The 72,089-nt window shown below is 37.0% G+C and overlaps 1 protein-coding gene across 1 annotated transcript; it reads left to right on the top strand.

Moving 5' to 3' along the window:
• Positions 1-30,279: 30,279 nt before the first annotated feature.
• LOC124369702 (nipped-B-like protein) lies at positions 30,280-66,454 on the top strand. Its single transcript, XM_046827756.1, has 2 exons — positions 30,280-30,363; positions 65,519-66,454. The coding sequence occupies exons 1-2, from the start codon at positions 30,280-30,282 to the stop codon at positions 66,452-66,454; spliced, it is 1,020 nt and encodes a 339-aa protein (XP_046683712.1).
• Positions 66,455-72,089: the final 5,635 nt, after the last annotated feature.

Genomic DNA, 72,089 nt, shown 5'->3' with positions numbered 1-72,089 from the left:
TGAAAGCTCTTTCAATGGATCCTTGAGTATGTCTGCCCACAAATGGTTTCATAATACGCTCGGACATAGCAAATGCATCGTCAGCAACTACTACAAAAGGCATGTCCACATCACGTCCTGATAAAGGCCGTTTCGCTGGTATTTGTAGTATATTTTGCTCAATAGCGTCATACAAATCTGTATTCAAAAACACCCCAGCATCACATTCACGTCCTTGTACTCCTGCGTCAACATACAAAAAGTTGTAATCTGCGTCACATAAAGCCATGAGCACAATACTAAATGTTCCTTTATAATTATAATACAAACTACCACTGTGTGCTGGAGCTTGAAGAACAACATGTTTGCCATCAAGTGCACCGATGCAATTCGGGTAGTTCCACTTAGAATAAAATCCTTTTGCTACATTATCCCATCCTTTTTCATCATTCGGTACCTAAAAACAATTGACAGTTGTTAATGGATATGTTATATTACTTTGTAAATACATATTTTTTTAAATTTTACAACGAATTGTAACATATGAGCAACATTTTAATTCGATGGCGCAGTTAAGTAGCACCTCATGTAAGAGATCTAGATAAAATGTCTAAACAAAATTAAAGTTCTTTTAAACTTGTCAGTTCAACTATTTTTATAGTTTACCACAACTACAGACACATGCTCAAACATAAAAGATATACAAATGCGGTTTTATTTGTATTTAAATTATTTTGTTCTGATCACATTTGTCTTTTTTCAGGCTTTGCACGACTCGCCCCAAATTTGCCAGGACGAGGATGTCCTTGACGAACCACCTGCAGAAGACACCATTAATGATAGGGAAGCAGAAAAATCAGCGACTATTATAGTGTTGGAATCTTCAGCAGGACTACCAGAAAAATCTTCAAATGTATCTCAGAAACTAGAACCAAGCAGTAGGAAACGCGAAAGCGCACGTCTTGTGAAAGCTTCCAAATATTCAAAACTGGAACAAAAGTTCAATCACGCATATGATGTATTTACATCATCTATAAATAAAAATAGAGACAGTGACACCTGTTTTGGTGATTATGTAGGCGAGTCTCTGAAAAAAAATTGAGGACAAGAAAGTAAAGGCTTGGGTTCGTCACAGCATTTCGAACATTTTATACCAAGCTGAATGTGAAGGATTAGCAGGTCCTTTTCCTCCAATAATTAATTATGGATTCAGCAACCACGTGCACCCCATCCAACATCCTCCGCCTCATATGTATAACCCCCCTTATGCCAGAAATTCGTCATCCAGCTCTCAACAGTGCAGTCCCCAGGGTTCATACACTTCTCCTCAAACAAATCCCAACCAATCAACCTCGCTAGATCAAGAACATGACTTTACAGTACTCGATTTATATTAAACAAGTTAACGTTAAAAGTGTCTTAAAATGTACTAAAGAATACTTGCTTATGTAATATTACACATACTTAAATTTTGTTACACATAAATATAATTTCATGTATATATAGACTAATAATGTTTTAAGTTCTGGCAATGCATTTTTTTACCGTATTCCGATTCCAATTAGTCATTATCAGAGGAAGTAACATGTGCTGTGGTACTGATACAGTTTTTTTAGTAAAAGTTCTCTCAAACGATCTTTATTTACTATGTTTTCTCTATGTGCAATATTATAATATTATTACACTCATTTTTTAATTACATATTATTTCTTTATTACGAATGTACATTACTAGTATAGCTAAAATGTTACGTGTTAAATGGGTAATTTTTTCTAACAATTATTCTTACCTTGATGCAATCCCTTAAAGCCAAAACAATGGCTTTACAAACTTCAGGTATAAATCTTGAAATGGCTGATTTGGAAATCCTGTGTAGGTACATCAGGGAACTGTAGCTATCACCTGTAGCTAAAAAACGGAGGGTTGTCGCTAACATTTCTCCAGGAGTAATAGGTTTTCGATATTTAAAACTTTTCATGATTTTCGGTGCAACAAGATTAAGTAAAGTTTCAAAATCAGAAGCTTTCATTCTCAAAAAATTATAAAAACCGCTTTGCATACGTAAGTCTCTCATCAAAGAGTTATATGCTCCTTCCGTTTCTCTATTTGCTAAAAAGCTTCGAATCCACCATCTTGGACGTTTACGCTTTCTTTTTATAAGTTGGAAGTAAGCGCCTGCCATAACCACGAAAGCTGAGGTAGAAGCATTGCTCATATTCACTCACGAAATTAGTAGTTAAGAACTTAGAAAACACTATACTGTATCTTTAATTCTCAACGCTGTACTGTTGAACTCTACGCTTACAAAATGTTGCAGATGTTTCAGGGAATTTAGCCGGTCAAATTGTATGTGCCACAAGTTGCGCAACATGTTTCAGCAACTTGTGTTAATGGAAACGCACCTTTACACTTTACATATGTACCTTAAGGAATTTATGACTAATGGGTTTGTTTGTTTTCTTTTGTAAGAGACGTGTGGAGGACTATATGGAGTTCTGTGACGAGGATCTTGGGGAGGTAATAACCATTCTCTCATCTATGTACTGATATTGAACGGTTGGGCGTACACTGATGATTCTCCTCGTGTTTTACTGATGTTTGCAGAGTCCGACCTTGTCGAGGCTCTTGACCGGGCGGAGAGTCAAGAGCACGATAGGGAGATTTCCGAACTGCTAGATCGCCTGAACGTGCCGCAGGAAGTCTGGGATGAAACGAGTCTGGGTCGAAGGGTTAGTTCAAACCACTACGAAGTGTTCGTACAATTTACGGATGTAGTAAATAGCATATCTGAGGGTGTATGTATACGTACAGATCAGCTCACTGCAGCCTGTATTGCTGTCTCAATTACAGTCTGCAGCTGTTCAGAGGACTGCCGTTTGGGGATGGTCACTGCCTACGGACAGTGACGATGACAGCGATGACGCCTCTCAGAGGTGCCGTTCCATGGAAGTGGCGGATTGCCCACATCCCTCTGTCGCACCGTCACCCACTCCTCCGACTCGCCCACCCTCCCCGGTACCACCCCATGATGGCCTCTCAGGCCTCTCAACGGCCGACGGTTCGTCAACAGAGTCTGCCTCTACGTTCTTATTATCGCAAGGGTCCGTCCCCTCAACACCCCCACCACCGGAGCTCCCACAAATCCGACCTTCGGTACGCAATATTGAATTGCTTGAATTGTACATTATGACTTGTTTTCAGTGTTGTAATCTTTTTTTTAATTCTGTTTTAGCCCAGGGTCAGTGATTTGGAGTCGCGGGAATGTATTGCGGCCCTCGACGGTATCCGTCACCTGATGCGGGAGCTGCACTGGACGGCCAGTCGCCTCTATCTAGATACCGACCGTAAGTGGCAGGTCAGATTCGCCCCGGAAATTTGGCGCACGGTTCGTGAGGACTTGGAGGATTTCCGTACCGTTGGGGAAAGAATGGAGGATGCCAGGCGCAATAACACCACTCCTACACCCCCGGACGCCGAAACAGAGGAGGCACCTCTGTCACAGCCACGTAGTGAGTGTCCTATATGTATGGTGAATCTTCCCACGGTTGCTCTTCGGTTGTGTGGGCATACTCTCTGTCGGACCTGTGCCGACAGAGTACACATATGTCCCACGTGCCGAGCGTTAATCGTGGGGAGGTTCAACATATTCCTCCCGAGGTAACTCTAACTCCACCCATCCGTAGTAATTTTTTAAATTCTTCAATTGGTTCCAAAAATGTATGTTCCAAATTCACTTTCCAAGGGACGGGGCATTATTGGGTCGTGGAGTGACAACCAGTTACTGGACGGACTCCTATACCCCGATAATATTTAACCTGGGTACTGTGTTCCACACAGTACGAGTGTTCCGCAACCACACTCAGAAACTCTCCCTGTCTGAGGGATAACGTCTTACTTATTTTTTACCTATATTATTATACTTATATATATAAATATGTATATTTTGTAGTTGGAATTTTCTCGGTCAAGAGTGTGAGGGGAACCCTAGGGATTTTTCCCGCACCCTAGGGAATTTTCCGCCAGCGCGCGCCACGGGCGCAGCCATATTGGCTCCCGCCAAGAAAAGTGAGGTTATGTTTACGTGGCATATCGGATTTTTTTTGATCACGTGATACATGGGCGCAGCCATATTGGTTTTTTATCACGTGATACATGGGCGCAGCCATATTGGTTTTTTATCACGTGATACATGGGCGCAGCCATATTGGAATTCCCTCCGTCCCTCGTTTCTCCCTCACGTAGTGAGCACAAGAGTGTGAGGACCCACCAAATCACCGATTTTGACACCCCAAATCACCCAGAATTCGGAACATTTTGATAGGATAAGAGTGTGAGGAGGGAATTTCTCCCGAACATGAGGGAATTTCTCCCTCTGCGCATGCGCGGCCGCCATCTTGGATCACGTGACCCCCTCTCGACCAATCAGAGGCCTGTCCGCAAGTGGCGCGAGGTCTACTGAAATGCCTCCAGATTGTAGGAGTCAAGTCTTTAAGAGCATCAGCTTAGAGACGCTGCATGGAGAGGAAGGTGAAATAGAGATAATCTCAACATTCACAGAACATGTATTCATTTTGGAGAGATTTTCATTATTCGAATCGGAAGTTTTATTCATTTAAAGCAGTTTTTACATTTATTTTCAAATGTCCATGGTGCTATTTTAAGAGTATTTTAATATTTTTTTAATTTTCAGATCATTCACAATAAATATACAGGTATAAAATAATACTAAAAGAATATAACAAGTTTTGTTTCTTTCTATATATTCATATAGAAAAAAAACTGTTAATAAATAAACATATTTGAACTGTGAACTGTGATATTGATATTAGAATGAGATTTATATTAATTTTTATGTGGCTTCAAAGCGGTACAGGAGCGCCATGTTATTATCAACTTACGTTTATACATTTACAACGTTTATTACAAATTTCAATCTTAGCATGAGGTAAATTTTTATAATCCAAATAATATGGCACGAAATTAAAAGTGGGATTTGAACTGTGATGATTAAAATGATGTCCTAATTCATGCACATTATCAAAACTATTATTTCAATTGAAAATCTATATGTGCATAGCTGAAAAATCATATAATATGAGCATTTTGTAAAATATGTACCATGACACATTTTTGTAAACGATATAACATAAGAAGAGTTTATATGATTTGATTTTAGGTTGGCACTTATACCTTTACCGAAAAATTCCTGGATATATTGTGATATAAAATGTATGGCTTGCAACTAATCGCCTGCCTTGTTCGTTATACAATAAATTTGATGACAAAACAAACGTATTTAAGTTTTACAAATGTTTCTGTTACTTAATATTTTATTTAAAGTTTTCTGATGAAATCATGTATAATGGTGAGATTTATATTAGTACTTTACCTTGTAAAACATTTTACATTCAATAAAATGTTTATTGGAAAACTATTGAGACATATTAAAATATCATGTACAGGCTAAGAATACAAGTATGTCGTTTTTAGAAACTTTAGATATATTCAAATGTCAGATACAGGGCAGGAATATAGATATATTGTATATGGATCTGGAGCTTGCATCCGTTCAGTTATTAGTGTTAAGTAAGAAGGAACACTAATATTAGTACACATTTGCAACATGCAAAATTAATAATAACAGAGGCATTGTACTTTGTTGGTAACTGTACCAGGGAATGGTCGATAGTAAGTACTAAGATTGAACTAGACTTTATAGGAGATTTATTAAACACCTAATTGCTAATCATATTCAGACATCTAATTGAACTGTTGCCACAAATTGCATTAGTTTATAATGTAGGACCTGATACTGTAACGATGCCAGAGCACTTCAACTCATAAAAGCTTACCTTTATACAGTGCTTAAGACTATGTACGTTTATGTGTACCCATAAAGGAAGGTAGAAACCTGTTTGGATGTTGTTGATTATTTTGACCACAAACAATAAAAAATATAATTTATGCAGCAATAAGCCGACTTTATGTGAACTTGTCTATGCACTGTGTGGATAATCTGTATTATTAAAGAATGGAGGTGGGATAATTCTTAAACCCAATATAGACTAAACATTAAATGGTTGCTATTAATTTATTTTAAATGAGGTTAAATATGACATGTTGAATGGATTTAAACCTGTAAATAAGAATATTGAAATAAATTAAATGTTGTTAACGATTGTTGCTAGAAAAAAGTATACCATTCATACTTATGAAAAGAATTTAAGTAAGTAATGTTTGCTAGTTACATAAATATTAGCATTCTAAAGGCAATATGAAAGCCGTTTTCTGAGGAAAGACACCGAGAACAATCACATCAGAATCGGTCTATGAAATTACTGCAGTAAAACAGCTAGCGAATGTATTATGCATGCAATAAACGTGGACAGAGTGTACCCTGTGTTGTAAACAATCACACGGCTTCTTTTGTCTAACTGTCAAGCCGTTCTCTCAAACACTCAAGCTGCAGTATTCCTTGAGTATCACCGGGCGCGGGCGAGTCGACGCTTAAACACATTCGTGCTCAAGTAGTGAATTTCACCTCCCTGCTAACATGGGCCATTATAATAAGCCATTACCTTGTTATTTGTGCACTTTCCTTATTTTTATTTTCACCTTAGATTTTTTGGCCAAATCTCTACAAAATTCTGGCGCAGTAAACATCAGTTTACCATAACTATTTGTGTAACAAGAATTCGATTGAAGCCATTTTATTCACGCAGGTAGATATATAAATGTAAATAAAAGTAGGTTGTAATAGTCATACAGTTCTTTTTATTTTCAATATAGTTGTAAAGTGTTATAATTTAGAAAAACCAAACTCCGATTTTTGTCATTAAATTTATATTTTATACACGAACTGAATACTCAGAAAACTTAATAAATAAGACATTAAATAATAATTTGCAGTAAATTCAAAAGTAGCAACGGGTACATTATGAGGAAATATGATACCAAACAGCATTATATGAACGATAACGCAAAAACACATGAAAAGACATTTTATGACGGAGTGTAATCGATCGGCTAACCGCAGCATGTATGACGTATAGAAGAACGTGGAACGTGGAATTAAGGTAACGAATAGGAAGGCAAGACATCAGTTGCCTTCTCTTTCTACTTTACCGTTTTGTTGATAGCAATGTCTAATAAAATGCCCTTCCTCGGCTAACGACTTCAAATAAAATTCTGAGTGTCTGTTAAAATGATATTTTTAGCCTGGATACAATTTATATTAAATGAGTCGAACTCATGTCAGTTTACTTAAACTATAACTTTTACACTGTCATCCCACTTTTGTTTATTTTCCCCACCCTGAACGTTTAACAAGCGCTAAAGGCCTTAAAACCGTCAATGGGTATGGACTTCATAAGTTACATAGGGGAAACTAGATGATTTAGTTCCCTGCAAAGAAGCCACGCAAATGTATTGCTGTACTTAAAAGGAACATAAACTGCACGTCGCGTCGTTGTCATGATATTATGACTGTAATATGCCTTCGTTGCCCCGGGAAAATGTTCTTGAAAGAGTATTTTATGTCTGACTCTGGTCACAGTTTGTAAACGTAACGTTTGACTTTGGTTTCTCGAACTCATATAATAACCGACTAGCCGGCGGAGCAGTGTATCACGTTACCGTGAGTTAACAGAATCAAGCAACGTCGAGTGTGGCTGCTGCTCGGATGGGTGACCGCTGAGCGATCCTGTCCTTCCGCCTGCCCGGTCATTGGTGGTGGTTCGGAAGTCACCTTTACGCCGTTGTTCCCTAAGGTAAGTGTTAGAGAGGGCTTCTTAGCCCTAACTTCGTGTGGTAAAATTATATATTAGTTTAACTTTTTTACTTTTAATAATCAGTTACGTTCAATGTATAGTTTTGTCCGTAAGTCACTTAGGCCTATATAAATAAAATGTCATTATTTAAAGATTGTTATTACTCGTGACGTGTGCTTTATATAATCACGGAATAACTGCATTATTTGATTTATAATGTGAATTTTGAAAGGCATACCTCTAAAATTGTATATAATAATATTCATCTTAGTAATACTTAAGGTAACTATACAGTGAGTTTCGGGTGTTATTAAATCCTGTACGGTTGTTAAATTGGTTATACTGACATATATCGGGTATTTTATAATTTTCTTCCCCTCTATTAACTTTCTTATGAATAGAGATGAAGTTATTAACTTTAAGGCGTGTTTGTATAATCAGCTGAGGTGTTTTTGATGTATGAACATTGTTACGCCCCCTCCCCTAATGGAGTAGTTTTAGGGGTAAATAGGAACCTCGAGCTAGTTACACATCAATTTAAAGGTATTATAAAAAGGAGAAGAAAAGCAAAAAATATAGGTATCTAATTCCATCAAATTTTGTGGAGAATACTTTGTGAAAGAAATGAAATGGTAGCCATCTTGAAATCTCATCAAATGTTCAACCATATGGGATGCTCTAAATGGCCCCAACACACCATTAATAATAATAATTAGGTTATAATAATTGTTCAGTATTTTAATAAAGAACCTTAAAAAGTTTATTCGTAAAAATCCACTACATTGTTGTATGTACTTGCAATGCATGGATTTAACCTGTTTTTACGTTTGGTGCTGTAAATCAGTTATTTTGTTATTCAATCTTTTTGAAACAAAAACTTTTGAATTAGTAATAAAATACGCTAAAAACGTTATCCTGGTGAATTTGTTGTCAAAGTAGCCGTTTCAAAGCTAATACAATTTGAAAATTTTGAACGGCCGCCATTTTGAAATGCAATGAGATATTTGTATTATTTTTTTTTCACTGAAAAGGACCAACACTAGGTTAACATAACTGTTAAGTTTTAATTCTGTATCTTAAGTGGTTTTTGAGTAGTAATTAAAAAAAAAAAAAAAAAAAAAAAAAAAAAAAAAAAAAAAAAAACAGACAGACAGTAAACGGTACGTTTCCGGACCCATGTGCAATGGAGTTTTTTCCTTGTTTTGATGACCTGTATCAAGTATTATATATATATATATATATATATATTAATGCTCTTTTGTTCGTTCACGTTTTAACAGTTCTAGATTTCAAAAGTCTATGTAAGCTTATACAGTTATGTATGTATTATACAATACACATAGTGTAAAAGCACCAGTAAATGTATTTAGATAGTTTATGCCAACCACATTTTAATGGTTTTGTGTTTCTGGTAATTTTACTAACAAAGTCTGAAGGAATAATTAGTAAAATCGGTAGTCTTGATTAAAAGTCGTTCAAGAGACAAAGGAGAGGAGATAAAATAATAATGGCTCAAGTCAATGAAAGGGTAAAAGGAGTGTCTGGAAGGAAAGTCTTAGAGACAGAAGATAAAATGTAATACAAACTCATTTAATTTATGAGGCCAAGGCTTGTATGATAAATTAATCATTACATAGTTAATATTCCACCAAATTGTTATTATTTTACTTTTAAATCCTAACGATGTAATTATTATATGACCCTAAAAATATTAGCGTTACACAAATATTATATAAAGTTATTTATTTTGTTGTTTACACCATTGACCTGTTCTCAATGAATTTTTAACACAAACACTGTGGCTCTATACTAAATGAAACTAACATCTCTCAACATTATTCTGCGTCATAAGACGTCTGCCGTAAACAGAATGTTGAGAAGAAAATCTGAGTTAGTTTATTCAAAACGTATTTAAAATCATATAACGTTTAAATTATATTACTTTATTTCAAGTTGTGTAATATTTAAACTATTGTGTAGTTATCATTGACTTCTGTAACATTTACGATAAAACTTGTATATGTCAAATCATTAAAATATTTAACGACATGGTCATTTTATTGTTTATTGATACATTTATTACAATAAATTATTTATCACATAACAATTACATGTTTAGTACTTACGAAAACAAACTTCCTTGGCATTTACCAAAAATGTACATATCTCATATATCCCTTAAGGTAACAGTAGTTTTATTGTTTTTACACACATTGTCTTATAGCATCTTCAGCACATCAAAAGTTTAAAAGGCTAAAACTATACTTGGGAGTTAAGCCTCTGAAGTCCTGTGTTAAAATTTAACAATATATATGTGAAAATTAATTTTACAGCCTGTTATATTATTACTGTATAGTTATGTATTATGTTCACCTTTTTTAACAAGTGTTTAATTAGGACAAAAACACATATTGTTATTAAAAATCTGCAGTCAATTTTTGGCTTTCGAGAAGCATTCTTTTCAGAGATAAATTTCGTAGCATTATTTAGGGATGTTATTTGCATGATCGTTGTGATAATTTTATGAAAGTTGTTGGATTAGCTTATAAACAGTAATAATTTTCAAACGACAGATATTGTTTTTAAAGTTACAGAAAAAAATCATTTCTAAATTTAACAGATTTTCCGGTATTCGTAAACTATAAATCTAAACACAAACCTCAATCTACAGAATACTCATACGTACTTAAACGTAAACACTTACATATTTGAGATAGTGGGATAATTGAAAATATTGTTCTAAAATACTTTGTGGATATGCATAATAGTTTAACGTTTAGTAGACATACAAACACGATCAGTGAATATCATTCGCCAGTACTAAAGCCTATAGAAATCTAGACCTGAAAGTGAGAGAATAAGGAATGAGAGAAATCGACATCACTCGAGTGAATGAAAGATGAGACTCTAGTATACGAATAGTTCTGCTACCAAGATGAGACTCTAGTATACGAATAGTTCTGCTACCAAGATGAGACTCTAGTATACGAATAGTTCTGCTACCAAGATGAGACTCTAGTATACGAATAGTTCTGCTACCAAGATGAGACTCTAGTATACGAATAGTTCTGCTACCAAGATGAGACTCTAGTATACGAATAGTTCTGCTACCAAGATGAGACTCTAGTATACGAATAGTTCTGCTACCAAGATGAGACTCTAGTATACGAATAGTTCTGCTACCAAGATGAGACTCTAGTTTACGAATAGTTCTGCTACCAAGATGAGACTTTAGTATACGAATAGTTCTGCTACCAAGATGAGACTCTAGTATACGAATAGTTCTGCTACCAAGACGATCTAGTTGCCAGATTAGACATGTTTCGTTGTATAGTCGCATAATAATGTATCTAATTACAAGTTATACTAACCTTTAACGCATATATTATTATACTCTAGAGCAAGTTTATACTTGGCTGAAAAATGATTTGAACAACAAACTATTGGGTGCGTAAACAGATGGGTTTGTTCGGTTCTACCACATAACGTATATGCTGTTTTCTATCTTTCTATCTGTATGAGTTTAAATAAAATATATTAACTACTGTTTAGACTATAGAGCTAAAATATGGAACATACAATATGACTATAATCCTGTATAATTGTGCAAAATATAAATACTAACTGACGATACAAACGGCCTGTTTCTAACTGTTTCATTCTGGATTCACGGCCTTCAAAATATGGAACATACAATATGACTATAATCCTGTATAATTGTGCAAAATATAAATACTAACTGACGATACAAACGGCCTGTTTCTAACTGTTTTCATTCTGGATTCACGGCCTTCAAAATATGGAACATACAATATGACTATAATCCTGTATAATTGTGCAAAATATAAATACTAACTGACGATACAAACGGCCTGTTTCTAACTGTTTCATTCTGGATTCACGGCCTTCAAAATATGGAACATACAATATGACTATAATCCTGTATAATTGTGCAAAATATAAATACTAACTGACGATACAAACGGCCTGTTTCTAACTGTTTCATTCTGGATTCACGGCCTTCAAAATATGGAACATACAATATGACTATAATCCTGTATAATTGTGCAAAATATAAATACTAACTGACGATACAAACGGCCTGTTTCTAAGTGTTTCATTCTGGATTCACGGCCTTCAAAATATGGAACATACAATATGACTATAATCCTGTATAATTGTGCAAAATATAAATACTAACTGACGATACAAACGGCCTGTTTCTAACTGTTTCATTCTGGATTCACGGCCTTCAAAATATGGAACATACAATATGACTATAATCCTGTATAATTGTGCAAAATATAAATACTAACTGACGTTACAAACGGCCTGTTTCTAACTGTTTCATTCTGGATTCACGGCCTTCAAAATATGGAACATACAATATGACTATAATCCTGTATAATTGTGCAAAATATAAATACTAACTGACGATACAAACGGCCTGTTTCTAACGGTTTCAAAGTGCCAAGCCTGCTAATTAAACGTAGACTAAGGTGGCAACAGAAAATTAATAAGTTTTGACGTTATATCTACCAAAAAGATTCATAATGACTTGAAATCCTAAAAATTCTGGTCAACCTTATACAATAACTGTTTGCGCATGTCCTGATGATTCTGGTCAACTTTAAGCGTCAACTGTTTACAGAAGCCGAAGTCTCCTCTCCAACCCTATTCCAAATAAAATGCAAACCATTATCTATTACATTAGATAAATCTTTATCTAGGTGTGTGACTGGAGTCACATCACACCTGCTGGCAATATTTGTAGCCGGTTTTTCTTTGCTCCAAACAAACTGAAATAAAATAAATTGTCTAACAAATAATACGTGGGTTTTGGAAGGTACATACTTTAATAAATCCCTCGATAGTTGAAGTGACCAATCCCTTGATAAGTAAGTGCACTCCTTCTACGTTATGTTATCGTTAAATCGATAACTTTAATATCGCCGTCATGCCACCTTGACGGTAGAGAAGGATCGTTGTGCTCCAGTCTTTACCAGTCAAAGAGTGTAGGAAGTATATTAGCCACTATCTCCGTCATTCCACCTTGATGGTGGAGAAGGATCGTTATGTTGCAGTCTTTAACGGTCAAAGCGTTTGTGAAGTATATTGGCCACTATCTTCGTCATGCCACCTTGACGATAAAGATGGATAATTGTGTTCCAGTCTGTACCGGTCAAAGCGTTTAGGAAGTATATTGACCACTACCTCTGTCAGGCCCCGTGGACGGTAGAAAAAGGTTTTCGTGTATCAGTCTTTACTGGTCAAAGCGTGTATATGTTATACTGACCACCATCTCCGTCATGCCACCTTGACAGTAGTGAAGTATCGTTTTGTTCCAGTCTTTACCGCTCAAAGAGTGTAGGAGGTATATTAGCCACTATATCCGTCATGCCACCTTGACGGCAGAAAACCATTTTTGTGTTTCAGTCCTTACCGGTCAAAGCGTTTTGGAAGTATATTGGCTACTATCTCCGTCATAAGAATAAGAATAAGAATAATTTTTATTCCAAGAATGCTGTTAATGTATTTAAAATATTATGATGGAATAATACTAGCTATCTTATCAAGTAGTGATAGCTAGCGCAAAACAAAACTTTACAATTGAGCGAACAATGTCAGTCAGAGTTTTTATCTAATCATGATAAGACACTGGTCACGGTACTGCAGCACTCACAATCCACTACACATACCTTATCTCACCGAGTGTACACTAAACGAACACATTCCCTTGACTAAATGTAGTAGTTGATTTTACATATATTACTTCCTTATAATGGGTAATATCAAATACTATAACGTAAAATGTAATTATTGCTTAAATAAATCTATTCGAAAGAAAACCTTTATGTTACACAAAATAAAGTTAAGTATTTTTGAATTAAGAAAATCGTTCTAAATTAATTTTCAACACCCCTCAAGACATGCTGATAAACATTCCACTTACATCGTCTTTTATGAGTAACCATTTCTTAACTTTAGCAAGAAACTGTTTACAGTTTTTATTGTTAATTTTGATGAAATCGGTAACTGATTGTAGAGTTTTGGTCCCAAGAATACAAAGCTTTTTTTGAAAATTGTTTTATTAACTTTAGGATGGGTGCAGAATCCTTGTTTTGAATTTCTAGTTTTATTACATGTCCTTTCAACACCGTAATTCCCACTTCTATTAAAAAACACTTTTAAAACTTTGTAAATAAATAAATGAGTCAAAGTTAAAAACTTTAATTGGCTAAATAAGGGGGTGCGGAAGTACGATTGGGTTTGAATGATAAAATTCTTACAAAATGATTTTGTGTTACGATTAACGGATTGATAGTCGCCTTGTTTGTTCCCTACCCAGTTTTCAATGCCGTAATTTAATCTAGAGTCTATGAGTGCAAAATAGAGGACGCGCATTAATTCCGAACTCAATATATTTCTTAAGAAATAAAATTGTCTTATATTTTTCCGGAGTTTTGACTGAAGTTGAGAAATGTGAGTTTTCCATGAAAGTATATCATCTATGTATATACCAAGGTACTTTATTTGATTGACTTGCTCAATTTTGACACAATTACAGTTTTGGTTTACTGGGTAACAAAGGTTATTATTGTGAAATCGTAAATCTAGGTCAAAGGAATAGCCTCTAAGGTCAAAGTTTACAAGTTTTGTTTTGGATGCATTAATTATCATTTTGTTTTTATTGCACCAATTTTGAAGTGTCAAATCAAATCAAAATCAGATTTTTATTGCCGGAACATTCTATAATGCATGGCAAAAGTCAACTTTTTACTTGCTAGAATTTTGTCATACACCCCACAATAGATCTCATTCAGACATACAATTTACAAATTTACATACATCAATTCATTCGCCAATGATTCCCACTTCCAGCGACGGATTCAGTCAGTCTTTTTAATTGGTGGTCTCCCAATCAAATGCTAAAAACTCGTCTACATTATAAAATGCTTGTGACACTAAAAAGCTTTGCAAACGAGTCTTTAACACCTTGGGCGTTGAAGCGTTTTTTATTGAATTTGGTAATTTGTTGACGAAATGAACACCTGCCTGTGAAGGCAAGCGTTCATAAACCACCGTTCTGTGCCTACCAGTTCGGTAGTTATCTCTGCCTCTAGTCTCATACGCATGTATGTCCCGGCCATTCGTCATGGTACATTTAGACATACAAAACAGAGTTGTTTCCAAGATGTAGAGACTGGGCAGCGTCAACAGTTGTAAATTTTTGAAGACTTCCTTGCACGACTCCCTAAATTTCAACAGAGCGATAATGCGGATAGCTTGTTTTTGCAGCTTGAACACTCTCATAAATTGATTGTTTGCACAAGCTCCCCACAACACCAACCCGTAAGTGAGATGGGGGTAAATCAAGCCAAAATACGCCATCATTAGAACCTGAATAGGGCAGTATTTGGCTAGAGACCTCAAAAAATAAATGCCTGAAGCCAATTTGGAGCAAACGTGATCGATGTGATTATTCCAAGTCAACCCTCGATCTAGGTATATTCCCAGGAATTTCGAGCAGTAGACTTCTTCCAGCATTGTGTCAGCCAACATAACAGCTGGCTCGTCATGCCTGTCTACTGATCGCAAAGCAAAATTTAGAAAATTAGATTTTGCAGAATTTGTCTTAAGATTGAGGCTGTTGAAATATTGGATGGACGCAGTTGTTGATCTCAACAAAACTTTGCTGTTCCAGAATCAATTTTGATTTGCTTGTGAAACAGAGAGTCGTGTCATCAGCATACTGCACAAGTTTTCCGTGCAGAAGTGATGAACCTACGTCATTGACATAGATCAGGAAGAGAATTGGACTGAGAATTGAGCCCTGTGGGACACCATAGCTCAGGTGAATTGGTTCAGATAATTTGTTTGCGATCTGGACAATTTGGGTTCTGTGGCTTAAAAATGACCTGAGCCACTGAAGAGGCACGCCTCGGATGCCATGAGATTCAAGTTTGTCAAGCATTGTAACATGGTCAACGCGGTCGAATGCTTTCGATAAGTCTAGGAACACACTCAATGTGGGATCCCGACGTTCTAGCCCCTCTACAACCATATCGACTAGACGTACAACTGCGTCTATTGTCGACTTACACTTCCTGAAGCCAAACTGGTCTTCAGATAGCTGGAGTTGTGCTTATTTAAAAATTGAAGCCATTTTACCAAGAAAATTTTTTCGAATATTTTGCTCTCTCAAACTGGCAAACATTGAGACAGCGCGGCTAATTGTGTGAGGGAGTGGGGCATTCATCTTTCGTAAAAATCGGCTCACTTTCGCGTTTTTTAGGAGGTGTAGGGGGAAAACTCCTTGTTCAAAAGAGAAAGTTTTCTAATTGGGGTTAATGGTTTCACAATATGCTTTGAACATGTTTTTATTAGCCACATCGACATTAAATTTAATCATCATTTGGATTTTTTTGGCTGCGGAGCGCTGAATTATTTTTTCAAGCTCTTCCTTCAAAGGACAGGTGCCAGTGCCATGGGAGGCTACTGGGACACTGTACTCCGTCTTGGGATTCCTCTTGTGGCGGTGAAGGCAAGCGGCCTTACTCATAAGCAACAGATCCAAAGAATCTGTTTAAGCCTATTCGCAAACATCAACCGCGTCCTCCACAAGTCTGTCTCACATTTTTTATTTGATTTGATTGTTGCGATGATTTGTTTTATTGTTGATTGATGTTCAAGCAGTTTTAGAAATTATTTCTTGAAATATAAATTGATTTAGATAACATCATATGCTTGCCGGCCTGGATCACTTTTCTGTAAATTAGTTTGTAAATTTCGAAAAAAAAATCGTTTGAATCTTAATTGTCTTGGTGTGATCGTTTTCTGAATTTCTGAGAAAAACTTAGTTTTTCTCTTAGAAATTAAAAATTCCTTTAGTGATGTTCATTTGTTGTTTACCGTTTTGGGATCATACTTGTATGGTTTTGACGAGGACGAGTACATGTTAAATTGGGTAAGTTTAGTGTATCACTAAACATTTTAAAATGCTGTTCTACGAAAGACTTGATTCCTTGGAATTTCCAATTCTTCTTTTGAAAAACGGGAAGTGTGTAGGAGAGCGTTGTTCCTGGCTCTTAAGTCTCATTTTTTGTTTTAGTGATTTGGGCTCCCTCTCAGATTTTTACTACCACTAATAATGCCTCTTGGCCATAGTGGTCCGAGATAGCTGTATTGACACGGACTCTGCGACACTTGGAGATTAGATATGATATTGTTCGATTGTCGACTGTGTAGACTGTGTCACACGCGTTGGCGTTTTGACCAACAAAACTCAAGGTCGAAAGATTTAACAAGTCGACAAATCGTTTGCTGTGGAAAAGGGTGATTAGTGCTTCCATAGCATATAATGTTTTTAAAATCGCCCTTTAGGATATATAACCCTTGTTCATGGTTAGTTAAATACATCAGCAGGGCTTCAAAATTTGTGAAGAAATTTCTCTCATTGCCATTGCGGAGACCTGTAGATTCCGATGAACGGTAAATTTTGATCTGTAGTTCGTAATTGAATTCTATCCCAACTGCTTTCAAAGTCTTTTTCTATTAGTTTTGACACGTGAGAGGGAGAAAGAGAATATTTATTTTGACAAAAATGGCGACTCCTCCTACTTTGGTTATGTTTGTCAGGCAAATACGGAATTAGCCAATGTGATGAAAATTGGAATTTGGCATAGGTCGATTTGTTTCTTTTCATTTAAACCGTTCATACAGTTACAACAAGTAATTGTTTTCGCTTTCTTCACACATTAATTGAAATTTTCGGCAAGCTTGGGTAGTGGAAGATTGGGCAATTTTGGTGAAGCAGGTCGGAATGTTGTACCTGATTGAGAAATTTGGAATAACGTACTGTATTTTGGGGTAGCGTCAAGTCAATTTTGCTCGTCGGCCGTACTTGATGGGGGTCCCTAAAAAAACACAATCAGCTTTATGGGCATATTTAATAAAACTATTTACTAAATACTGAAATAATGGAGCTGAAAGACGGATCCCCTGAGGGAAACCTTTTGTTAACAACTCTTAGGTGGGGCTTAATAGGTTTTGGATGCGGGACTTGTTGTGAGCGTCAATAAGGAAGGTTTAAACCACCTTAAGGGTACTCCCGCTAATTCTAATCTTAGTTAATTAAAAATTTCATGATCTACAAAGGTCGAAAGCTTTGGAAAAATCTATGAATATTCCCAATGATTTGTTACCAGTATAAGGCTGTTATCGATTCGCTTCTGTAAAATCTCGAACAATCAACTTCCTAAAACAAACCAAATAAAAAAAAACTACCCCCCCCCCCCCCCCCCCCCCCCCCCCCATAACAACAACACAACAACACCACCACCACACACAACACACAACAAACACACAAAAAACAACACCCCACACACCCCCCCCCCCCCCCCCCCCCCCCCCCCCCCCCCCCCCCCCCCCCCCCCCCCAACACAACACAACAAATTAAAAAAAAAAAGAACAAAAAAACACCACACACACCACGCAAAAAAAAAAAAAACTACAACACACACACAAACATAAAAAAACACACCCACACCACAACACAACACCCAACAACAACTAAAAAATAAAAAGAACCCGCCAAAAGAAAAAAAAAAACCCCCAAAAAAAAAACTCCCCACCCCCCCCCCCCCCCCCCCCCCCCCCCCCCCCCCCCCCCCCCCCCCCCCCCCCCCAACACAAAAAAAGAACCCCCCCCCCCCCCCCCCCCCCCCCCCCCCCCCCCCCCCCCCCCAAAAAAAAAAAAAAAAAGAAAAAAATAAAAAAAGAAAACAAAAGAAAAAAAAAAATCCAAATTGGTTTTAGGGCTGAAAAAAAATTGTTTTGTTCAAAAAATTCGAGGAGTCTTAGTTTCATAGCTCGCTCAAACACCTGGATAACACACTGACAACAATGCGATAGGCCTATAGCTATGTAGAGCATCCACGTTTCCGCTCTTCAAAGATTGGTTAAACAATACTTTGTATTAATCTTGGTAAGGAAAAACTCTCCTGATAAGAAGCTAGCATTGGATCACATGTACAAGAACGTGAGCATTTCTGGGGCAAATTTCTTTACAGCTCAACTGAAAGACGAGTCAGCTGCCCACAGATTTTTATGGTTTTTTAAAGGAATTTTTTTATTGTCAGAAGACCTCTTGTTCACATACCGGATACAAGAAATAGATATTATTTGTTTGGTACACGCATGCCACGAGAGGTGTTGCCCACGCCTCAGTGTTCGAGCGAAGTAGGCCCAGACAGTATAGCGGGGCATGATGTAATAGTCGTTAACCATGTTTGCCAAGTTGTTGGTGGGTCATCTAACATTTGTTACCGCTCACTGCTCATTGCGCGCAAATTGTTATCGGCCGTTTATCGCGACTAATCAGGTTATGGCTGTTTGTCCAGCTTCCACTGCTCAGAAACTATTACAATACATGCGTCAAATAATTTGGAGTAATATTTGTTCTTTTGCCTTGCTAATATTTAAATTTAGTTAATTTGCAAAACGATATTAACAGTATGCATTTCAAATTAAAGTCGTAGTCCTTTTTTTCTTAAATTAGCTAAGCCTTGTTCTTGATTTTGTATTTTATCTAATATAAATTCGTTTGATCCCAAGGACTCTTAAATTTTGCTTTTTGATATTTCCTTTTGATATCTTTCGTTTCTTTACTAAACAAAAGGGCCTCTTGAATGACATTATAAAACTCAATCAATGCTCTATTGACATCATACTCATTTAACAACGAAAATCAATTGTAAGTGTTTAAAAAATTCTTTATTTTATCAAAAGTTATTGTTTCGCATTTCATAGTAGAAAAATTATCTTGCGACACTCTTACGACACTCAAAATTATCGTCTTTTATTATTAAAGCTAATAAATTATGATCAGTAATTTCTGTTTTAAAGTTTCCTGTTATACACATATTTAAATTTTTATGTCAAACAAAGATGTGGTCTATACATGAGGAAGAATCTGAGGATATTCTAGTGTAGTTATTAATAAAATGAAAAAATCCATTATTATACATCAAAGAAAGATATGTTTCTACTTCCGGTTTGTCTTTTTTTATACATATATTAGCGTCACTCAGATATATAGCGTTAGTCGATAGTCGCTTTAATAGTGGTTCCAATTCTTCAATAAAGTTATATTCCGTGTAGCTTTGTAGTCTGTACACACAAAAAATATTAAATATGGAATTTTGTATCTTTATCTCTAGAACTAACACATCTGCAGATCGCATTGTCATAGATTTGTTCTTAGCATTAATTGTATTCCGCACAAAAGCCATAACACCGCCACTTCGGTATGTTTCGTTACAGTTCGCAAAGATAGAATATCCCGGAATTTTATATAAACAAATTTCCTCTTCAAAAATCCAAACTTCTGTTAATATAATTAAATCAATTTCGTAGTCCAGTTTTGCTAAACTGGCTAGTAATATATCGAAATTTTGCCGGAGACTTCTAATATTTATGTAAATACAACTAAACGTGACTTTAGGTGAGGCAAAAAAATCTCTGTTTAAATTTTCGTAATTCAAAACATTATTTTCTTGTATCATATAATACTATTCTAATTACGTAATAACAATATACTTAATCTACTAGATGTTGACTATTGTTACATTATTTACAACTGTGTACTGTTTGGGTTTACACATGCCACCTTGACGGTAGAGAAGGATCTTTATGTTCCATTCTTTACCGGTTAAAACGTGTAAGAGATATATTGTCCACTATCTCAGTCATGCCACCTTGACGGTAGAGAAGGATCTTTATGTTCCATTCTTTACCGGTTAAAACGTGTAAGAGATATATTGTCCACTATCTCAGTCATGCCACCTTGACGGTAGAGAAGGATCTTTATGTTCCATTCTTTACCGGTTAAAACGTGTAAGAGATATATTGTCCACTATCTCAGTCATGCCACCTTGACGGTAGAGAAGGATCTTTATGTTCCATTCTTTACCGGTTAAAACGTGTAAGAGATATATTGTCCACTATCTCAGTCATGCCACCCTGACGGTAGAGAAGGGTTGTCGTGTTTCAGTCTTTACTGGTCAAAACGTGTAGGAGGTATATTGGACACTATTTCCGTCATGCCATCTTGACGGTAGAGAAGGATCTTTATGTTCCATTCTTTACCGGTTAAAACGTGTAAGAGATATATTGTCCACTATCTCAGTCATGCCACCCTGACGGTAGAGAAGGGTTGTCGTGTTTCAGTCTTTACTGGTGAAAGCGTGTAGGAGGTATATTGGACACTATTTCCGTCATGCCATCTTGACGGTAGAGAAGGATCGATGTGTTCCAGTCTTTGCCGATTAATTAAAGCGTGTAGGAGGTATATTGGACACTATTTCCTTCATGCCATCTTGATTGTAGAGAAGGATAGTTGTGTTCCTGTATTTACCGGTCAATGCTTATAGGAAGGTTAGTGATGCATATTGATATTTAACGATATTGTTTTATCCATTGGTTTTTATCAAACATTCTTTTTATTATAAATAGTCATATTGTTCACGTGCCAAAATTAAATAAACTCGTAAGCGATATATCATAAAATTTGGCTATCATACACAATCGTATTAAAACATAATCCAGTATTGAAATGGTTGAGATCCATATGTTTGTTACTGGATAAACGTTTTCTATCAGTCCACATACGGATCAATGTCCTGCAATACCTGCTGATCCTGTAAGAGGATATCCTGGCACGATCCTTTCGCCAACAAATGTAATTGCAACCAAGCAATTTCACTCTGACCTGGAGTTAAATTAATTTATAACTCGTGATTATGAAATTGTATCGAAGGGATGGAAAAATACAGTTTCAAATATTGTTATCAGCTTTCCAACACATTTGCTAATTCACCAATCACGGTATGGATTATTATTAGATAAACAGTATTTTATTATCAAATTATTACAGTGAGGATCTTAACAGGCCCTGAATGGTTTATGTCCCGCCTACCTTCACATAAAATGTGATGGGAGCAATTATAAATTACTAGTTTCCTTCTATAATGTCAATAAGAATTCCTATGGGCTTTTATCTCTCTAATTGATATTACTTTCTCTCAAATAATTATAGGTTTATTGCTTTAAGAAAGGTAATGGGATCGTAAGAGAAACTGATGCCCTTTATTTTCCACGCTGAATTAACTTCCCGATTCAACGACACTAACGTCAACGGAAATCCCTTTAGCAAATTGTTCCGATGATATTTTTAAATTAAATGAATGAAAATACACACTGTAATAAATTATAATTAAGGAAAATGGGTGTTTTTAATTATATTGAAAAGTGTTTGAATACAATATTCCAAAAACTGGAAGGTAAAGTCCAAACCATAAATTAAATCTATTTCAGATTATAAAGGAATATTTGTAATGTTTCTGCACAAACAAACAAGCTAGCACTTGTTTTTCCTGCATATTCCACACTCTAAGCCACTAACTTTCGTCATCCTGATAATCCAATTCGTCTTAAAATATTCCTTAGTGTTACAATGAACCAAAATAACCTAGTGGCAGTAAGGTTGTTCTGTTATGAGGGATAAGCAGAGTAGGAGAAAAAGAGAGATGAGAAGGTAGGAGACGCTAGTTAACCATACTATTTTTTTCAATTATTTTAAATGTGTAGTTCAAATGTTTCCTCAACAAATGGAGCATAGAAAATATCGTGTTCCTCTTACAAAAAGGAAATTTCTATTCTTATGTAAGAGATGTTTAAGCCATTTATACAAATTAGGAGATTTAGCAGATCATTTAGTAATATGAGATCTTAAAGCCAATCTGCTACACCCAGGCCAGACGACCAAATTTAACAACCACCAAAAGAAATTTCTTCATCTGTAAGAAATTTATATGTATTTTGGAAAATATTTCGAGTTGTAAAAATGATACTAAAAGTTCGACAGCAACTAAGATTCATAAATATATTCCCCATGGTTTTACTCAATATTTAGTATTGAATTTGACAAACAGAAGGCATAAACTGAAATTATATAAAGCTAAAAATGAAGAAGATTTACCTAATGTCCCAGAAAAATTGTTTGATAAGTTTAATAAATTATCGAAAAACATAGCTAAAAATATAATTCAAAGAACACAAAAACCTACGAAATTGGGTCCAGTAGAGGACATCTTTTGCTAATTGTAATATTTGCGAAAGCAATTTAGCCGAAAATTTAGAGGTCCTCCTCGTGATATTTGTCATTTAAATCTGAAATTTTCTCATAATATTTTTTGCGACAATATGTCAGTTTACAATACTCATCTATGCATAAAAGAATTAGCTAAACAATATGGGAATGTTGATTTGATTCAGATTCAGACTCATGGATTCATCTATTTAAATACTAGTTAAACATTTATTTGTAATGCAATGATTTTAAACATACAATTATTTGATAAAAATCTAACAATATATTAGAAAGCCAACCAAACGATGAAGAATAAATCTTTAATTTTTTCAGGGAAAAGCATATTTCCTTACACAATTTTTAAATAATATTGAAAAACTCAATCAAACCGAAGAATTGAAAATTGAAGAGTTCTATTCAATTTTGACAGATGAGAATATTTCTAAACAATATAACGAGCATTATTTAAAGATTTTTTTAACATATTAAAAGATAAATATCTAGAGAATCACTCAGATTTATACAAAATTCAAGATGTTCTATTGCTTGTAGTTATTTTAAAGAATTTTAGATCAATTTGTGTCAGTTGGTACAAACTATATGCAACACCTTATCTAACAGCTACAAGTCTTGCAATGTTAAAATTAACAAAAATTGATCTAAAATTAATTAGCCATTACAACATGTATTTTTTTATATTTGGATTTAATTAAAATATTAGGATTTATACATGGATTAGAGGACGCATTCCTCAATGCATTAAGAGACATGTCGAAGAAAGTGACAAATATTTGAGAGAATTTGACGTTGCCAAGTTAGAAAGTTTTGTTACTTTATGTAGATACAAATAATCTGTACGGTTGTGCCTTGTCACAACATATACTGTATAGTGATATAAAGTGGAAGGATCCGAGAAATGTTAAGACTTTCAGGAGATGAAGATTATGTGTATATTCTCGAAGTTAATTTAGAATAATCCGAAAACTTATATGAAAATCATACATATTTGTCTCATGCTCCTGAAAATGTTAATAACAAACTTTGTACGACTTCGCTAAAAAATACAGGTTACGTTATTCATTTTAGAAATTCGAAATACTATCTAGAACAAGGAACTGTGTTATAACGTGTTAATAGAGTGATCACTTTAGATCAGAAACCTTTCATGAAAGATTACAACTATTTTAAGAGAAATATGAGGACGAAAACTACAAGCGACTTTGAGAAGAATGTTTTGCTTATAAACAACTCAGTATTTGGAAAATCGATGGAAAATGTTAAAAATAGATGTGATACAAAACTAGCAACAAGATTACATTGCACTTCTATAACATCGAATAATCAAAATTGGATTTAGTATACTGTGACGTCGGGGCCCATGTTCCCGCCGTCTGGAAGTACTGGAGGGGGAGGTCAGCAAGGTGAGCGCCCGAGGCGGTGTGTACGTGAGAGGACTCCGGCGCGAGCGGACGTCCGAGCTCCCTGAGGGCCGACCTAGTGTAGGGCTTAGCCTAGTGATGGTCGTGACGCGTGGTGTCCGTGGGTTCGGAAGTGTTGTTCTTTAAGTTAATAAAGTTGCTGTAATCTGAGCTGCGTTTGGTTCCTGAGTACACCCCCTTCGCCCCAGCTGAGCAGGAGGCGTGACAAATTGGTGGAGGCAGCCGGGTATCCTGAGGTGATCCAGAACCAAAGACGGATTAACGATCCCAGGTTAGTAATATAATATTTAATAGTAATATAATATAATAGTGAATATTTCTTTTTAAAATTCGGATTGTTTTTTAAGTAAATTGATTAAGTTGAAAAAAAATGTAGATTGAAAGAACAAGAGAGAAAGTTAGTTTTTGATCCAAATAATTGTAGTTACCTTTTGAAAGCAAAGTGTAATTTGGAGTAAATAATTTTATTTGTTTTCTCGTAGCTTGTAAGCCGAACATAATTTTCTAGTTGTAAGAGTAGCCTATTTAGCAGCCACAGTGCGTCGAACCAAGGTACCGGTAAGGGAGGCAACCTACCCGTGATGTAAACAAAGCTGTTTCTTTTTATTGGTGAATAGAATAATTTTGAGAAATAGTTTTTGTTTTTATAAAGTAGTTAAAAAAAAGAGAGCTTGTCCATGGGTAGGCCAGGTCAAACCCAATTGGTACGACGACTGTCGCGGCATTGAAATGTTGTGGTGTTTTGAATAACCCTTGTGTTCAGGGGAATATGTATATTTAAATTGTTGATTTGATTTGGATTGTGATTGTGATTTTGATTTTGTTTTGATTTAATTTTGTTCTGATTTGGTTTTTATTTAAATCTTAATTCGTGATAGGGTGGAGCAATCGTATGTCGTCCCCAAACATCAAGTTTAGTGTAAAAACAAGAAGTCAGTCAAGGCTGACATCAGTTAGTGAGGTTCCCGAAGACCCAGGACAACCCCAAAGACATCTTGAGGAAGTAAGAACCGTAGCTGAAGTCGATTTAATTCCCCTACCTGGTAGTGGTCCTGACGGTGAAGAGGAAGTAGAAGCTATGGCTGAAGCCAGGGGGCCTGTTATTACTCCAGGAAAGTTCAGGGGCGGAATGGAGGACAACGTGGAGGAGTATCTAGCCCAATTTTGGAGAGTGGCAAAGGCCAATGGCTGGAACGAGGATAAGATGTTGGTTATTCTCCCCTGTTACCTGGAAGGGGCAGCTCTGAAATGGTACGAGAACCTAGAGCAATCTTTAGGAGCCAATATCACCTGGGAGCGGGTAAAGAATGGAATGAAGGATACTTTTCAAGCAATCGCTTGGGATGAACAGATGGAGTTCCGACTGCGGATGCGGATGCAAGGGGAGGAGGAGCCCGTAGAATCGTATGTACAAGATGTGTTAAATTTATGTTCAAAAGTGGACCCCGGAATGAACGAGAGAACTAAGATCAAACATGTTTTAAGAGGATTAAGGCCATCTCTATTGGAGAAAGTGATGGTGATGACCAATGACACTCTAGAAAGCCTACTGGCTAACGTAAGGAAGATCCAGACCGCACGTTTCATCGCTGGACAGCGGGTAGACCACCTACTGGGGGAAGTCTCATCAAAGGCGACAACTACAGGGAACGCCAGTCAGCCATCCAAGACGGAAAGAACACAGGAGCTAGAAAGCAAACTAGAAAACTTAACATCTGAATTTGCCAAGTTAAGCATGCGTCTTCTAGAACAGCAGGAGAAGAATCGAGATACACGAGGCCGCATGACTGAGAACAATAAGCAACAGCCAAGGGTTCAGTTCGAAGTTTCGAGGGAAAGAAGAGCACAAGATGGTGAACAGTATGGAAGGTGGAACCGAGGGAGAGCAAGAGGAGCCTACTCCACCTCGAATCGGGGAAGAACTAGTGACGGTCGAGTGATATGCTACCAGTGCAATAGACCCGGTCATTATGCTGTTGCCTGTCGCTCAGGAAATCAGGGAAACGACAGAGGGAACCACTAAATCAGGGAGCGAGTGGTTCTGCTAGAATGAGCTCCCAACAACAGAGGATGAGCGTCTTGTGCCAAGAACATGAGCGCCGAGAATGGTATGACACATGGAGGAGATACAACCGTAATCCACGCCATGAGTATCGCCGTGGAGATTTTACCCACGCTATACCCAAGGAATTCCCTCGTCCCGAGGCCAGTACTGTTAGAACCGTGGGAGTATTGGAAATAAAAGGAAAATTAAATCAGAGGACAATGCCAATAATATTAGATACTGGGGCCTGTGTGAGTTGTGTTGATGAGAATCTGGTAGCCAACGTGAGAGACAGGATTAAAGCAGTACAAGGAATGAATGTTAAGACAGCCACCGATGAGCCGGTACAGATTTTGGGTAGAATAGAAATTATCTTAGAAATCAGCCACTGTGTGATATTGTTCCCAGTGTTTGTGGCCAAAGGAGTGGGTGACTGTTGTATCCTGGGTAACGATTTCCACCTGAAGTTTGGTACAACAATAGATTTCTCGAGGAGAAGAGCCCAATTTATAATCGCCAACGGAAGAAAAATCTCAGTAGATTTCCTCAGCGCGGAAAAAGACGCCAAGTATTTGCGTCCACCTCCAGACCCCTCGTGGTTGAAGCACATACAGTTTGAAGAAAGACAACAGATACAGGCGAGAGTAATATGTGATGATTCTACTGAACTCCCTCCAAGAAGTCAGAGACTCCTGAAAATTAAGTACGAAGGTTTGTTGCCCACTTTAGGAGTTATGGAACCAAAGGAAGGAATATTTAGAGAAAAATCTGTTCTATTGCCCTACGGATTGACTCACGCCGAGCCACCTAACCAAGTATTGGTGATGAATCTGGCAGATGATAAAAGGTGCCTACAAAGAGGCGAAGTGTTAGCGGAGGTATATGAAATCTGTGAACTGCGAGAAGAACCGACCAGCGAAGTCGAGGGAGCAAGACAAGAAAAGAGCGAGCTTGAGGAGGCGAACATAGATATTAATCCGCAATTATCCCCAGAGAAAAGAAAAGCCCTACTTAAACTGCTGACAGAGTTTAGAGACCGCTTTGCCTGGAAGAAATCTCAAATAGGACGAACAAACGTGTGTGAACTGGCCATTCCGCTCACTGACGATACCCCAGTGCATCAACCTCCCTATAGGGTGTCGCATCGTGAGCGAGAGATTATCAGGGAGCAGGTGGATGAAATGCTAACGAAAGGAGTCATCCGGAAAAGTAATAGCGCTTACGCATCCCCAGTTGTACTCGTAAAGAAGAAGAACGACACATGGAGGTTCTGTGTAGATTACCGTAAATTGAACCTATGTATCCAAGATCTAGCGTATCCCTTACCATTAATTGGAGATATATTGACATACTTGAACGGATGTCAATGGTTCTGCACCCTCGACCTGAACTCTGGTTATTGGCAAATACCAATTAAGGAGGAGGATAAGCACAAAACTGCTTTTATAACGGCAGACGGCCTTTGGGAGTGGGAATGTACCCCCTTTGGACTCAAGACTAGCCCAGCGGTGTTCCAGAGATGTATGGACCAGGTACTAGCAGGGTTGAAATGGGGGAGCTGTCTGGTTTACCTTGATGACGTATTGGTCATGGCACCAGCATATGATGACATGCTGAGCAGATTAAGGCAGGTCTTGGAAAGGCTTAGATCAGCCTCTATGACTCTTAATCCAACCAAATGTTCGTTCGGGTATAGCGAAGTCAAGATCTTAGGACATACGGTAAACGCCCAAGGTATAAGTCCCAACCCTGACAAGATACAAGTAGTAAAAGACTTTGAGGCTCCAAGACGACTAAGAGCTCTGCGATCCTTTATTGGCATGTGTAATTATTACAGATCTTTTGTGCCGAATTTCTCTAAGGTAGTTGGTCCTTTAGTCCATCTTACCAGGAAGGATGTAAGATTCCATTGGGGTCCTGAACAGGAGGCAGCCTTTGTAGATCTGAAGGAGCGCCTGACATCAGCTCCAATTCTGAGACATTTTGACCCAAAGTTGCCCATTGAGTTGCACACTGATGCGAGTGACCAAGGAGTAGGCGCAGCCCTTATGCAAAAGGATGGAGAGACAGTGCTTCCAGTAGCGTATGGTTCACGAAGGTTATCGGACGCCGAGAAGAAATACACTACAACTGAGAAAGAGTGCATTGCTGTGGTCTGGGCGGCGCAACATTTTAGGCAGTTCTTGTGGGGCCGAAAGTTTACTATAGTGGTGGACCACCACGCGCTATGTTGGTTAGACAAGAACAGAGACCTATCGGGCAGACTGGGCCGTTGGGCTCTCAAACTTATGGAATTTGACTACAAGATTAAACACAAGCAAGGGAGATTGCACGTGGTACCAGACTGTCTATCAAGGAATCACGGAGGGGTAGACGATCCGGAGGATCAGGACAAGACCAATGATATCCCAATGTTAGCAATTAACCTGAAAGATCTCACCAGTCTACAGAGAGAAGATCCCGATTGCAAGAGGATAATAGAAGCAGTTCAAGACCCCGACGGAGCAGCTAGCGCAGATCGACGGTTGGCTAAGAGCTTTATGGTTGAAGACGGGTTACTATATAAGAAGAATGTCGCACATGTAGGTCACAAGAAGTTACTAGTGATCCCAAAAAGTATCAGAGATGAGTTGTTATTTGAATGTCATGACAGTCCGTTATCTGGCGGCCATCTGGGGTTCAGTAAAACATTCTTCAAGATAAAAAGCAGATACTACTGGCCAAATATGGTTAAGGAAGTTGAACGATACGTAAAAACGTGCCCGGACTGCCAGAGTCGCAAGACACCCAAACGAGCAGCCGCAGGGTTCTTACAACCTATTCCCGTGGGACAGCCATTAGATACCATAGGAGTGGACTTCTTGGGACCGTTTCCGAGGTCAGCGAAAGGGAATGTGTATATAATCGTAGCAGTAGACTACGCCACAAAGTGGGCAGAGGCCGAGGCAACGAGAACCACGACTGCTGAAACAACAGCGAGGTTCCTAGTAAACAGGATAATCTGTAAGTTCGGATGCCCAAAGAAGATATTGTCAGATAGAGGGACGAATTTCACATCCTCCTTGGTGAAAGAATTGTTAAAAGGATTGGGAATACGACCAGTATTTACAACTGCCTACCACCCCATGTGTAATGGACTGACAGAACATTTTAACGGTACTTTGGCCCAAATGCTGTCGAATTATGTCAGCACTAACCAGAGAGACTGGGATTTGTATGTAAGCCTTACTTGCTTTAGCTATAACACGTCTGTACAAGAGACCACTCGACACACACCCTTTTTCCTTATGTATGGTCGAGAAGCACGACTCCCCATAGACGTGTCCCTACGCCAACATGCGTCAGAGGACCCACAAGTCGAGGAAGTGCTGGAGAGAGTTCAGAAGTGCCGTGAAGACGTACAGAAGATAGTCAGCGGTACACAGAAGAAGCAGAAACAGAGGTTTGATAGGACCCATCGACATGTGGAATTTGAACCAGGGGAACAAGTAATGGTGTGGACTCCCATCCGCAAGAAGGGTAGATCGACTAAGCTGCTACACAGATGGTATGGACCATACCAGGTCGAGGCTAAGCTATCGGACGTGAACTACGTGATACTAGTCACCAAAGGAAAGAAGCCTCCGTTCCAGGACACAATTCACGTTAGTCGGCTGAAGCGGTACTACCCTAGGACACTGTGAGAGGGTTATGGTAAACAAAAAAAAAATGGACTAAAAGTAGTTGTAAATAATATTTAGTAAAAGGTAGATTAATAATTATTAATGTAGGACCATGTTCAATTTTTGGACTTTCCAATTTATTGTGAATTGTAGTGAGTGGTAGTAAAACCTTAACATTAGTGCACGAAATGAGGAACTCATGAAGGTGTGCTTCACGACAATAAATAGCCGGTGAATGAACTATGAACGTGCCGTCAGCAAGATCAAAGTTCGAACGGAAGGGGAGAGTGTGAAGACCTTGCTGAGGACAATTAGTTCGGTTAGTGTCAGTGTCGCGTGGACATAAGTGAACTGAAGACAACCTGAGTCCCATAATCGTGGTTCATTATATATATATATATATATATATATATATATATATATATATATATACGTTTATTCTCAGAACCGATTTAATAATTTTCAAATAATTGCTATTTATCGTACAGTGTTTAACATTGTATTTCTTGTTTAATTGTGTTACTTGTGTGTGTACCTAAGTCCTGACAGAGACAGGAACGAGGTGAGCGGCTATGGAATACCAGATAGCGGTGATGTATCTAGTTACGTGTAAGTGTATTTTGTTTGCAGTCGCAGTTACCGGGATGCACAGCGACACCCGGGTGCCGATATCTGTAACTACAGGGGTGTACTGGAAAGAGATACCCGAGATGGTGATGTACGAGTCATCAGTTCCTCTAGTGTATCAAAGTGTGTTGCCAGAGGTCGATATGGCTCATTTGTCACTGCCACAGAATAATGGTTTTTGTAACAGAGTATTAAATGATCCCCAATGTATGTTGTTCGCATGGATTCTTCAGGCCGATAAAAGAATAGGACAGCAAGTGAAATGGCTGAACTCGAGCCTCAGTGGGAAATCCGATGTATATGTAAAGTCTAATAGTATGTCTGCTAGAGTCCAGAGGAGTTTAAGTGTGATAGGAGATTTCGCCCATTGGTGCTGTGGAGTAACGACTAAACGACAGTTAAAACCTTTATTCACTAATCAATATTTAATGTCAAAATTTGAAAATAGCTTAAGTGAGCAAGTAACTGAAGCCTTTTCAGAAATAGAGAATGTCAATTTAGGTATGAAGAATTACAGTGCAGAAGTAGAGAGGACCTTCGCACGTGTCGTGGATGTTGGCGTTAACATAACCAAATTAATCGATCGATTTCAGAAGCAGGAATTCACAAACGAACAGAGAAATGATCACAAGAGTTTTAGTTTGTTACAGGTGAGCGCGCACCATACAGTACGTCAGTTACAATTGTTACAACTTGTTACACGCCTAGAGATATTGAGTCAATGTCGAGAGGGGAAGATCCCGAATTCTATAATAACTGTAGATAAGCTAAGAGAGGATTTAACAAAATTGACAGTTGCATTAAAAGCGGACAGCTATGACCTAGCGATACCAGTGGAGGAAGTGTCTAAATACCTTAAGTTAGAAATAGCTGATTGTGTAATTTCTGGTAACTCAATCTTAATAAATTTGCAGATTCCAATCAAGAAACTTACGTCCCAATGGAAATTGTACACCCCTTTAATAATACCTTTTGCATGGAATAACCAGACTTGTACCATTAAGCAGGAAACGTCATTTTTGGTTAACAGTGAAGACAGTATGGTAGTGATACAGGGAGCAGCCTTGCAGCACTGTCAGCCGAATATTAATCCACTATGCTATGTCCCTAGATACGCCGGTGATGCTGTGTCCGGATCACGTTGCCCTAGAAAAACATTTATGGGTGCGACCATACAAGAGCTGAGCTCACTATGTGTATTTTCATGTGTATCAGGTGACGTGCCACTTATCACCCAGATAGACGACTTCACCTATGTACTAACCCATATTGTTGAGCATTTAGAGTTTGTGTGCAGATACACTTCGAACACTACAGTTAAGATAACAGAGCGTAAGAGCCTGGGTGCACTACACGTGAGAGTGCCGTGTGATTGTAGCTTAGTCGCTGACTCCCACATTTTGGTTTCAGAAAGCTATCCGTGTAGACAGGAAGCGGATAAGTTAGCTGTGGCACACATACTTCCAGCTTCGTGGTCAAAATTAAAAACTTTGAAAATCACCTCTAAAATTAATCATGTTTCCAGCACTTTCGAGACACTAGACGAATGCTTAGACAACGAATGGCCTAGTCAGCTGCCGCACTGGAATTTATCTTTTTCAGAACATAGAAAGTTAGAGAGCCCGACGCTTAAGGTTTTGTCAGTGGAGAGGGACATGTATACATCACTGTCAGCCGTGCTGCACTCCATTTATTTTTGTTTACTAACCATAATTGTTGTGAGAAATCCCCATCTAGTAGGCTTAGGTATAGGAGCATTTGTGAGAGCAGAAAATGAAATATTCTCCCCGAATCAGGAACAATTTATTGTGGATTTATTTTGTGGCATTATAATAATATTGGTTCTGATTGGTTGTCGGTACGTCGTGGGATTATGGGTAAACTGGAGATCCAAGGTATCGAGACGAAAAGGCGACGACATAGCGATGACCGCCAAACGTGACGTCAGAGACGATGGCTTGCCAAAGAACTTGCCTATCACGGAGGTCGATGGAAAGGAGCTGAGAATCACTCTTGAATGGTGGGACCAAGTTCGTGATCAGGTATAAAGGATACCAGGTAATCGTTGTAACCATGGGTAAACTTCGAGGTAAACTGTATAACTGTGAACGTTATAGTGTATGATTAATAAAATGTATAAAATATATTATTTCAGGAGATTATTGTTATCATGAATTCGTAAACATTTAAGTCCAGTGTGTGAATGAAAATGTGGGGAGTGTGAAAGTTTGAATGAAAAAAAAACGAGTGGCCACTCAGAGTGAATGTAAGTGAATATGAGTATTAGCTAATATAAGAGTTTATATTTCAAAACTGTTTATTATGATTGACTAGGTGAAATACGTGTTCTGTTTTCAGCGGTACGTATACATACGCCAATATCAGCGTGGAATGGTTAGAAGTTGACTTTGACTAATAATAATTAAATTGTAAACTCATAATTATTCTGTAAATACAGGGGACCCTTGAAATAGTTTTAGAATTCCTAGATTAGGTTAAGACTTAATGTTTAAGAGTATTGGTACGTCGCAATGACATAATAATTTGTTAGTAAAATATAATTGCCTATTGTATTATAACACTGATGTAAAACATTTAATAATAATTTATGTTGTTCTTCCAGTTGTCATTAACGTAATTATGAATTAAGCGCTGACAAGTTAGTTTCTAAGATTGTAACACCGTATACGAAACCAAATGTTGTATATGGTTATGCTAACCAATGTTAAGAACTAAGTAATTACTTTTGTAATTTGTTTGTAATTTGGGGAATAAAAATAATCAAGTATTATCTTGTCAATGCATACAAAGTAACTTATAAGTTGTTCGGGTATAGTTAGCTATTAACATATTCTTGTGTGGTATTGAGGTAGTTATGTTAAAAGGTAGTTAGATGTATGTAAAGAATAAAATTTAAGAGATAAGAGCTTTGTTGAAAAACGAAGTCATTTCATGCTAAGTCTTAGAGCACCGGTGGGAAGTCCAGTAGCTCAGAGCCAGGCCGGTGACCCGAGAGGTCAGGTGACCAGAGAGGCCGGACGGCTACTGCTGACCACAGCTACTTTTGTCACGTAGACACTGCCGCTGTGCACAACTTCAGTTACAAAACTTTGTACCACCTCTTGCACTGTAAAATATCTGTATCCTGTAGTACATGGTTACGCTTATAATGTCCTACTATAGTTTGTTTCACTCGTCTATGTTAATGAGTAGGAAGATGTCAAATATCTAGAATAGCCTTGTCGTGGACTTATAATTACAATTATTTAGTTTGGGTCCCTATAATAATATCCACTTTGTAAGGTTATTATCTATAAAAAAAGTGTTTTTGCAATAGTAAGTTATAGTATGGGTAGATAATAAGGATTAATGTACTAGTTAGTAATTTGGTAAATAGTTCTAATAATAATATTATCATGTTTGAGTTGGAATATCGTCATTGTACTAGATCATAAGAAAGGGCAATATAGAGGATTAATATATTTTGTTTTGTATGACTCGCACAGAACAGCTGAATGGTTCCGGAATGTGTCATGAACTCATTTATTCATATACAATTATAATTTCTCGCTTCAAGTAATTATAAAGACATGTAAAGTTGATTAATGTATTTTTAATATAAAATGTCGAATATACCTACACGTAAGGATAGATGTATAATATAAGGGAATGGACACCACCGAGGGTATTTAAGAGTAAGTTTCTATGAACTAATGTTTCTGTCAAATAAATGCGATTACACCAATAGCAAACATTGCTAACTAGAGTAGGTAGATAGGCTCTCGTAGGACATCATGTTTTTGTAGAAGGCAAACCTTTGTGAGGAACGATTCATTGCCTGTTGCTGGAATAACATTAAAATTAATAAACCTTCCCTGGAAATGTATTAGTGAAGCGGTACCGATGGGAGCGAAACGACTGAGGCTCGTGATCGGGCCGTCCCAACGCCAGAGACTTTATGTGTGATCGAGGCGTCCCAACTTCAGAGACTTTATGTGTGATCGGGCCGTCCCAACTTCAGAGACTTTATGTGTGATCGGGCCGTCCCAACTTCAGAGACTTTATGTGTGATCGAGCCGTCCCAACTTCAGAGACTTTATGTGTGATCGGGCCGTCCCAACTTCAGAGACTTTATGTGTGATCGGGCCGTCCCAACTTCAGAGACTTTATGTTTGATCGAGCCGTCCCAACGCCAGAGACTTTATGTGTGATCGAGCCGTCCCAACGCCAGAGACTTTATGTGCCAGTGTAAATGACTGTCCCTGAGAAGTGGCTGCCGCAGTGTCGTTGTTCCCCATGTGTTTCCTCCACATCTAAAGACAACTATTGACTGTTGGAGAACCCCGACCGCTAGCCACACTGTTAGCGATACGCGGCGAAACGTGAGGGTAGACGCCATGGTAACTTGTGCACGTGACCCAGCCGCCCAGCTGAACACAACCAAGGGACCAGCTGCCAGGGCCTGGAAGAATGAAGAAGACGAACTCCTAGAGGGCATCCACCCCAACAACCACCCTTAATTTGGCTGGGGGTGTGTGACGTCGGGGCCCATGTTCCCGCCGTCTGGAAGTACTGGAGGGGGAGGTCAGCAAGGTGAGCGCCCGAGGCGGTGTGTACGTGAGAGGACTCCGGCGCGAGCGGACGTCCGAGCTCCCTGAGGGCCGATCTAGTGTAGGGCTTAGCCTAGTGATGGTCGTGACGCGTGGTGTCCGTGGGTTCGGAAGTGTTGTTCTTTAAGTTAATAAAGTTGCTGTAATCTGAGCTGCGTTTGGTTCCTGAGTACACCCCCTTCGCCCCAGCTGAGCAGGAGGCGTGACAATACGTATTTGATTTTCTCTTAAAATTGCTCTACCGAAGCCTGATGATAAATCATTCCCAATTATTGAAAAATAAATTATAACAGATTTTAGTATAACTTTATTAAGTACTGTTATCATTTCAAAGTCATTTTCAAAAACATTTAAGGTATTATCTGATTTTTTGAACATTTAAAGTAGTTTTTAATAACATATTTAATTTTATCAAAAGCATAATATATTTTTTCAATTGTAAAAATATTTGTAATTTTTTTATCATTTAAAAACTAACAACTGTATCTTCAACAATATTCATCACAAAAATTTCAGAATAATTCCGCCCAAACTGATAAGATAAATAACATGTTCTTCTACATTAATTGAATGTTTAACGTTTAGAAATAGTCTAGAGGATTTAGAAATTAACTTAAATCATTTCATTTTTGCTGAGCAATACCCTCTGTTTACATGGAGAAATTTTAAAAACAAAATATCAAATACACTACAGACTTTTGAAGAAAAGGCAAGATCAAGTAGTCATATTACTGATTGCAGGTTCGAGTGGATGCGGAAAAAACTAATTCATTATTTAATTTTATCTGCAATAGATTGATTCTTTATTCAAATTTGTACTTTTATAATAAATCTTTGGAACAAGATGCGTACAAAACTTACATGCAATTTTTTAAAATGTTGAGAAATTTTTAAATAAAAAGTCGTTACTTTTTTTAATTCTTCAGAATATATAGTTTCTTTTTGCGAATGTAAACCCTAATCTTAAATATTGTATTTATAAAATATTTTTTGATTAGTAAGCTCGGAGTGAATATTCAGTAAAATTTATTACTAGATTTTTAACTATTAAATATTATCTGGTTTGTCTTAAATAAAAATAACAGTTCTAAATGAAAATAACAGATTTATTTTAAAATGGCAAATTAAAATGTTCGATGTTTCAGAATTTTCATCACTCTATTTTCCATAGAGAATTGACAACCCGGTTATTAATATTAAAAAGGTCCTTTGGCAAGAAATAAGAATTTCAGTTAAATATCTCAAACTAAAAATCAGACCTCTCTTCTGAAATAAAATAATAAATTTTTCAAATAAAAATCAAATACCACTTGGAAAAACTAAAATAAAAATGTACACTTCTAAGTTCACTCAAAAATAAAAAAAATAAAAAATCAAACTTCTCTTTCCACTAGTTGTACCTTAACTTACAAGTCTTTGCAATTCAGATACAACTCTCTTAAACAATTATTAAAGTTCAATTAATTTCCAATTAACAATTCACAATAAAAAAGTTCAAATTAAATATTAATAAATTACTGAATTTCCAAAATTCAATCAAAGTTATTCACAAAGTAAAGTTCAATTTTAATTCACTTTTCTTGCAGGTTTGAACCAACTAACTTGTTTGGTTCTATTGTGCTTTATTTTTCATCAAGAAACAGTTATACATATTGCTCTGTAGTTTCTATAAATTTAATTTTTCCTATAAAAAAGACAACAAAATTAATTTAATCAGATCTGGAACACTATTTCAATATAAAGTACTGAGCCGGTTCAATACCTATATCTCCCCGGCTCGTGTGTTTTATATAGTGTATGTGTGTGTGGTTTATTGGCTGCAGAGGCCACTGACCATTTGAAGGCGTTTGGCCTTTCCGGTAGAGTGGCAAAGACTCCGAGCCGTGGTGTACAAGTTAGGAGTAGCTCCAGTTTAATATATTTTGTTTATTTAGTGTTTGTTAGTTTTGCTGAGCTATTCTCCTTCTGACATGTGCGGCTAAGTTTACGGCCCCTCACTGATGAGGTCCAGGAGATGAGTTGATTTTCTGCTGCCATCTCTCCATCATGCGTGGTCGCAGAGAACCTTCGCTTTTGCGCTCTGCTGAAGGACGGCCACCATGATGGACATTTCTACTAGTCAACATCTGTGATACCCTGCCCTTATTCTTTATTTATTTGTTATTGTTATTGTTGCCATTTATATAGTTTATATTTTGTTATTTAATTTTAAGTTAGTTTTAGATATTATTTAGTTATTTCTTGGATTTCATTAGGAGCCCGCCCTTAGCCGAAGGATACCGGGTGGAATTGGCATTTCTTGTTTCAAATTATGGCGTTTCTAATTTTTGTATGCAGGTGCACCTGACGAGGATTGTTTGAGATATACTACTGCAGGCACTTTTTATTTTTTTTTTATTTATAGTATATATATATATATATATTTATTTTTGACTGGATAGGCCTATGCGGTGTCTTAGTAAATGAACCTGAGTATACTGACCACGGTGTTCTTTTTTTACCTAGTTTGTTTTGATCCGGCATCCCGTTCGCCACCATGGGCGCGCGCTTCCCTGATGGTTTGCTGTGGGTGTGCGAGCGGCGATGTGCGGTTGCAATGGTAGCAGAGCGTGGTTACCTGCTCTCTCAGCTGTCTCTCAGTTCTGGTTTTGTTTGTTGGTGTAGGTTAGTGTTAGGTAGGGGGAGGTTAGAGTACACAATTTTTTTTTCATTAGGAGCTCGCCCTAGCACAGGATACCGGGTGGAATTGGTTTAGTGTCTTGCTTCCTGCAGACTTACCCTTTGCAGGGAGCAAGGGACTCTAAATTGCTTAACCGCTAAATTTATCTAACTGTACTCTACTTCTCCCCTATCAATGTGTTGTTTTGTTATATTTATTGCTTCTGTGTTTGTAGGTTGTGGTTAGTGTATATTTTCAGGGTATCCTTCTATTAGGTAGCGGGTATTGTTCTTCACTTGGACCTCGTCAGTGTAAGCCTTTTGTGAGTTGAGTCCACTTAGGTTACTAAGTAATTGTTGCGTACGCTTTGTTGTTTATTGTGGTATTTATTTGTCTTAATTGTTTGGTATGGCGTTTTCCCTGGTGCCTGAACATCTACGCAAGCCCGAGTTGGTTTTTGAGGTCCTGGCGAGAGGACAGAAGCCCGAGGGAGATGTGAGGGCATTAAGAGCTCAATTACGGGCTTGTATAGCGTTGGACCGCAGCTGGAATGCAGAGTTCCAAATTAACACAGAATTTGAGTTTTGTAAAACCCGCATGGAGGAATTAGAAGACGATATTAATTTTGAGTCACTTCCCATGTCCGGGTCAGCAAAGGCTAGATTGGCATCTCAGCTTTTACATTGGCGTGACAGAATAGTTTTACTTATGTCAGCTCCTAGTTTAAACTCTGATATTAAAAGTTGGGCTTTTTCGGCCAGTAACAAATTAAAACAAGCCTTAGATGGTTTGAGTGAGGTGCGCTCGGTGAAAGAGAAGGGGGTACTATTTACCGCTGTCACTCCAACGGAGGTTCCCACTACCATTACTTTTGCTAACCATCCACCGGCTCTTTCTTTCGAGCCTCCCAGAGTTACTATGTCTCCGATGGGTAGTGGTGAGGCATCATCTATAGTTGTGCCTTCCTTTTCTAGCTTTGGCAAACTGCCCCATCCTTTGGGGAGTGTTTTACAACACTTCCCCAGAGTTGATGGGCTTGACACTAATTTACTTATCCATTTCCTTCTGGAAGTTTTTAAGCTAAGAGAATTTCCTGGTATGACAGATGCCATGCTTATGCAGATTTTAGCGCAGTTTTCCTTAAGGCCGCTTTTTGATCGCCTTCTAGACTGCCTTAAGAGAGGTGCCACCTTTGACCAGTTCCACGCCGAGATCTTGGAGTTCTTTGTACCTGCTCGGGTTAGGGAGCGCTTGCGGGTGGAACGCGTTTACCGTCCTCAGGCACCAGACGAGACGTTGAGCCATTTTGTCGGGGAGATACGGGATGTAGCCCGGGTGTTGCGCTTGAGCTTGAGCGAAACGGAGTTGGTGAGCCTTATTTTGGAGGGCATTAAACCTGAAGAACGCTCCCGTTTGATTTTTTGTAGCCGTCCCGCATCTTTTGCGGATTTGGACCGCCTCTCCATCATCTCTAGAGGGGTTCAGGATGCGGATGATCAAAGGGAGGCCATGTCGAGGCATCTTCCTCACTTGCCTCCGGGGCCGGTCCATGCTCCGGTGCAGTCTGAGCCAGCGGCTGCTCCTTCCCGTAGGCAGCCTCCTACCTGTTATGGCTGCAAGCAAGTGGGACATATTAGACCGTTTTGTCCACTTAATAAAAAAAAACTAGTAAGCTTGCGGACGAGTAAGCCCGACTCGGTCCGTAAAGGTAATTTTGAGGGCAAATATGTACCTGATTTTGATGGTAAAAGGGTAGCTGGTTTAATGCAGAACAGAAAGAAAACAGAAAGAAATAGACTTGGGAACAGTTATCATCGTTGGCCGAGAGGGGAGGTTGCTGCTCTGGCTGCGCAGGGAGTAAGGGCTGCCCGCTCAACCTGCCCACAACTGGATGTACTTGTGGGGAATGTGGTGCAGAAGGCCCTGGTTGATTCTGGGTCAGCACGCAGCCTGATTTCTTTGTCGTTTTTTGAAGATCTAAAATCCTCTGGGCTAATACGGCAGGTTGAGCCTAGTTCACTTATCTGCTGGACTGCTTCACGCACACCTTTACCTATTATCTGTAGTGCCCAGATTCACATCAAAATTAATTATTTCTCTTGGGATTGGAGCTTTTTGGTGGCTAAGGACCTGACTTTTCCTTTCATCTTGGGAGCAGATTTTATCGGAAAAACTGGCATGATTTTGGATTTGGCCTCCAGTCATGTTTTCTTTGCTTTCGCCAGGCGGGTGCTCGTTCCCTTTTCAGATGTCGAGTCTCGTGGGACTGCTGCCTTAGAGATGGAAGATAAGAGCTTGACTCCTCCTGACCAACTAGGACATCTTACGCCGAAAGAGGCTGAGGACATAAGGCAGATTTGTTCCAGTTTTCCTGAAGTCCTAACTGACAAACTGGGCACGACCAATCTCTTGGAATACGAGATTCGTCTTACAGACACCCGTCCTGTACGTTCCCATCCATATAAGCTTGCTCCGCCCAAGATGGAAATTCTGAGAAATATGATTGATGATTTACTTAAGAGTGGGGTAATCGAGCCGTCTTGCTCAAATTTTTCCAGTCCAGCGTTTCTAGTGCCGAAACCTAATGGGAAGTCCAGATTGGTCCTGGATTATCGAAAGCTCAATGCTCAGATAGAAATTGACTCCGTGCCTCTCCCCGATTTGCATTCTGCTTTCGACTGGTTTGGTAAGGCCAAGTATTTCTCCATTTTTGATCTTAATCAGGCTTATCATCAGATTCCTCTAAAACACGAGTCTCGACCTCTCACTGCCTTTTGTGTGCCTTGGAATTTGTACCAGTTCACCCGAGTGCCAATGGGCTTGGCTGTGGGGGCCCAAACACTCACCAGACTCCTGGATTCTATCTTTCATGATGTCAAATTTAAGTTCGTGTTCAACTATCTGGATGACCTGCTTGTGTACAGTGAGAGTTATGAGGAGCACTTGACTCATCTAGAGGAAGTTCTAACTAGGCTGCGAGAGTCTGGCCTTACCGTCAATCCTGAAAAGGTGAGTTTTGCTCAGCCTGAAATATCGATTCTGGGTCATCTTGTCTCTTCTCGAGGTGTTTGTATTGATCCAGAGAGAACCCAGGCAATCAGGGAGTTTCCTCCTCCTAAGGATGCCAAGGGGATTGCCCGTTTTGTGGGAATGATAAATTTTTATCGTCGTTTCTTCCCCAATGTTGCTGAAGTGGCGGCCCCTCTGAACTCTCTTAGGAAAAAGGGTGCCAAGTTTGAGTGGGGTGAAGCGCAACAGACTGCTTTTGAGCAGCTGAAAGAGGCAGTGATGCAGCCTCCAGTCTTGGCTATGCCTGATTTCAGTCGTAAGTTCGTCTTGCAAACTGATGCTTCCTCCTTAGCCGTTGCTGCTGTTTTATCGCAAGAAGTAGATGGTATCCGGCAGCCCATAGCTTATGCTTCACGCACGTTAACCCCTTGTGAGAAGAAGAGTTGTTCTGTTTATGAGCTGGAATGTTTGGCTGTCGTGTTTGGAATTAATAAGTTCAGGCGTTACCTAGAACATAAAGAATTTTTGTTGGAAACCGACAACCAGGCACTTTCTTGGCTCCTTGCCCACCCCCGTCAGCTCGGGAAGATTGGTCGCTGGGTAGTCCAAATTTCTGCCCTTAAGTTCACAGTGCAGCACGTGAGAGGCACCCAAAATATCATAGCGGACACTCTGTCACGCATGTATCACTTACCCAACGACCACCAGAATTTATCAGAGCCGCCATGTTGTGGCGTGCTCCTAGACTTTCCTCTGGCATTTTCGGACATTGTTCCACACCAACTTAAGGATCCCGAGCTGACTGCTATCATCAATGAGCTTAAAAACGGAGGTGCCCACCCTCCTTATTTTCTGTACCGAGGTGCTCTATGCTGCCGTGACAAGCAGCGGAGAAAACCTAAGTTAGTGCTGCCAAGCTTTCTTGTACCGATGGTCTTTCAGTATTTTCATTCTTCTCCTGTGGGCGGACATCTAGGAATTCATAAGACCATCGCGAAGATTAGGGATCAGTTCATCTGGAAAGGTATGGACCGGGATATTGCAGCTCGAGTACGTTCTTGTGAACTGTGCTCGCTAAGCAAACCCGCTCAAAATACCAAGTTGGGTCTTTTGTCATCTGAGGTGGCGGAAAAACCTTTGGAGAAGGTTTTCATTGACTATGTTGGGCCTCTCCCGCGTAGCAAGTCCGGAAATAAGTTCCTACTTGTTTGTGTGGATGCCTTCTCCAAGTTTGTTTGGTTGTTCCCATTGCGGAGTGCTACCGCGCAGCTCACGGTGCAAGCACTTCGTAACCATTTTTTTCAACACTTTGGAATCCCCGCCACCTTAGTTTCCGATAATGGTTCACAGTTTGTCTCCAATATCTTTAAAAGAATGTGCTTTGGGCACGGAATCCGCCATGTGACTACTTCCCCTTTCTATCCTCAGCCTTCTCACGCCGAACGGTTTAATCGCAATCTTCGATCTGCTCTCATTGCCTTTCATGCGGAAAATCAGACCACCTGGGATCAACAACTACCTTGGATCCAGTTTGCCTTTAATACGGCCCAGCATGAAAGTCACAAGGCGGTACCTTTCGAGTTATTATTTGGCTTTCCGCCAAACAACCCTTTGGCGAACCTTTGGAAAATTAGCGATCTTCTGCCACCTCCTGGTACTCCCAATGTGAAAGCCACTTGGGAGGCAGCCAGGCGGAATCTCATTCGGGCTAGGGAGTTACTAAGTAGGAAGTACAACCGAGGTCGTATTGCCAATCCCTTCCAGGTGGGGGATCTAGTTTACTGCAAGGCTCACCCAGTCAGTTCGGCTGTGGATAAAAGAGCTGCTAAACTTTGCTACAGGTGGACTGGTCCCCACCGCATCTTGAAGTTTCTGACTCCGGTGACTGCCCGACTGGGAGATCCTCAGTCCGGGAAGATTTTCAGGAAGGCGCACATATCCCATCTGAAGCCTTGCCGGAGTCATCCGTGATTTCTCTTTAGTCTGTGCGGGAGGGTTTTAGGTCCAGAGGCCTGATCACCTCTGCTCCTTCTTCCTGATCAAGGTTCCTGTTTTCTTCTTTGTACCCACGCAACTCTTGGAGTGATTTCTTGCCTCCAACTGGATTTTCTTGGTTTTCCCTTCTGCAGACTTCAGGGTTTCCGGTTTATAATTCTTCAACCATTGGGGGGAGAGGCATTTCGTTTGGTTCTTCATTTTGAAGAAATTAACAGAGGGGAGTTCCTCCTTTTGGGGGGGGAGTCTGAGCCGGTTCAATACCTATATCTCCCCGGCTCGTGTGTTTTATATAGTGTATGTGTGTGTGGTTTATTGGCTGCAGAGGCCACTGACCATTTGAAGGCGTTTGGCCTTTCCGGTAGAGTGGCAAAGACTCCGAGCCGTGGTGTACAAGTTAGGAGTAGCTCCAGTTTAATATATTTTGTTTATTTAGTGTTTGTTAGTTTTGCTGAGCTATTCTCCTTCTGACATGTGCGGCTAAGTTTACGGCCCCTCACTGATGAGGTCCAGGAGATGAGTTGATTTTCTGCTGCCATCTCTCCATCATGCGTGGTCGCAGAGAACTTTCGCTTTTGCGCTCTGCTGAAGGACGGCCACCATGATGGACATTTCTACTAGTCAACATCTGTGATACCCTGCCCTTATTCTTTATTTATTTGTTATTGTTATTGTTGCCATTTATATAGTTTATATTTTGTTATTTAATTTTAAGTTAGTTTTAGATATTATTTAGTTATTTCTTGGATTTCATTAGGAGCCCGCCCTTAGCCGAAGGATACCGGGTGGAATTGGCATTTCTTGTTTCAAATTATGGCGTTTCTAATTTTTGTATGCAGGTGCACCTGACGAGGATTGTTTGAGATATACTACTGCAGGCACTTTTTATTTTTTTTTTTATTTATAGTATATATATATATATATTTATTTTTGACTGGATAGGCCTATGCGGTGTCTTAGTAAATGAACCTGAGTATACTGACCACGGTGTTCTTTTTTTACCTAGTTTGTTTTGATCCGGCATCCCGTTCGCCACCATGGGCGCGCGCTTCCCTGATGGTTTGCTGTGGGTGTGCGAGCGGCGATGTACGGTTTCAATGTTTTTTTTTTTTTTTTTTTTTTTTAATTTTTTTTGGCATTTAATGACAGAATTGGCTCAAAATTGGTGAAAAGCAGGGGAAGGGCATCCTGCACTTAAAATAAAATTACCAACTCCCCCCAAAGAAACAACAACCCCAAAGAAAGTTAGTATGAAAATCCCCTCTGTCACAGAACAAAAATTTAAGCGTTTTACTCTTGGTAAAAAAAAATTAAATTATTAGAAAAAAAAAACTGATGGCCATAAGTAGCAGCCTATTAACCGGAATCTAAATTTAAAATTTGATGGCAGAAGGCCTTAAATTAACCAAGTAGGCTATAAGGGGGAGTTATGGGCTAAAAGACCCGAAGAACGTTACATCTCTCAGAAAGGCTTAAAAATTTAGTAAAATGAACCTTCAGCAGTCTCTCTGGGTTTGTTTACAAAAGCTACATAACAAGTGACACATTACAAACAATATTGGCTGCAGAATAAAAATGAACTGTAACATATAGCCTAGGACTGGCCTCACTGAGAGACAGAAAATTAAATTAAGCCGAAAGAAAGGGTGAAAAATAATAAAAGAGTAAGAGAATTAATTTGAAAGCCAAATTAAAAATTTAGTTAACAGCCAGAAGTACTAAAATTTAATAAATACAATAAATTTGGTGCTTACCTCAAAATCCCTCACGAAAAAAAAATTAGAAACACGGTGCACTGTCATCAACTTAATTCACGAAAATTACCAAAAGAAGGGCGAAAATTATGAGCTGGCGGTTTTTATAGTTCCCCTTCCCCCCAAACTCTGATGGACATCCGCGGCGTTATCTCATTGGCCCAACCGTATCCAACTTGAGAACAATAGCCCTCTCAGATCTAACATTACTGCAGTACACAAGACAATTTTTGATAAATTCAAGGCAGTGAACCGCCTTCCTAATAATTTAAAGTTACCAGCACTAACTTGACAAAGGAGTACATGTTCGTTTTTTCATCCTAACTTCTCACAAAGTAATTAAAATTAAATCCCAATATTTCTTTCCGAACATTTTCATATAATTTAAGTTTTAATTAAAAAATCAAAAAATGTAGCTTTAAAAACGCTACATACTGTTCCTGTTTTTGTATAAAATGTATCATTTATAATTTTATCATTTAAGTGTGTGTGTGTGTGTGTGTGTGTGTGTGTGTGTGTGTGTGTGTGTGTGTGTGTGTGTGTGTGTGTGTGTGTGTGTGTGTGTGTGTGTGTGTGTGGTACATTTTGTAATTTATTGTTTTTCTTATTTATTTTTATAAACATTGAAAAATTTTGAATGGTTCTTTTATGTTCACCTTTGAAATGATTGTTTAAAATTTCTGTGTATATGAGTAACGAATCCCAATTACTTAGAGTTTTATTTCTTTAATATGATTTAGAGTACAGCATACGAAGCTATGTCAGGCAAAGATAAATATATATTTCGAAAATTCTACAACTAATGGGTGTGATGGGTGTGTGTGTGTGTGTGTGTGTGTGTGTGATGGGTGTGTGTGTGTGTGTGTGTGTGTGTGTGTGTGTGTGTGTGTGTGTGTGTGTGTGTGTGTGTGTGTGTGATGGGTGGGTGTGCGTGTGTGTAGGTGGAGTTTCATAAATGGTTAAAATATTAACATTTAAAATAGTTAATCCTGAGTATTTGAAGATAAAATAAGATTGAAAGAGGATGATGACGTAATAAAATTCACTGCCATCTGTTGTGAAAGATTACTTTCGGTTAAACCCTGAAAGAGCTAAAGACTTGAGCCATCACTCTCCATGGATGGCCGCAGAGAGTCAGGTGGGGTCACAACCCATGAAATTACTTTTGTCCACCTCCTTGAAATATTTGTAGAACTGTAGATGGTTTGCCAGAGTAAATACATCAAGTGAGTTTTAGTGTTATATTCCGGTATCATTCAACATAATTATCTGTAATGTACACTTGAAGTTTAATTTCACTGCTATATAAATTCGTATATGTACTTTATTTATAAAATTCAATTATCTAGTTTAATATTAGCTGCGTAACAGTGATAATAAATTCCTAACTGCTGCCTACTAGAAATGCAAGTACGAAATGTAAATGAATTAATTTCCTCCAGAATGTCAGAAACCTTTAAAACAGAAAACGAATGAAATATCAAGATGTAATTCAAATTGGTACAATATTCATTCCACTGAGTATGGAAAAGAAACGTTCCCCTAAATTACATCCTAATAGACGTGGAGAGAAATAAGTGATACGTGAGGTAACTATAGCCTAGAAAGATTCTGTAGGAGGGAAATGCGTTTTAGTATTTTAGGAGAGTAATCTACACCACCGAAGTACGATAAGTGGTTCATTTAGTCTAAACTTTTTGTGAAACATAGCAGTACTCCAAACAATAATTTTAATACTAAACTACTTTCGATCTTTATACAAACTATTGAGAAGATTACTTGCATTACAGTAGCCAGGGTACGGAGAGCTACACTTGTTATCTAATCAGTACTGTATAATGTCGGCGAATTATACACAATTGGGAGATCGATCATTTACAAAGACTGACCCCGACATTGGAAGTGGGTATAATTGGCGAAAGAATGCAAAAAGTGAATGTCTGAATGGATATTGTGGTATAAATGACGAAATCATTTTAATTTAAATTCTTAGACTTTTGCTATACATGTTAACGCGTTTACGCAATAAAATATTTCACTTTGGCATTGACATTATTAGCGAGAAACAAGTTTACTCCATTATGTTATGTCTTTATACTTATCGTATAAGACTAATTCTGTAGAGGAGTTTACGTCAGATCAAGAATATTTGTTTACTACAATGACATGAAATACAACGTATTTCTAAATCCGATGATAAATGAAATTGGTAAATTAACAAACGCGTTTTCTCGTATGGCACTGATAATCTTGTTTTTGTTTCTGTGCTCTATTGCAATAATTATTTCATAAATAATGTAATAAAATAATTTAATTTACAGTGCTCATATATCCTATTAAAAACTAAAAATTACGCAAATTGTCACAAGCCTATTTTTTCTTCAAGTCTATTTCTGTACATATTTCACTCAAATAATAACTCAAAAGTGTATAGTTAAATTTAGTATACATAATTTAAATAAAGGTAAAAAATCTTTATCTCAAAATAAATGTGTTGGGCGTACACTTCCATTCAAGTTAATGTTTTTCTAAATGTATTTAAATTAATTGTATTGAATTTAACATTACGTTTTTACTAAAACATAGTTTGACTAGATTATTATAACATATTAACATGAATAACTAATTATAACAAACTTACAATGTAAAGTCTCTGCAATGTAAAGTCCTCATTTGAAGAGTTACAATTAAAACTGATATTTCTGTTGATGAAGATTCTTTATTCATTATAATATTTCAAAAAGTTTGTTAAGTTAATAACAGGTGAATCAGTTGTTTCATAATAAGTATCTCCCTCTTATTTTGTGAGATTATACCACAATGTCAAATTACGCTTATCCAAATCATAAGTGGTGGTATTTACTTTAATTTTAAATCGGTAATCCAAAAGTTTCTCCAATTCTTCTTTCAAAACAGGAATATCTGAATACGTGTAGATGTAGACACTGCGATATTCAATGTAAGCTTGTTTTTTACTCATCATGAAGTAGATTTACTCGTGGTTGCAATACAACTGTTTTTTTTATTATGTGTTAACTTGTGAAACACCTCCCCGCACTTCTCCAAATATTCACTGTTTCTGTATGTAAGATTGAGGATTTACATTTTCGGGGAAAATTCCAACCGTCATTTCAAATTCCTCAAAAGAAAAGCACACCTTTTCATCATGTTTAGCTTCATCCCAAAACCATAAAAATGACCACCACGATCCTAACTTTCTCTACTTCAAATATCAGAATATGCAAGAACAATGCTAGTTTTTTTCCAAGTAATTTATTTTTGAAAATAACATTCAATAAGATTTCAGTAATTATTAAACGATTTCCATGCAAGTTCACTAAATATATTTTACATCATTATCAACTACAGGCACTGGAGCACAGTTCAAAGGTTTAGATAGTCCAATTGAAATTTTATTACTCAGTTATATAATATAATAATATTTATATAATAATATAAATATGGAGAGAGGAGAAACTACTCTCAAAACAAGTGTAGTCCTTGATCTTCTTATTTTCTATTACGTTTATCTGGTTGCTTTTTAGTTGTTACTGTTACTCCAACCATCGCATTATCTTCCTTTTTGTTCTCCATACCTTCGATAGATGTAGATAGATATGAAATGTTGTAAACATTTTACTTCTATTTTATCATTACCTTCTGGTGTTGTTTGCTTCTCACCCATTTGAAATTGTGGACCTTCTAATATCAAATGGTTGACGATAGAGCACATATTTTATCTACTGACGTTAACCCTGTTAAGACAGTATAATGAATATTGAATAATGACAGTTCTCGGCATCTTATGTACTCCTGAGCGAATCGAGGGGGGATGTTATGTAGCTTTCCTACACATTCCAGTAAGAGAGGTATATGTTACAATAGAGTCATGTAACATCAAATTGTAAGCTGTAGTATTAGCGGTAATATTTCCTTCAAACTCAAACTCTAGTCTAATATCTGCTGTAGATGATTTCACCGATTCATTTTGTTTGGAACAATCTGTAACAACAATAGGAGCATTAGAAGCAAAGTTAGCAGGTGTAAGAATAAGGCAGTTTGTTTTACTGTAATAGCATGATTGAAATCTCACATACATTTTATGTAACATACAAGATTTTTTTTTTTAAGAAAAATTCAAATTATTATAAGGAACAAATTGGGAATTAAAAAATAATTTTATATTAGTACTTTTGCAATTGTCAAACTTCCCAGCATTTGCAGTTAATACGTTTCTTTTGTTGGTCTGCAATGCAAAACATATCTAGGTTTCTCTGGCCGATTAGAAGTTTTTATACTCCACGAATTGTGTTTCAGGTAAAATGGAATTTACCTGTTTTAGCAGAGTCAGTGGCAGATTTTTTTTTTTTAATTTCCAGGAATAGACAATAAATTCTTCAATGTTGTTGTTAACCCAACTATTTTCGTGGAATCAACAGTCACACCTGATAATTCATAACGGATTTTTTTCAAATAAATATGCCATTGCATTGTTTAATAAATTGTATTGTTGTTTCTCCTGTCCCATTTTTCTTACACACTCGACCTTCAGTGTATAAATAACTTTCACAAGGAAGTGTGTATGTATCCTGCTGTTGTATATGTATGCGTATTTAATCCTTGCTTAGAAATTTCGATGAAGCTTAGGGGGTGGCCTTTTCCCGTAGTATTTCGTCGATCGCTGGCCCATTTCTTACGCCCATTATATACATCTTCGTAAACTTTAAAATCAAAACCTACTAGGAAATTAACGTTCTTACGTGTGAACTAACTGATGTATTTTGCTTGTACGAGTATTAAACTTTAACCCCACAATATTTTCTCTTATAAATTGAAACAGCATATATATATGCATTCAAGTCGAGATGGTTTCACCTCTCGATAATGTCATGGTAATGTGATATTTCCGAGTTGATCGTTCAGTTCTTTAATTAAATCTTTGTTAAATAATGCTCTGTTTATATTATGAGATTTCTGTCATTGTTTAGTACACATGGTAAGGTTTTAGGTACAATTCTTTTCCTGATTTTACCATTGGCAAAACTAATGTTTTTCCATTCTTTTTGTGGTACAGACGTTTTCCCCCCTTTTTGAAACTTCAACCTTTATTCCTATTAATAGTATTTATTTTTCTTTTGCGCTTTCGAGCTTCGACAAATACAGTTTTTGCCTTCAATGTCAGAGCTGCTGCTCTTTCTCTTACACTGGCATTTCTTGACTTCATTCTTTTCCAGGTTCTTTCAGATAAAGTTTTATCTGCAATCGTTCTATTCGTATTTTTTGAGTATGTTATATCGTGAGCTTACCATGCACGATCTAATTCATCAATTCAAGGATCTCCTCGTGACACTTTCTCAAAAAACATTGTTTCAGTCCACAGTACTGGTAACCGCCAGGTGGGTGTAATTCTACCGGTAAGGTGTCGATTGCAGTGTTTTTCTGCAGTCCTAACGGGTATTTCTTAAAAAAACATTTTGCTGCAGACAGAACTCCACATGTTAAATTTCCTCGTCACTTAACCAATCCTCGATAACGACTTATCTTCATCATATAGCTATCTTTATTTATCCAACGAAATAAAAGATTCAAATGGACAATAGTTTATACGTAGGTATTAATTGAATATAACCTCTGTTACGTAGCTGCTCCAAAAATGTTACTTTCTCGTTATCCCCTCCAGTGTGTAATGCTTGTTTTGCTTTAAATCAATATTATTTAATGAATAATTTATATGTTACTTAATATAGTAACATATACTCCTTAACTTCAGCATCAATGTATTAAAACATAATGTTAATCAAATCCAATTCTATATCAACCATGTTCACTCGTTTATGTAACTTGACACACGACACACTAACTCTCCTTAACTTCAGCATCAATGTATTAAAACATAATGTTAATCAAATCCAATTCTATATCAACCATGTTCACTCGTTTATGTAACTTGACACACGACACACTAACTCTCCTTAACTTCAGCATCAATGTATTAAAACATAATGTTAATCAAATCCAATTCTATATCAACCATGTTCACTCGTTTATGTAACTTGACACACGACACACTAACTCTCCTTAACTCCAGCATCAATGTATTAAAACATAATTTTAATCAAATCCAATTCTATATCTACCTTTGTTCATGAGTTGATCTTAACTTATCACTAAAAATCCATGATTTTCAATCCATGCTTTTCCACATAACTCTTTGAATTCTGTGAACGTCATATCACTCTAGACATGATCTTTATAAATGTATTTTAGGTTTGCTTCGTCTTGTTTGAAAATAACAATTAAATTCACTGTTAATTTATTTTCCAATAAGAAAAGAGCTTCTAGAATGTAACTCAATTTACGTTATATCTTATGAGTAGTTTCAGTATTTTGCTATAAGTTTGTCCTATGTAAATTGAATCATTTTGGATTGAATATTATTATGTCTCCCCATTGCTAAATAGCTTATAATCATACCGTGCTTTTCACAAGATATATCATCAAATATGAATACCCAATAAGGACGAGCTTCACCTGGATGCATAATATCATCGCTTGCATTAAACATTTAAATAACTAATCTCATTAACATTACTCAGTAGAGACTAGATAAGTAGTAGATTTATATTAACTGATATGTTGGTTGATTCATAGAGAAAAAAAATCGTATATGTCATTAATAACATTTAAGTTTACTGCTGTAAATAGCAAAACATTTCAGTTGTGTTGTAACATTAAATGCTACATTGGTTTTAACAGAATTTGATGGTACTGTTATTATACAACGCAATACATTTGGCAACAAATTTCCATGTTTACTACTTCCTTCGTTATTTATTTGATCAACAGGTAACTTGCCTATAGTATCCACACTCAGCTTATTCTCTTGTTTAAAATGTCAAGAGCCATAAGCTTATATAAATAGAAGTGTACAGAAAGAACTTCAGATTATAAATAATATTATTATAATTCTAGTTACAGCAAGTCGCTTATAGATATTTATGAACCTCGATATTTATAAAATCTCTACCATCGAAAAAATAATTTATCCTTTTTTGTTTTTAATACATGTTTTCATCTAGAAAAACATTGCCAGTCAGTGATTCCAATAATTCATGACCATAAAAACGTACCTTATAGTATCTGACCCTGATTATCTCCAAGTATGTCTGACACTGGTATTGTAGGTTGTACCCGAAATACCTCAAATTCTTCGTTCGTCCAGTTGTGTAAGTAACCCTTTCTGAGCGGTCGTCATGTTTACTGATTCTAACATTATTAACTATTTCGTGTTTTTGTTTTGTATTTTGTGTTATGCGTTTCAAAACAAGTTCGTTAGACTTATTTACAACATTAGGTGCCGTACCAATAGTTCTACGAACTCTTCAGTTGTAGTCTTCAATCAACTGTGCAAGAATGTCGCTCCACTTGTATTACCCTCTTAATGAGAATTTCTTATACATTACTGACTTCAATGTTCTATTAAAGCGTTCTATACATGCTCCTTTAATTTCAACACGTTTATTCAAATAATCTTTCCATCATTAATTTGTAGATGGTTAATTTAAAATGTTTTATTACTTATAGTTTATTCATAAGTTCGGTAACAGTTTTTCCTGTCTTATCTTTTACGCAACTTTTCTAAAGCAGTATATATACAAGGTGTTTGAAAAGTCTGGGTACGGCTTAATTTTTTACAAACCCTAGCAGATAACATCTATAAACTTTGCACAGTGTCATATGGCCTTGTAAACTATTTTTCCTTGCTGTTACCATGACATTCCAACCATGGGGGGACGGCCCTCAGAGGAAAACATGGAAATCTTAAATTAAAGCATGGGTCGAGTGATACCTCATTTTAAAGAGCTCACTTAGTAGATTTGAATGCCGCAAACCGCATATCAAAAGGTTAATCCAATCAGAAATAGCGGGTTGTTTTAGGTATACATTGTGAAGTACATTATGCGCTGCCATTTCTGACTGGATCGTCGTATTCTGATGCGGTGGCATTCAACTCTACTAAGTGAGCTCTTTAAAATGAGGTATCACTCGAACCCATGCTTTAATTTAAGATTTCCATGTTTCCCTCTGTGGGCCGTCCCCCCATGGTTGGCATGTCATGGTAATAGCAAGGAAAAAATAGTTTACATAGCCATATGACACTGTGCAAAGTTTATAGATGTTATCTGCTACGGTTTGTAAAATATTAAACCGTACCCAGACTTTTAAAACACCTTATATATATATATATATATATATATATATATATAATATATATATATATATATATTTGTGTATGTGTGTGTGTGTGTGTGTGTGTGTGTGTCCTTTATTAATTATCATATTGTATGGTATCATATTTTACCAAGTCAGCTTTGGTATAGGTCAATAATCTATTTTACTACAGTCCCTCTTCTTGAAAAGTGTTTTCTAACGGGTTTATGAAGCTCATCAATAACCATACTTACGTCTTAAGAAGTTAACTATTTAAAGTTCACGTTGTAAATTATATTTACTATTAGATCTCTAGGTCATTTAAACGGCGTTTAAAAAGATTAATATATCTAATCAAAAATATAGTGTGATAAAATTCAAATTTGAAATAACTCTATTTAAATATATATAGAAATGTTTTTCTTGAGCCATGCGCGTATGGATTACCTCACAATATTTCGTATATCTATATATACATTTTAAGCCGATAATATCGATTTGCAAACATCTCCTAAGAAACAAACAAAGCAGTAAATAACAACAGTGAATACATGGCTGAAAAATTCAATAATAACAAATATAACAATTAGTTTAAAACCCATGAAACAATAACAAATTATTTAAAAAGTAAACTCTGAAATATTGTAAACATAACACATACATATTGTAATACATGATTTAAATATATAATTGCCTAACTACCTATTTGTCTATTTATATGTCATGTTTCTATTTGTTTGATAGATCAATGACCATTTGGTAGTGTGTAAATGCCATCCTCTAAGATTACCCTCTAGCCATAATATACAGTTAACGATGTTTTAGTTTCTCTAATGTAATATAATCTGTGATTTTAGCTTCTTATTTGGTTAAAGGGTGCAGTATACGTCAGCTTTTCATGTATTGATGAAACTTGCAGGATTTTTAACATATTATATAGACTTAACAGCTTTAAATTTCTTTATAAACTTTGTGATTTCGTCGTCAGTATTTGTTGTTTTAATTATTCAATGGCATACATGTTTAAATAAAGTGCAATAATTTCTTGTATTGGGTTGCTATTAATTTCGTCCTTGAACTTCCATTGTACAAAGAGTGATAATGTGGATAGAAACCTTATATAGAAATTGTTTTAAATCTTCATACATATCTTCAATTTTATCCAACGTATAAAAGCTTCAGTATCAAAGTATAATATACCAATTCGTTTTCTTTCATAGTAATGAACCCTCTTATTATAATGGAAATCATAAATGTGAGTTTTATATATATGTATATATATATATTTAAAATACTCAACCATACATATAATTGTTTATCCATTTTTACGATGGTTTTATCCATGCATACTGCTACTACACTCGTTAATGATGATATTAATGTTAAAGTTAGGTTTCTTAACCAATTTTGATTTTTTTTATTGTTTTGATATTTTTATGTTTTCTTTGATCTTGGAACAGTTTTGCCAAAGATAACATAATTCATTAGCGTAAAGGCAAATTTTTGAAATGATGTTTTAAACTCATTAAGTCTACTCTGATCGCAGTATTGGAGTTAATGTATGGTTTAACATGATTTAATGACAGTGTACATTAGTCACACAAAGTCCAAGTTTTAAAGTTTTTTGAATGGTAGAAAAGTGATCAATATACTTTTATTCGCTGGTTACAGTTGACATTAGAGAGAGTTGACATTAGTTTAGAATATTTACTTACTGGAAGAACCTTAGTTTTTGCTAGTATGAGTAAGTCGTAATGTTGATCATGTAAAAATTCAGGATATTCAATGTCGCACTCCACAATATAACCAATGTTTCCGTCTTGTGGAGACTTGTACTTCATTAGATCTATCCATTTAAACCCTCCGTATGGTAAAGGTCTTGACAATGCCCACCTATACAAATTATTGGCATTTAAATATCCTTGGTGTAGCGATTCTTCTTCTGGATTTAATTGTAGTAAATATTTATTATTTGCTTTAATATGTCTTCGGACACATTGTGTGACTCCTCCGAGCACCTGATTCTACCGATATCAGTCAATATCAGTATCAGTACTGTATCGATATCAGTCAATAACAGTATCAGTACCTATCGATACTGTATGTACTCCACTGTATCGATATCAGAAAATATCAGTATCAGTACTGTATCGATACTGTATGTACTCCACTGTATCGATATCAGTCAATATCAGTATCAGTACTGTATCGAAATCAGTCAATATCAGTATCAGTACTGTATCGATACTGTATGTACTCCACTGTATCGATATCAGACAATATCAGTATCAGTACTGTATCGATATAAGTCAATATCAGTATCAATACTGTATAGATATCAGTCAATATCAGTATCAGTACTGTATCGATACTGTATGTACTCCACTGTATCGATATCAGTCAATATCAGTATCAGTACTGTATCGATATCAGTCAATTACTTTAGTTCACAGTTCGTTGTTTTGTTTCAAGTTTATTTTTGACCAAGATAGGTTTGTGAAGGAAACGGGATTTTTCCGGACATTTCCCATCGTTCAGTGAAACAAAAAATCAGTAACTACGTTTCCAGATCTGCAATCTGATCTCTTCTTCAAGTAAATAACTAACCTAATACAAAATTACAAACTAGGTTAAAATAAACAAATCATACCAGAGCGTTGTGGCACGCCTAAGTCAGGAATCACAACCACCATGTATGTGTCAACTTGCACTTGTCAAAACATGCGCTCAATAAAAAACTATACACAACACTAATCATTAACATTGAACTACAAAATACAGGTCACAATACGTCTGCATTATCGTCAACCAATATCTTTTAGTAACCACCTCAGTCATTTGTTTGATCAATATTTTCCGTTAATTTCAATAAACTCGAAGGCATAACCCTAACAAATCCAACAATCTTAATGTACTTTTAACAACTTTTGACAGTAGTTGTAGTTAAGACATTAACACTACCAGAGCCCTCCTCTCCAAGCTCAGGTATGACAATGTGAGGATAGTAAAGACTTAATTTGTGCATTATTACTGGGATAAAATTTGGAAGCTTATAGTTAATTTTACGGGCATTACAAGCTGGACCTCTATACATTCCGGTTAAATGACCATGATCTCTTGTCTTTAGATTATTACTTGTAAAGCTTTCTTTACAAATATAATATTTATCAGCCGAATAGTGATGTTGCATTTAAAACTCTACCAGATTGTTCATTGGAACAATATAAGTATAAAGTAATTGTACTTTATTTGCTACATCACATAGTTCATCCACCAACTCTAAAGCTGGATTGTATCTTCCATATAATTTTGGTTTTGTTGAAAGACCACATTAGTTTAAATGTTCTTCAGGCAACGGTGATTTTAACAAGATGTAAAAGCTATTTGGATCATGTTTTTGGTATTTGGGTTGTGGTTGAAGAACCTCCGTTTACATTGTCTTCATCTCATACTGGTAATAACGATACTTTAAAGTCAGTATAAACAACTGTAGGAATGCGAAACTGATGATGAATATTAGTAAATTTTAAAATAGACAGTTCTACAGATAGCAGTACCACTTTAACCAGTTGTTTCTGATTGCATAACCTTATATGTCCATTGAACCATTTTGACCCTACTCGGTTGAATGCCTTTGTCAAAAAACGTAAACAACGTTTACATGCTGTTAAGCTCAAGTTTACATTGTCCTTGATTAAAGGCAAATTGTATTTAAAATCTTTACAGTAATCTCATTTAAAAAAATTAAATTTGTTTTATTATATTGGCTTAAATGTAAATTAACGGTATTTAGAAACATTAACAGCAGTGCTAGAAGTAATTGGATTTCTAAAACTCGGATTTATATCATTATGCTGGATTAAATGTAAATTAAAAGTATTTATAAAAGTTAAGGATAGTGCAAGCAGTAATCTCATTTTTAAAACACGGATTTTGATCATTATGCTTGAGTAAATGTAAATTAAAAGTATTTGGAAATATTATTATTTTTTTGTTTTGTTTTGAGGTGGTCGTTTGAATTGTAATCGTGTTCCGTAAATAAAAGAAAACATGCAAATTTTATTTCTATTCTTCCGTAAAATCTGACAGTTTCACGTCTATTCATATATTCTATTCTACATATATATATATATATTCTATTCGTAGCTCGAAAATTCACGTTAACCAAACGAAACGTCTACCAAAACGTGAGCTTTATTTTCAAGCCAAGCTGAATTTTCAACGAAATATTTTCCGTGATTTATTGTCCGTAAAGAAACATTTATTTGAAAGGTGGAGCCATTAAACAATGGAACAGTTTAGGCAAATTTATCGTTAAAAGTTCTAGGCGGTGAAACGTATTTTGGCGTTAAACCATACACATTTCATATCGTATAAAAGACTTACTTCCATTCCGTAACCATGCTAAAATAGAATATTGTGGACGCCAGATCTCTGCTGTATATGTCCCAATCGTAACCGGACATATAAATAAAAATATACATATATATTATGTATATATATATATATATGTATATATGTATATTATAATAATAATAAGAGGGGATAACCCAAAAGACAAGATATACCAGAGAGCAGATAACACGAGAAACAAGATAAACTAAAGAGGGGATAACCCGAGAAACAAGAGAAATATACCAGAGAGGAGAAAACCCGAGAAACAAGATAAACTAAAGAGGGGATAACCCGAGAAACAAGATATACCAGAGAGGAGATAACCCGAGAGACAAGATAGACTAGAGAGGAGATAACCCGAGAGGCAAGATATACCAGAGGAGATAACCCGAGAGACAGATAGACCATAGAGGAGATAACCCGAGAGACAAGATATAGTAGAGAGGGGATAACCTGAGAGACAAGATAACAATAATAATAATATTTTATTCGTTCAAATTTCAATACAATTGAACACATCAAAGTAAGAATAAATGCACATAACAAAGAAAATACAGTTTACATATCTTGTATATAGTCTTTCCTATAAAAAAGCCCTTTACTACAAAATACTCTCTTAAAATTCTTTTAAAAGTGCAGGCACCTGTCTCATTTTTTATGTTTAGTGGCAGCCTGTTATATATTGCAGTACATATGTATTGTGGCCCTTTTCGAAAAAATTCAGTCGAATGTTGCTGCACTTCTTTGTTTGAAGGTTATTTTTTGACGATGGAAGGATTGTGAAGGAAACAGGATTTTTCCGGACATTTGCCATCGTTAAGTGAAACAAGAAAACAGTAACACTACGTTTCGAGATCTGCAATCTGATCTCTTCTTCAGGTAAAGAACTAACCTAAATACATAATTACAAACTAGGTTAAAATAAACAAATCTTACTAAAGCGTTGTGGCACGCCTGAGTCAGGAATCACAACCTACATGTTGTATGTCAACTTCACTAACACTAAAGACATGCACTTAATAAAAAAACTATAAAAAACACCAATCATTAAACTAAACTACGGAATACAGGTCACAATATGTCTTCACTCGTCTACTAACCATTTACGACTGACCAGGAGGGGGTAGCCAATGGTAATCGTGACGGCCGGCTAAAACAAGATGGCGGAAATACAAGGGAAGGGGAACAGGAATGGGCCCTTTCGTTATTATTGGTTCATGCGAGATGAACTTCTTGATGAAAGAGTCAGTTTTTTCCTACCAATGGTGTTAAGATGTCCAAGAGGACTTTAGACAATTCCCTGCAAGGTGAATCACGAGAACTAATGATGGGCCGAGAGAGGGATGGTAGGTTTGTGGATTTTGGGAAGGCCATACATATGGGGGATTTTGGAGTGGTGAGGAGTTAATTTAGATCTAAATTTATCTGAAAAAAATTCTTTATGTTTTCTTAAGGTGTTTGCTACTTTGCGTTCAAATGAATCAGTCGGGTCTTTATTTTAAAACTGTATATTTGCCAGTATTTAAAGTTTCCGCAATCTTTTCTTTATTACGCTACTGAGTCAAGTACCACAGTAGCGTTGCCTTTGTCGGCAGGTAAGATTTTGACCGTGTCATCTTTCCCAAGGATCGACCTGGCCTTTTTCTCCTCTATTGTTAAATTGGGTTTTGTGGGAGGAATTTTTCTGAGTAAAAGACTGGCCTCGCAGCGGAAGCGGTCACCCTGTTCTCCTCAGGTAACTGTGAAACAGCCGACTCAATTCCAGTTACGAAATCCAGTGCCTTTACCGATTTTTGTGCCACAGAAAAGTTTAAAACCCTTGGATAATACTGATATTTCCGCTTCATTCAGGATTTTCGAAGAGAGATTGATTACGTTTTTATTATTTGCATCCGTATTCACGTTGCCATCCTTAGGCAAATCACATTTTTTAGGCCTAATTTTTTCCAGTTTGGAGATTTTCTTTTTTTCTTATCTGTTTCAGAAACTTTTATACATCTATTTTGGATGCTTTCGAGAATGTTGTTGAATTCTGTACCGATCAGTGTTTTTAATTCAGTTTTTTTACACTCAATACTATTTTGGAGGAGGTATTTTTCACGATGATGATATGCAATTCTTTCTTTAAGTAAAGATTTAGAAGCAGAAGACAAAATTTTACTGGCTTTCCTACTATGATGAAAAGGAGTTTTTAGAGTTAACCCTATAGGCATAAGGTCTTCAACCTTACATTTATGCAAGAAAGTTAAATGATTAATGTGTTTAGTTAATTTAAGATGCAAGCTCTCAAGGTCTTTGATTTGTTTACTGGTTCCGGGTCCGTACCGAGAATCAATTCTTTGTTTGAAGGTTATTTTTTGACGATGGAAGGATTGTGAAGGAAACAGGATTTTTCCGGACATTTGCCATCGTTAAGTGAAACAAGAAAACAGTAACACTACGTTTCGAGATCTGCAATCTGATCTCTTCTTCAGGTAAAGAACTAACCTAATACATAATTACAAACTAGGTTAAAATAAACAAATCTTACTAAAGCGTTGTGGCACGCCTGAGTCAGGAATCACAACCTACATGTTGTATGTCAACTTCACTAACACTAAAGACATGCACTTAATAAAAAAAACTATAAAAAACACCAATCATTAAACTAAACTACGGAATACAGGTCACAATATGTCTTCACTCGTCTACTAACCATTTACGACTGACCAGAGGGGGTAGCCAATGGTAATCGTGACGGCCGGCTAAAACAAGATGGCGGAAATACAAGGGAAGGGGAACAGGAATGGGCCCTTTCGTTATTATTGGTTCATGCGAGATGAACTTCTTTAAAACCATATTGTGACTCCGCATTGGTTTATTGCAAATATCCGATCCGTTTGATACTTTTGGTATTCTCTTTAGTTCATTTTTTAGAATTGGCAACCAAAGCGGCCTAATCTCGACTGATGGTTGACTGATTGGTTGGTCTGCCAATTTAATGTATGTTGCCTCAATTAATTTCCTTTTGAAGAAATGTGGTTCCCGATGTATTATGTGGGCTTCATCCCAATTCATATGATGGTCTTCGGACCAACAATGGTGTGCAATTTTTGACTTTTCTGTGAAACCCTTTCTCGTGTTTTCTTTGTGTTCTTTTATCCTCATTGGTAGGAAAAACTGACTCTTTCATCAAAAATTCCAGGGATTTCGTAGAGAAGTCAAAATCCCTAAAGTTGACTGAAACTGACAAACTGGTAAGTTTTGATGTCGAAAGTCTATTTACAAATGTACCAGTTCCAGAAACTCTCGGAATTATTAAATCACGTCTCAAAGAAGACCAAACATTAAAGGATAGAACTAAACTTCCCGTGCCAGTAATTATGGAACTGTTAGAACTATGCACTCAATGCAATTATTTTGAGTTAGAGGGTAAAATTTACCGTCAAGATGAGGGGGATGGCAATGGGTTCTCCACTGTCTTCCTATTTTCGCCAATATCTTTATGGAGGAATTCGAGCGAAAAAGCTTTGGCTTCAGCTCAGTTCAAACCGAAGATTTGGTGGAGGTATGTGGATGATACCTTTGTTATTTTTTCTCATGGAGACATTGAATTAAATAATTTTTTGAATCACATTAACAGTATTTCTCCTTCCATCCGCCTCACAATGGAAGTGGAAGTCCAAAACAAGCTTCCCTTTTTGGATGTGTGTGTATTAAGAGATAGGGATGTCCTTAAGACAACTGTTTTTCGAAAGATAACACACACAGGAAAATATTTAAATTATCAATCCAACCATCAAAAATCTGTCAAAGAAGGAGTAGCCTACTCGTTGTTTGATAGAGCAAAGAGCTTGTGCTCAGATAAAGATGGACTAAAAGAAGAATTTAAGAAAATTGAATCGGATCTCAGAAGCAATGGATACCCTCAATTAGTAATTAATAAGTGCAAACGAACCAGAAGAATCATTTCCTGAGTCAGAAAAACAGAATTGTGATAAATTTGCGTTTATGTCAATCCCCTATGTGCCGGGATTATCGGAGAAAATTAGAAGAGTAGGTAGAAAGTACAAACATTAGAACCGCGTTTAAAAACACACAACACTCTTAGACAAAGTCTCGTAAAAAACAAAACCAAAAAATGGCACACAGGATTCCAAAAACTGTGTTTTACAGTATAAAATGTAGCTGCAATAGGGGAATACATAGGCGAGACAAAAAGACCACTAAACATAAGGATAAAAGAACACAAGAAAACACGAGAAAGGGTTTCACAGAAAAGTCAAAAATTGCACACCATTGTTGGTCCGAAGACCATCATATGAATTGGGATGAAGCCCGCAATAATACATCGGGAACCACATTTCTTCAAAAGGAAATTAATTGAGGCAACATACATTAAATTGGCAGACCAACCAATCAGTCAACCATCAGTCGAGATTAGGCCGCTTTGGTTGCCAATTCTAAAAAATGAACTAAAGAGAATACCAAAAGTATCAAACGGATCGGATATTTGCAATAAACCAATGCGGAGTCACAATATGGTTTTAAGAAGTTCATCTCGCATGAACCAATAATAACGAAAGGGCCCATTCCTGTTCCCTTCCCTTGTATTTCCGCCATCTTGTTTTAAGCCGGCCGTCACGATTACCATTGGCTACCCCCTCTGGTCAGTCGTAAATGGTTAGTAGACGAGTGAAGACATATTGTGACCTGTATTCCGTAGTTTAGTTTAATGATTGGTGTTTTTTTATTAAGTGCATGTCTTTAGTGTTAGTGAAGTTTGACATACAACATGTAGGTTGTGATTCCTGACTCAGGCGTGCCACAACGCTTTAGTAAGATTTGTTTATTTTTAACCTAGTTTGTAATTATGTATTAGGTTAGTTCCTTTACCTGAAGAAGAGATCAGATTGCAGATCTCGAAACGTAGTGTTACTGTTTTCTTGTTTCACTTAACGATGGCAAATGTCCGGAAAAATCCTGTTGCTGCACTGTCAGCCGCTGCGCGCCCCTCTTTGAATACGAGTGGCAAGTCGCGCCGGCAGTAAACGGAGTGGGATTATTTCTTGAAAACCTGCAGCACTCATACCCCACCAGGCCAGACAACGCTATTATGTTTAATTCTTTAAACACCAATTGACAAGATTCCCTTCTGGTCATTTTATGCACCATTTTTTAATTTTGAAAACTCTTTGAAACTTTTTGTTACTTGACATACCATAAACAATAATTCCATACCTTAAAAAATTGACTCAACATAGGAGAAGTATACAGTGAGAAGGACTCGGATGCTGCATACCTGAGCAAGACGGCCGAGAGCATAGCAGACTGGGCGGAGCCTTTTTCAAATGACATCTACATGGGATTCAAAGTTGAGATGGGCATCCAAATTCAGGCCAAGAAATTTGGTGGCAGAAAAGTGTTGCAATGAGTTGTTGGTGTAGGTGAGTCCACTGCCTGGGAATATATGACTGCTAGGTGTTTTAAGTATTGTGAAACGGACAAAGCTTGTATTTGGTTGGATTGAGAACAAGCCCATTTTTTAGAAACCATTTAGAAGCTTGAGCGAAGCTATTGTTGGCAGCATCTACTGCTGTTGTTTGTAAAGTGCAGTCGTCAGCGTACATGATAGTCTTACTATGGTTTATATTTTTGGGAAGATCATTTATATAGATGACAATCAGTATTGGTCCCAAAATAGAGCCCTGTGGTACGCCGTACTTAATAACTCCCTCATTTGAATGGTGAATACCTGTATTTGTGGATATTTCAACGACTTGCTTTCTGTCTTCTAAATAAGAGGCAAATAATTGAAGCGCAACACCTCGAGTGCCATATGCCTCAAGTTTACTCAGCAGAACGTCATGCCTGACACAGTCAAACGCCCTGCTGAGATCGCAGAAGATGCCTTTCGAGTACAGTTTGTGGTCAAGAGAAGTTATAATGGAATTAATTAAATTAAAAATTGCAGAAGACGTAATTTTACTTTTGAGGACCCGTGTTGGTGCGGACTAAAAATATTTTGTTGCTGAAAGAATTGGATAAGTTTATTACACATAATAGTTTCAATAACTTTTGAAAATGCCGATAGAATACCGATTGGTCTGTAATTTTCTATTTGATACTTATAGCCTGATATAAATATTGGTATGAGTTGCTTATTTTATATATACATGGAAAAATGCTATGGGTTAAGTTTGAATTTACTAAATGAGTGAAAAGAATAGAAATTAATAGAAAACACCTTTTTATAATACCAACACGGATACCGTCCATCCCAGTTGAACGCGTGTTCCTCAGCCGCCTCACAACATCCCACACCTCAGAGACTGGCACCACGCTGATGAACATGCAGCCAACTGGGCTGGGGGGCACAGCACCGCGGGCTCCGACGTGTGTGGAATGCTGGTCACCATGTTCGCGGCTACTACCGAAAAATAACTATTGAAAGTGCTTACTAACAAGCTGCCTTCAGTTGTTTTCAATCCATTTACAATACGTTCATATTTACATTTATTTTTTGTTTTACATCCCATAGGTACTCTGTCATTAACAGCATTCCACATAGCTTTAGATTTGTTGTCTGAGGTCATAATTTGTTCATCGTAAAACCTAAAAGAACAATCCTTACAAAATAGTTCAATGTTTGAGGCCAAATCAATTCTACTTACTACCCTAACCTGGATTCCGGAATCGCCACAGTTCGAACAAACAACTGATTGAAGTAACGCACAATTCAACAAAGATAGGTCAACAACTATATTTACATTTTCTTCTGAACTAAATTACTATATACATCTTCCAAGTCGCCAATTTGCTTTCCAGAAGTACTTAGAATGACAGGAGAGTTAGGCCTAGGCAAATCTGTAGTGTTTGTAATTAGGTCTACATAACTAGAAACAGAGTTTACTTTAGGAACACTTGCGTCCCTTCTTAAACACAGTCCTAGGTTTTCTTGGTCTTACCATGATGATATAAAACAAAATATTACTCACTCACTATAAACAGAACTGTAACACTAAAATAAATTAGGTTACAATATTATTGTTTGTAAACAAACAGACAAACTCAGAACTGAAACTAATATGACAACAGCAGTACTGTCCAATATCAAAGATCAGGTTAGCTAACTACAAAAACTAAAACCAAAGCTTACTTAGAAACTTAGAAATAAACTGCATACTGTATCAAATCACACATAGCAAATTCTGGGTATTTAAGCACTGCACAAATTATTTCAAAAATTAATTATGTAGACTTGAAAACGTTTTTATATAATGTTTTGTACATTAAATTACTCGTTATAAGTTTTAGAATTATAAAAAAACTTAAAAAATAAATCTTTTTTTCGATTTTGCCCTCGTACTTCCCTTAATTTCCATTTCAAATTAGAGCACATTTATGTTTTATAATGTTTTTGTGTAGTAACAATTCTTAAAACATATCGCAATTTACAATAAGATATAGCTTTTTTGTCATTAACCTTTAGTTTGAATGTGTAATACTAAGTTTAGAAACATTATTGTAATTTTCAGACTATTCATACACATACCACTCCTTATAAAATGGCTTCGGTTCAAAGAGTGATTTAAAAGACAATATTTAGTGTCAGAAAACATACAGAAACTTAGTACACTTTTGGTAAGCATAATTTCGTTTTAAGATGACCAGAGAGGAGATAACCCGAGAGACAAGATAGAACAGAGAGGAGATAACCAGAGAGACAAGATAGAACAGAGAGGAGATAACCCGAGAGACAAGATATACCAGAGATGAGATAACCCTAGAGACAAGATATACCAGTGAGGAGATAACCCGAGAGACAAGATAGAACAGAGAGGAGATAACCCGAGAGACAATATAGAACAGAGAGGAGATAACCCGAGAGACAAGATAGAACAGAGAGGAGATAACCCGAGAGACAAGATAGAACAGAGAGGAGATAACCCGAGAGACAAGATAGAACAGAGAGGAGATAACCCGAGAGACAAGATAGAACAGAGAGGAGATAACCCGAGAGACAAGATAGAACAGAGAGGAGATAACCCGAGAGACAAGATAGAACAGAGAGGAGATAACCCGAGAGACAAGATATACCAAAGAGGAGATAACTCTAGAGACAAGATATACCAGAGCGGAGATAACCCGAGAGACAAGATAGAACAGAGAGGAGATAACCCGAGAGACAAGATATACCAGAGAGAAGATAAACCTAGAGACTAGATAGAACAGAGAGGAGATAACCCGAGAGACAAGATAGAACAGAGAGGAGATAACCCGAGAGACAAGATAGAACAGAGAGGAGATAACCCGAGAGACAAGATAGAACAGAGAGGAGATAACACGAGAGACAAGATAGAACATAGAGGAGATAACCCGAGAGACAAGATAGAACATAGAGGAGATAACACGAGATACAAGATAGAACAGAGAGGAGATAACCAGAGAGACAAGATAGAACAGAGAGGAGATAACCCAAGAGACAAGATAGAACAGAGAGGAGATAACCCAAGAGACAAGATAGAACAGAGAGGAGATAACCAGAGTGACAAGATAGAACAGAGAGGAGATAACCCGAGAGACAAGATATACCAGAGAGGAGATAACCCTAGAGACAAGATATACCAGAGAGGAGATAACCCTAGAGACAAGATATACCAGAGAGGAGATAACCCGAGAGACAAGATAGAACAGAGAGGAGATAACCCGAGAGACAAGATAGAACAGAGAGGAGATAACCCGAGAGACAAGATAGAACAGAGAGGAGATAACCAGAGAGACAAGATAGAACAGAGAGGAGATAACCCGAGAGACAAGATAGAACAGAGAGGAGATAACCCGAGAGACAAGATAGAACAGAGAGGAGATAACACGAGATACAAGATAGAACAGAGAGGAGATAACCAGAGAGACAAGATAGAACAGAGAGGAGATAACCAGAGAGACAAGATAGAACAGAGAGGAGATAACCAGAGTGACAAGATAGAACAGAGAGGAGATAACCCGAGAGACAAGATATACCAGAGAGGAGATAACCCTAGAGACAAGATATACCAGAGAGGAGATAACCCGAGAGACAAGATAGAACAGAGAGGAGATAACCCGAGAGACAAGATATACCAGAGAGGAAATAACCCTAGACAACAAGATAGAACAGAGAGGAGATAACCCGAGAGACAAGATAGACCAGAGAGGAGGTAACATTATATTTGAGTGAACGCGTGTCGCCACGGCTCCGTGTTATATGTTGTGTGCAAAAGTTACTGAAAGGTTAGTGACTATTTTGTGTAAGTACTGTACTGTGGATATTATTAGTTAACCAGAAAACAGTAATAACTATATTCCGGCTAACAGGTTATAATCAATTATCGGGAGCCAGTTCTGGTGACGTGTCGCACACATAAGCTTCCGTGTTCTGCCACCGATCAGGGACATACGGGACATACTAGTGAAATGGCTGTCGACCAAAAAATTGATTTACTTCTAAACCGACGATGAAAAAATATAAATAATTTTATACACTTTTTAATGGCCAAATTAATGATTTAATTAAAGCTTTATTTAATGGTTTAAATAAAGTGTGGGGATAAAAGGTAAAGTAATACAGTGTAAAAGTACTATTGAAGTAGTTTCCTCTGAAAACTAAACTTCAAAAACAGTTAGCAGTAATTAAAATGGCTGAGCTTGTATCCGATCAGTACTCCTACAGCAACTGCCTGGAGAAGTGCCTCAATCTCAACAGGAGGACATCATCCCCACGTCGAGAAGGTAGCCAGAGATGTGAGCCAGAGATGTGAGCCAGAGGTGTGAGCCAGAGGTGTGTGAGTTTTAATTGAGAATAGCGGATTGATGCCGTCCATCGTCAAGGGCAGAGCTCGAGGGATCCTACTGCTCTTCGTGGTATCATTATCACATTGTCGCACAGACACGGAAGAGATGAGGAGGAAGGCTCCTGTGGGGAACGGTTTCTCTACTGCTGAGTTCGGGCACTACAGCGAGAGTAGAATCTTCATCAGTTTGTCGCTGTCTAAGGAAACCACAGCTCTGTGGATGGAGAGGCGGACGTTGAAGCAGACGATGGGCTAAATGAACACGGGGATAACGAGCACAGGGAAGGTATTCCTACTGCGAGATGAGGGTGCGAGAGCTGTCCACATCACTGAGAAGGCTGACCTTCAACTTCCTAAATAAATGTAAATTATGTTTTACTTAGATTTGAGATTTTTATTTATCACAACTCGGTTAGATTGTGTAACTTTTTTATAATGTGTAAGTTTAATAAATTTAGTTTAGACAATATAATGCCAGAAAAATTATTAATATATATTACCAAAATTTTAGGGGTGTGCGATCTAAATTCAATAGTTTTTGTTTAGAAATGTTAAAAATTAGTTGTCCTACAATAGCCTAAACTGAAACCTGGTTAAACAATACAATGAGTAATTCAGAACTGTTTCCTGATAGTTACTTTGCTTCAAAGTGTGATAGGGATGAAATGTGCACAGGAAAGAGCAGGGGTGGGGGAGTGTTGCTGGCGATTACTAATTCAATAAAGGTACAAAGATTAACAGAATTAGAAACGGATACTATTTGGGCTCGTTTGAAAATCACAAATAACTTTTATGTTATTACCACTCTAGTTTGTTTCAAACCTATTACCCACGAAAATAAATACAAAGCGATTTTTAAGCTGGACGTGTTCAAGATTAAAAACGAGCACGTACTATTGGGGAGTATACACATTTTTTGTTTTGAGCATGATTTGACAAAAGGAAACGAATGTATAAACAATTGTTTTTTTATGTTACATAATTAGTCTTTAAAAAACAATGTTCTAAATGCAAGTAAAACTTTGGACTTAGTATTAAGTGACATTACCGATTTAACTGTTGTAGAGGAGTTAAATCCTCTTGTAAATATATATAGTCATCACCCTGCATCGATAATTGAGTGGCTATTTGAAGAAAGATCGGAATCTGAGAATTGTGGTGGTAACGATAAGTCTTCATATAATTTTGCTAAATCAGACTTTTTAAATCTTTACATGGAATTTGCTAATTGTACCTAGGCGGACCTGAAAAAATAAGGATTTAAACTTAGTTGTAAATGTTTTTTATAATAAAGTGTAGAGCATTTTAGATATGCATATTCTACTATACAAGGCGGATTGCCACAAATATCCCTCACGGTTTTCACTTGACTTGATTATAATGTTAAAAATGAAGATTAAATTACGTAGGCATTGCAAAAAACATTAAATGTCACACTTCCATAAACATTTTAGACAGTTAAGATCCAAAATAAACTTGGAAATAAAATGTGATTATAATATTTATATTGAAACATTGAATATAATCTGTTTAATAATCCAAAGTTAAAAAGGTTGCGAGTGAGTGACGAGGGTCTGGCAACAATGCACCTGGGATATATGGATTTATGAGGGGGGGATAAGATAGCGGAAGCGCTGGCTGAAATAATCAGCCATCTTATGAGCCAAACAAACTTGACCTTGACGACTTGTTGCATCGCACGCTCAGCTCTCTAGTCTTGGGGAATATCCACACATTATTTAGTGTGTAAAGAGTGGTCAAGTCTTGGGGTCAGGTGAAAGGTCAACGCCTTTTATCTGATCTACACAAGCCGGTGAGCGGTGCCGTGGACGGTAACGGCTTGCTCAGTCAGTGTCCCACGACCAAACTCGTGCACCACTCTTTCGTTTGTCCCTCGTTACTCCAGCACTAACCTTGGTTAACATTCACTACTGAATATCCTGTGTCCACTGGGTAACTCACTTCCTGTTGATATTTTTTATTTAAGTACAACAGTATTTATTGACAGTATAATCAGAGGGATAAAGAATATGGGTGGCATGTAATTTACAATTTACTGATTTGAATGATATCTGTATATATATTGTTTATTTAGCGTTATATTGTTCTTGTTGTTTTTGATATTGTTGTTACTGTTCTTGCCGTTGTTATTGCTGATAACATAGTTCCCATTTATGATTGTTACCATTGGCATGTTATAAAGAAAAATCATTGTTATATTTTTTTAGATTGTTTTGTCAGTACACCCAAGTGATGGAAGACTAAATTGTTATACCATGAAGACTGTATGTGAATGAACTAACTAAAAACTATTACACATATAAACTGTGATTGCATAGTATTTTGTAATTTGTTAAATTTCCTGTGAATATTTAATGCTATAATGTAATTTGTTTATACTGTTTTATAGAATTTTGTTTAATCTCAGTTACCATGCTTTGAAAATATTTACAGAAGTGAAATGTGAACAATAGGGTGTTGATAATGATCGAAGGTTATTTTGTAACTTACTCATTTTCTCGTAATATTTCAAAAGTACAAAACTGTAATAAAAATGATAACACGCTCTCTCTCTCGTTCGTTAGCGTGAACGAGAGAAGGCGAACGACAATGATAATGGAAACTGAAACGATATTGAGATCATAAACTAGTTTGAGTGTTATTTTATCGATTATGTAACACTTAGTTGGTTGTGTCTAGATTCCTGAGTGTTTAGTCCTCGAGTACAGTGGCATTATAATCTACTGGATACTTATATACAGTATATAAGGCTTTGTTTATGTACTATATTAAACTTATTATATTTATCAAGCTAGATAAACAAATCTCTCTCGTCAAAATAAAACAATGCATGTTAAAATTTTTAATACAAGGTAGGTTTCCTTAGCGCTTAAGATTAAAGCCCTGCTAATACTATAGTCAAACACCATTTAAGAATGACTCCATATGAATGGACACAGTAATTTTGGACCTTTTGATCCTAATCCCTGACTATCGTGCAAGCTGGACTCTCGATGAAATAATATTGTGTTAGTTCATTCATCTTGCACTCGGAAATATACCAAGTGTTATTGCAGCAGAATCAATAACGAATTATGGGGTTAATATAAATTTTTATTTAAAAACATATTGGAATTAAAAGCGTGAATTTCGTAATTCAACTTTTATAAAACATTCTGAGAAATGATCATGTAATATTAGTCAATAATAATAAGAAGAATTATATACTGAAGTTCAAAAATATAAAATAAAACTCGAAAGTGTAGCAAGTCCTGCCGAAGTGTTTTCGTGAATTAATGAGAGTAATATTTATGCAGTTATTCGAGGTGGTTCATAAACTGAAGGTCGTGTGTATTGCTGAGCGTGCTTTATCGCCGACTACCACTTGAATTATTCAACCAATTAATTTTCATCTGTACGGCCTCCTCGTTTATTACCACTGTTCCCTTACCTTATCGTGAGCACCTTCATTTCAGTGTCAGACATTTCGCTGAAGAACTTTTAACTTTTATCATGATGATGAATTTAGTGTGACGAAGACTCGCCCTTTTCGTTATTTACAGCGTTTTACAGAGCAAACTAAGAACTCACAGGTATTTATTTGAATTTGTGCTTTACTAAAATGCATTATGTACGTAGTAAAATGAATGATGACCTCCTACACGGGTGTAGTTGATGTAGCTTACTAGTGATATAAATCTCTTTTTTATTATACTGCATTAACGATAGTGCAATCTTACATGGATTTGAAATCTTTTACAAATATTTCTATACGGCTCATCGATTATTTCAAAATTAAAAAAAGAGTATTTAGTATTAGTATTTACTTATTTATTCCTGTATAAATTCTTCCAATCATATTTATAGAACTCTATTCACTAAGCGCAGCAACATTAGGCACTCTAACGGATATTAATTAATATCTCATTATTTCAAACTAATAATCAATTCTCTATTTTTGGCATTGACTTTAGTTTTAATTATTTATCATTGAATACTATGGTAAAATCAGTTCTTAAGATTTAAAATAATATAAAATGAGAATTGCCTTTCATAAAGAGGCAGACTTAGGGCTACCGAGCCCTCTCTGTCAATCAACCTACATCTGAACTTTGCCCGGTGGTCTTATCGGTTAAAATAAAGTAAAGAATGTCTTTTTTACCAGGTGAAATTAGGGCTACCGAGCCCTCTCTGTCAATCAACTAACATCTTAAATTTGCCTGGTGGTCTTCTCGGTTAAATTAAAGTAAAGAATGTCTTATTTTACCGGGCGAAGTTAGGGCTACCGAACCCTCTCCGCCAATCAACCTACGTCTTAACTTTGCCCGGTGGTCTTATAGGTTAAAGTAAAGTAAAGAATGTCTTATTTTACCAGGCGAAGTTAGGGCTACCGAACCCTCTCTGCCAATCAACCTACGTCTTAACTTTGCCCGGTGGTCTTATCGATTAAATTAAAGTAAAGAATGTCTTATTTTACCAGGCGACGTTAGGGCTACCGAACCCTCTCCGCCAATCAACCTACGTCTTAACTTTGCCCGGTGGTCTTATAGGTTAAAGTAAAGTAAAGAATGTCTTATTTTACCAGGCGAAGTTAGGGCTACCGAACCCTCTCCGCCAATCAACCTACATCTGAACTTTGCCCGGTGGTCTTCTCGGTTAAATTAAAGTAAAGAATGTCTTATTTCACCAGGCGAAGTTAGGGCTACCGAACCCTCTCTGCCAAATCAACCTACATCTGAACTTTGCCTGGTGTCTTAAGGCGCGTTTCCACTGAGGCAACAGTATGCGTCATGTAGCATGCTACAAGTGTCGTTTCTGTTGCTATATGTGTACCGTGCGTCCTTCATACTTTTGTTGCAAGTAGTTTGTTGCCCAATAAATATGTCGCCAGTTGTCACTTGCTACTTGTCGCCGTTATTTGTAGGTAAGACCCAGAACATTTCAAGTCGTGCAACATTTTTCTGTCAGTAGTG

Source organism: Homalodisca vitripennis, chromosome X (genome assembly GCF_021130785.1).
Source record: "Homalodisca vitripennis isolate AUS2020 chromosome X, UT_GWSS_2.1, whole genome shotgun sequence".
Lineage (NCBI taxonomy): Eukaryota > Metazoa > Arthropoda > Insecta > Hemiptera > Cicadellidae > Homalodisca > Homalodisca vitripennis.
The sequence above is the reverse complement of the archived record's forward strand: the minus strand, read 5'-3'. Positions and strand labels throughout refer to the sequence as shown.

Bases quoted from the DNA above. Each gene is read 5' to 3' on its own strand.
- LOC124369702 (XM_046827756.1), top strand. From the start codon at position 30,280: ATGAACTATGAACGTGCCGTCAGCAAGATCAAAGTTCGAACGGAAGGG. The intron at 30,364-65,518 runs GTTAGTGTCAGT...TAGATAGAACAG, and splicing joins TGCTGAGGACAATTAGTTCG to AGAGGAGATAACCCGAGAGA.